General features: G+C 39.0%; 2 long non-coding RNA genes and 1 pseudogene across 2 annotated transcripts; all 3 read left to right on the top strand.

The window, feature by feature from the left end:
• The first annotated feature begins 1,020 nt into the window (after positions 1-1,020).
• On the top strand, positions 1,021-5,179 carry LOC123388157. The gene is made up of 3 exons (XR_006602722.1): positions 1,021-1,080; positions 3,945-3,986; positions 5,097-5,179. It is a non-coding gene; the product is annotated as an uncharacterized LOC123388157 (long non-coding RNA).
• A 1,707-nt stretch (positions 5,180-6,886) lies between these two features.
• LOC123388161 lies at positions 6,887-8,691 on the top strand (annotated as a pseudogene).
• Positions 8,692-29,133: 20,442 nt separating this feature from the next.
• LOC123388159 lies at positions 29,134-33,522 on the top strand. Its single transcript, XR_006602724.1, has 2 exons — positions 29,134-29,223; positions 31,924-33,522. It is a non-coding gene; the product is annotated as an uncharacterized LOC123388159 (long non-coding RNA).
• Positions 33,523-60,948: the final 27,426 nt, after the last annotated feature.

Here is a 60,948-nt window from a genome sequence, read left to right as displayed (position 1 = left end):
ACATATGGTGTCATATTTTATATCCTTTGTGAATCTCTTGACTGATATTTACAGATATACTTATTTTTACTGCTTTTATGTGTCCTACTTTTCCTACTCTTACTTACAGTTTTTTCTTTACATTCAAAGAGTCCCCTTTAATGTATGGTTGGGGTAGTAGTCATAAACTCCGTTAGTTTTTGTTTGTCTGGGAAACCCATTATCTTTCCTTCTATTCTGAATGATAGGCTTGCTGGATAGAGTATCCTTGGCTGCAGATTTTTCTTTTCAGCACTTGAAATCTATCATGCCACTCTCTTCTAGCCTACAAATCTTCTGGTAAAAAAATCAGCTGATAGCTCTATGGGGATTCCCCTTGTATATAACGGTTTTCTTTTCTCTTGCTGCTTTAAATTTTTTTTTCTTTATCACTACTTTTTGCCATTTTAACTACTATGTGTCTTGGTGTGGATCACCTTGGGTTGATTTTGTTGGGGGATCTCTGCCTCCTGGATCTCAGTATCTGTTTCCTTCCCCAGATTCAGGAAGTTTTAGCTATTATTTCTTCAAATTAAATTTCTGTTCTCTTCTTTTTCTACTTCTTCCAGGATCCCTGTAATTTGAATGTTATTACACTTAATGGAGTCACTGAGTTCCCTAAGTCTATTCTCATTTTGTATAACTTTTTTTTCTCTCACATGCTCGGCTTGATTACTTTCCTTTACTCTGTCTTCCAGGTTGTTGATTCATTTGCCTGTTTCCTCTAACCTACTATTTATTCCATTTAGTGTATTTTTATTTTCATTTATTGTGTTCTTCATCTCTGATGTGTTCCCTTTTATTTCTGTGTTAAGGGTCTCACTGATGTTCTTCATTCTTTTTTTTTTTTAATTTTTTTTTATTTATTTATTTGACAGACAGAGATTACAAGTAGGTAGAGAGGGAGTCAGAGAGAGGAGGAAGCAGGCTCCCCACTGAGCAGAGAGCCCGATGCGGGGCTCGATCCCAGGACCCTGGGATCATGACCTGAGCCGAAGGCAGAGGCTTTAACCCACTGAGCCACCCAGGCGCCCCATGTTCTCCATTCTTTTCTCAATCCCAGTGAGTATGTTTATGATCATTACTTAAAATTTTCTATCAGCCATACTACTTATATCCATTTCACTTTGATCTGTTGCTGTGGTTTTGTCCTGTTCTTTCATTTGGGACATATTCCTTATCTCATTTTGTCTGATTCTCTGTGTCTGTTTCTGTGTGTTAGCAAAATCAGCTCTGTGTCCTCCTCTTGAAGTTCACAATCTTATGAACAAGATGTCCTGTAGTGCCCTGTGGTAGTTGTCCCCTATTCTCCCAGACCTGGCACATCAGGGACTGTCTCCTGTGTGTGTTGCATATGCTCTGCTCTTGTGTCCTGGCCAGCTTTTCCTTTAGTCCAGTTGTCTAAGAGGCTCTCTTAGCTTGTTGTGAGCTGTGTTTGCTCCCCCGCTGGAGTGCTGCACATTTTAACAAGGTGTGTGCTGGTCTGTTTGTGAGAGATCTGTTGCCTGCCCTGATGGATGGAGGGCTGTGTGGGTGGGGTACCAGTTACAACAGGCTGTGTCTTGAGCTTCTGCAAGGTCCACAGCTGCCCACACTGAGGCCCTACAAAACGTGTGGGTCAGAATAAGCTGCACTGATGATGTTTACACTGGTCTTCCATGGGAAGGGATCCAAAACCAGAACTGACACAAATGTGTCGAAAAGGGGACCTTACTAGGTGTGGGTGGGTGGAGCTCAGTGTAGCAAATTTAGCTAGAAAGCCTTGCATAGTGCTGGTTCCCACAGGTGCCTATGTGTTTATGCTGTGAGTGGGGATGTGGAGGTGAGGGAAATGGTGCCTGCCTCCTTTGTTCCTGGAGGGGTCTCCCTGTGATCCCTGCCTTTCAAGACATGCTCTGAGATTAGTAAGTCTCCCTCCCATATGCCCTAGTTGTTTTTCAAATTGCTGCTTCTATGTTGTAGCTACCTGGGCTGTTTGTCCTATCCCCCCCCACCCCCCTGTCTGTTTTAAGGGCAGGAACTCTGCTTCCTAATGCCTTTCAGCTCTCCCAGAGTGGAGGTGCTGATTTTTAAAAATCCAAGCTTCAACTCCCACTGGTTGTAGGAACTCCTGAAATTTGGAGCCTCTGGCTTTCAAAACCAAAAGTTATGGGGATTGGTCTTCCCCATGTATGTGGGATAGTCTGTTTCTCACCCTTCCCTGTACCTCCAGTTCTTGACTGCAGACGGCCAAAGCCTGTTTCGTTCCCCACTATATCTCTACCCTTCCTACGCAATTTGATGTGGCCTCTTCTCTGCCTTTAGTTGCAGAGTTTGTTCTGCCAGTCTTTGGGTTGTTTTCTAGATTATTTGTGAGAAGTTTTTGTTTTCTAGTTGTATCCATAGGATAAGGTGAGCCTAGGGTCCTCCTACCCCATCATCTTCCCAGCCTCAATACCAGCTGGTTTATTTAATTCTTGATTTAGTTATTAGTTTTACATTTTTCATTACTTCTAATAATTCTCTTCTGTGATTGTTATGTGTCATTCGTAACAATCATCTGTGATGCCTACCCCAGTATGTCTAAAAGGTTTATTGTTAAGATTTGTATAAGTCAAGTTATTGTATTTAGCATCAAACCTTTAGAAAAGCTGCTAAAGGTTTTGATTTTAGCATATTATACTATACTAGTCAGAGGACACACTGTAGCCAGCAGTTACTTTTGGTTAGTATTCCTTCTACATTTTAAATTCAGGTTCGTGGCTATTAGATTTGACTTAAGTTTTATAGTCTTCTCTCTTCTGCCTTCTGTTTGTTAGATGTACTAGAAAAAAATGCTAAAATAATAAAGTGCTAGCAACAAGTAATGTTTTAATCTATTAATCTTTTTATTGATTAGGGAAATATCTCTAATCATTATTTATATTCTTCCACCTGGCAGGAAGATATTTATTCTGAATATTTGCTTAAATTTACCTAAGCTAAAATTTACCATGACACATGAAAAGATTTTAGTAGGTATTTTGCTATACCATAGATTCCGATGCTGGAAATCAGTCCCCTAGATTGATTAGAGGATCAACCTGTGATTTTCTGCTTTCAGATACGATATTTTGTTTAAAAAATTGTGTCTGATGAACCAGTTATAATGATTTCTAGGTTTGTTTATTAAAGCCTGAAACTAATTACTGGCTTTGTAGAAAAGAAAGCTGGAGACATAGGGATTTTCTATTAGTAAACCCTGATTACCTAGATTGGTAAACCAAGGTGAATCCTGTGCACCAAGGAACTGATTCTGTCAGTATTAATCCCAAACTGCCTTCACTTTAGATGTCAGCTTAGAGCAGAAATTAAGATTGAGCATAAAATTTTTCAAAGAACTTTGAAAAATTTTAAAGCATCTTTTTCTGTGGTAGGAAAGTTTATGGAATAGTGATTTTTGTCAGTTTTTTTTTAACCTAAAAATTATGTGAACTATTCCATACTGCATTACACTTTAAATTATATCTGATTTGGGGGTGCCTGGTTGGCTCAGTGGGTTAAGCCTCTGCCTTCGGATCAGGTCATGAATTTAGGGTCTGGGGATGGAGCCCCACATCGGGCTTTCTGCTCAGCGGGGAGCTTTCTTCTCCCTCTCTCTCTCTCTGCCTGCCTCTCTCCTTGTGATCTCTCTCTCTCTTTGGCAAATAAATAAATAAAATCTTTAAAAAGATTTTAGCTGATTGTGACACTGTTATTTTGTATATGTCGATCAGTTTGCTAAATTATGATTTACAAGTCCATAAATTGTTTTTTATTAGATAGTATGAAAACAGTTTGAATGAATGTTCATTTTTTTCATCATAGAATAAAATAGTCTCTGTATTTGAGCAGTGGCATTACTAATTTGTGAAGAAATCTCAAGAAAAAATGAAGATAACTTCCTAAATTTTTCTTATTCTTTTAAGAGCAAAATTCCAGTCGGAATTAAAGCTGGGAGTTCTAATAAGGTGAGTCACTTTTCTTCCTTGAATATTTTTTGCTTTACATTGTGAAACTTACCAATTCCTGCTTGATAGAAGAGAACTGTTCTGGAATTAGTTGGCAGTGGGAACATTTTGCTCCATAGTCTCACCTTTCTAATTCTTGCCACAGGCAGAGAACTTGAATATTTTACAGTTAAATTATATAGATTCTTCTGAGATACATCAATTCTGTCTTCTGTAGAAGAACTATAGTAGCATAATATAACTATAGTATCAGATGCCCTGTGCAACAGGTGTTTTATCATGCATGTATTTTTAGTCTTGAGTTCCAACTAGTCAACCTGTCATCTTCAGGATTATATTGTATAGGGTACACAGTTATCAAGGTATTTGAGGCATAGTACTTTTAAATGGCATTAAAATTTTTTTTTTTTTTTAAAAATATTTTTTCAGTTATTTTTTATTCTTCATTATGCTTTTGGAAATTTTGTCTCTGTTGATATATGTAGCTTTGTTAATTTTAATAGTTGTGTAGTACTCCATTGTATGAGTATCTCATTGGTTAGCTCTTCCTCTGCTAATGGGCATTTCAATTGTGTTTGGAGTTTTTTGCTGTTATGAACAGTGTTGTATCAGCATTTTCATCCTTTGTCTCATTGTGTACACATGTAAGAGTAGACAGGTAGATCTTTAGGTAGATATTTAGAAGTAAGGTTGCTGGGCCATTGATTATGCCTATCTTAGCATGATGAGATAGTACCAAATACTTTCTAAAGTGGTTGTACTTTATTATTATTATTTTTTTTTTTAGTGTTGCTCTGGATATGGTTTAAGTTGTAAGACTGTTGGTTCAAGGGTTTATTCATTTTTATAGCTCTAGATAAATATTGTCAAATTACTTTCCCAAGAGGGTTTTCTTATTTTACATGATCACCAGCATACCAGTGGTAATTGTTTTTAATGTCTTCTTTCGTTGGTAGGAATTTGTGACTCATTTTGATTTCCATTTCTTACATATGTAAGAGGTTTTGATAATAGGATGTATCTGTGTCATCACTGACAGATTGCCAGTGGAACTTGAAATAGAGAGAAAGCTAATAGTTATTACTAAACTTACTATGTACTTCCTTTTAGTACTCAAAAGTGGCAAACGATACCAAAGAATTAGAAGACTGTGAGCAAGCTAATAAACTGGGAGCAATTAACAGCACGCTAAGGCAAGTTTAAAAAATATTCTCTTATTTAGTATATTTATATCAGAAATATTCTGTTTTTCTTGTGATTTTGATGAAACAGTAAAGTTTCAAGTCATTCTCTTTTTTTTTTCAAGTCATTCTTATGAAGTTATTGTTCATCCTAAATTTCATGATTGCTTTGCTTCCTCCTCTTAGTGGATTTCAAAAACATATCAATTTTTTAAATTTAATTTTTTAAATTTAAATTTCAAAAATATATCATCAATAGTGACTTTATCAAAATGTAAAAATACAGAAGATTGTTCTGCTAACAGGACTTATGGATCCATTCTTCCTGGTTATTATAGGAAAAGGAACTTGAACTTCTAAGTCTTTTGTAAATAGTAATTTAGTCTGTGTGTTACATTCTGAACAGTTAAAGTTTTGATTACCATGACTAGTAAGTTTCATAGATTTTTCCCTATTGACTTTTCCTTATTTTCTCTAAGTAAAACCTGCTTGTGAAGGCCAACATGATTTGTGAGTGGTCTCAGATTATGCACTATGAAATGACTGAACATATCTATAATTGAGAGTAGGGAATGGATTATTACTAATCTTTTAATTTCCTATTTGCTTAGGTTGGCATTTGTGTACTATAATTGTTAGACTTAATAAAGTTATCAGTCATTATTTATTAAAATCTTAATATAGAAAACTAGAGAAGATAATATAACATAATAAGATAATAAAATAAATTCATTTTATTTATTTATTTATTTATTTAGTGACTAGATATTAACTTTTTCTACTATGTTTTTAAAAAGAGAGAAATGTAGATAAAAATTGAAATCCCCTATGCCCTATTTCCCAATTCTGTTCTCTTTCCTTCTTAGAGGTAACTACTATCATGAATCCATCTATGGTTTTGTTTTTATTATATATATAAAATGATGGTTATTTTACATATGATTTTATTTTTCCTTATATAAAATAATACTGAATTTAACATCAAATTTATTTTTTTTACACTGTACATATTGCGTTCTAGATATATGTTAAAACATGGGAGATTTCTCATTATTTCAGCTGATGAATGGTTTTTATCAGATGACTATTACTTATTTTACTTATCTGTTCCTCTACTGATAGACATTTGAATTATTCACATTTCTTACTTCTACAAATTATGTGACCTTGAGTGCCTTGTAAATTTTTTTGGCATACAGTAGGAAATTTGGCATGCACTAGTGAGATTGCTGAACCTTATGATGACCCCGTGTACCTGTTCTTGATATTGCCTGAGGGCTTTCCATAGTGTTTGTATGGCTGTGAACTGGCATTGGTCTCCGCATCCTTGCCAAAAATTAATAATGCTTGCAGATGAAATAGCATCTCATTTTTGTTTAATTTGTATTTTGTTGATTACTAGTAAGTTTGAGCATTTTTAATCTGTTTATTGCATATTAGTGTTTCTTAATGAATGCCTACAATATATGTCAAGCACTGTTCTAGAGTAGTATTAAGCATATAGTGGTGGACATGACAAATTCTTTTTCTCATGAAGCTTAATCCTCTTTGGAGATCTGCAGTAAAAAAGTAAAATACATAAGAAGTAAGTAAAGTGGTGATGAGTGTCTGGGAGAAAGATAAAGCAGAGAAGGATGACAGAGGGCTAGGGGTGTTGTGGATGGGGATGGGGAAGTGGCACTGTTTTAGATTGGGTGGTGAGAGAAAGGCACAGTAATAATGGGACATTTGAACAAAGTGCCCATAAAGGCACAAGTCGTAAGTCATAATATGGCTGCCTGAGAGAGAAGTATTCTAGGCATGTATAATTGTTAGTAAAAAGGACCTGTGACAGGAGTGTGCCTAGATGATTTGAAGCCTCCCAAGAAGGCCAGTGTGGCTGGAGTACAGTGGTCAAGGGCAAAATAGTAGAAGACTGAGTCAGAAGATGTTAGGGATGGGGGCAGGGGTCGGGTGGGGTGGGGTGGAGGGCTTGAAGACAGCTACGAATGCTGCTTTTAAACTGAGTGGAATGAAAAGTCGCTGGAGGACTGGAGTGAATGCTTTGAGGCAGCCGGGTGCTATGTTATGTGGTTATTGTACTAATCCAGGTAAGACAGAATTATGATAGCTGTAGAAATGATGAGAAGTGGTCAGATTCTGGACAGATTTTGAAGAGCGAGCTGACAGGATTTGCTGAAGGATTTGATGTGGGGTATGGAAAAAGATAGGAGCTATAAATGACTACAGGATTGGGAAGTAGAGGGCTCTGCTCCAGCAGCGGCCTAGAGAGCAACAGCGAGCACATCGCTCAGCTTTCCCACTTGTTGCCACCTTCTGTGGAGCCTCCACCTCCTCTGCTACGCCCCCGGCTTCCTCCTTTCCAGGCTGCGGTTAACCCATACGCCCACTGGGCTGCACAGTGGCAACCCCAGCATCATGATGAGTGATGATAAACCAGGTGATCACCTAAACTTATTCTGTATACCTCAATCATTATGCTGAGGATTTGGAAAAGGTGTTTATTCCTCATGGAATTATGGACAGGACCGAGCAGCTTAGTCAAGATGTGATGAAGACATCTGTCTTCATCGTAGACCATCACATCGTAGACCTCTGTCTGCTCGAGGGAGGCTATAAATTCTTTGCTGACCTGCAGGGTGGTATCAAAGCACTGAACAGAAATTGTGATGGATCCATTCCTATTACTGTAGATTTCATCAGACTGAAGAGCTATTGTAATGACCAGTCAACAGGGCACATCAAAGTAAATGATGGAGATGATCTCTCAACTTTTTTTTTTAAGATTTTATTTATTTATTTGTTAGAGAAAGGAAGAGAGAGAGAGAGAGAGAGAGAGAAAACAAGCAAGTAGAGTGGCTGGCAGAGGCAGAGAGAGAAACAGGCTCCTGGCTGAGCAAGGAACCCAACACAGGACTCGATCCCAGGATCCTGGGATCATGACCTGAGCCAAAGACAGTGGTTAACTGACTGAGCCACCCAGGCGTCCTGATCTCTCAACTTTGACTGGAAAGAATGTCTTGATTATTGAGGATAAACTGACACTGGCAAAACAATGCAAACCTTGCTTTCATTGGTCAAGGAGCATAATCCAAAGATCATCGAGGTCGGAAGCTTGCTGGTGAAAAGGACCCCTTGATGTTTTAGTTATAAATCAGACTTTGTTAGATTTGAAATCCAGACAAGTTTATTGTAGGATATGCCCTTGACTATAATGACTTCTTCAGGGATTTGAATCATGTTTGTGTCATTAGTGAAACTGGAAAAGGAAAGTACAAAGCCTAAGATGAGAGTTCATGTTGAGTTTGGAAGCATCTGGAGTCCCATTGAAGTTATCAGTAGAATGTTCTAGGTCTGTGGCCATCTGCTTAGTAGAGCTTTATTGCATGTATCCTCTCAGAATTTTATCCACTTTGTAATTTAGAAAGATCCGTTGCTGCATTCCTGAAGTCTTTATTCACAGTATGAGCCTATAGACTGTTCCTCTTTGTGTGGAGTATTGTTTGACTTGTGAATGAATAATAATCTCTCTTAAAACACACCACTGTTGAATGAAAATATTGAAATTGTATCTGTAAGAAACATTTAAAGAGAAGATATATTAGTTTTTTAATTGTTATTTTTATTTTATATATTCAAGAAAGAACAGAAGTGATTGAATATTGTTAACTCTATACCACTGTGTGTTTAGAAGAGTAAGGAGCAGTGAGTTTTTGTATCAGAGACAGCATCTACAGTATTGTTCTGTTGGGTAAACCATATGTCTTGGAATTATTTTACTGTCTTAGTAGAATTAACTGTTTTCTCGGGTTTAGTCAGATGATTTCCAGGGAATCTGTGTCAACAGTTCATTTTAAATACAAATCAATAAAATTCCAAAAAAAACGTTAAAAGAAAAAAGATTTGGAACTAGAAAACTAGGAGTTGCCGTTGACTGAACTGGGGATCCTTGCAGGAGGAACAAGGTTGATGGAAAATTATAGTTCAGTCTTGGACTTGCTACATTTGAACTGCCTATGAGACATCAGTTGGAGATGTCGAGCAGGTAGTTAGATCCACAAGTCTCAATTTCAGGGGGGAGATAAAATGTGGGAGTCATGTGTGAATATATGGCATTTTAAAACCATATGACATTATCCAGGAAAGAATATAACTAGAGAAGTTACCCAGGGATTGGGACTTAAGTCACTATAGAATTTTAAGGTAAAGTGCCTTTTAATATTCTTTGCTGTTGTTTCTCCATGGAGAAACAACATGGGGTTGGCATGGGGTGTGGAGGTGGGATAGTATGTACTTTTAAAATATTATAATTTGGGGGCACCTGAGTGGCTCAGTGGGTTAAGCCTCTGCCTTCACCTCAGGTCATGATCTCAGGTCCTGGGATCGAGCCCTGCTTTGGGCTCTCTGCTCAGCAGGGAGCCTGCTGCCCCCTTTCTCTCTGCCAGCCTCTCTGCCTACTTGTGATCTCTCTCTCTCTGTCAAATGAATTAAAAAATCTATATTATTTGTAGGCATTCCTCATGCAATCTGATCACAATTCTTTGGCCATATGCATTATTAGGGCTTGTCTTTTAATTTTGCTTATAAATATTTTGTTGAACAGAGTTATTTTTAAATTTTTAAATCCAAGTATAACAGAAATGCAATAAAGTATATAAATGTTAAGCATAAAGGTGAGTTTAATTTTACAAAGTGAACCCAGCTCTGCAACAACCATCCAAAACAATGTACTTGCTGCCCTGAAGATTGCTGTGTGTACTTTTCTGGTCATTACCACTGTCCAAAGTTAACCATGATTTTGAATTACAGTAGCAGAAGTTATTTTTGCCTATTTTTATAAAATAATATGGAATGTATTATTTGTGTCTGACTTATTTTATTAAGTATCATGTTGTGAGAGTCACCCATGTTCTTGGACTTAGTAGTAGCATTTAATTCTTTTTTCATTGGTTTCCATAGTTAAAACTGCACCAAAATGTTCCCATCCTATCATTGATAGTTGGAATTTTCCACTTCACAACCATTCCAAAAAATATAGTGGCGGACATTTGGTGTTTACATTTGGTATGCATCTATGTAGAATATACCTAGAGGTGAAATTAAGTAATACTGCCGAGACATTTTCCAAAATGACTTCTAAAATACATTGCTACTGGTAGTGTATGAGAGTTCCTCATTCCACAACTTCTCCAGCAGTTGGTACTATAACTTTTAAACAGCCTTACTGAAATATAATTGACATGCAGTATACTGTACCTATTTAAATATGCCTCTTGGTGTTTTGACAGGTGTGTACACATGAAAATCAGTTTAATCAAGATAGTTATTTTGTTTACCACCCTGAGAAGTTTTCTCCTGCTCTTTGGAAATCGCTCTGGTCCTTTTCTTCCTGCCCCTGCATTGCCCACTTCGAAGGCCACTGGTTTTAACCCAGCGCCATCTTGATAGGAAGTCCCTGGTAAAGACTAGGAAGTTGTGACGTAAGTAGCTTGGCATCCATCTTCAAACTGACTTTTAGAAAAGCTGTACTACTTCCCTTCAACCCACTTATAAGCCAGACCGAGCCAGCTCTGTTAGCATTAGATTAGCCTTCACCATCTTTTCTGCTGCTGTGGCTTTCAGGCAGGGTTTGGGATGAAAAACGATCAGCAAAGCATCACCACATAAGAATCCTCAAGGATAAAAGTTCCTCTAAATTGTATTGTTAATAAGAAAATAGGAATTTATGTCACAATTGCTTTGTTCTTGACTATTTTCAAAGATAAGACTTCTCTAATTAAGTAACATAACTATAGTTACCATCTCAGCTGTAACTAGAACTTGCCTTCTTGCTTTATCACATCCTGTATTCCAGCTGAGTCAACTATGATACAAGTATTTCCATTAACTTGTATTATTAAGTTAATTGAATATTCCCATAGGAGGAAAAAAAATCCCACTGTGAATTAAATTGGCAATGTTTATTTTATTTTTTTAAAAGATTTTATTTATTTATTTGACAGACAGGGATCACAAGTAGGCAGAGAGGCAGGCAGAGAGAGAGGAGGAAGCAGGCTCCCTGCTGAGGGCTCGATCCCTGGATGCTAAGATCATGACCTGAGCCGAAGGCAGAAGCTTTAACCCACTGAGCCACCCAGGCACTCCGGCAACGTTTATTGATAGTGGATTTTGTGCAGCCAGCCTTATGTGTACTTCTAGTGGTTATGTCATGTAGCGGTTTCTCAAATACAAAATAAATTCTTGGCTATGATAGTAACATATTTAGGAACTACGTGATTTGTACTTGGTACACAAATAACTTTATTACCTTGTTTTTTTCCTGTTGTATTGTAAATAAAGAAGAAGGATGATAGCTCTCTTATAGATGTTGCTGTTATGTATTTAAGACAGAGATGGTCTGAATATAGGTTAAAGTGAATATAGGTCAGAATTTATTTGAATGACTGTAATTGTTCCAAGATCTCCAAGTAGAGATCTTGATCTTATATTTTATTAAATGTGAGGTAGTATGGAAAGTGAATGATATGCCATGGTTAAAGTGACATTGGTGCTACCAGTGAATACCATGTAGGAAGGGAGCTTCTAGAAATGCAGTTTTTGGTATTTTTGTCTTATAAATACAGAAGCAGTTTAAGTTAAAGGAATTATGAATGTAAATTTATTTCCTACTTTAGAAAAAAATGATTGCTATTTCTAAGTCAGTCGAAAAGGCTAGGTTGACTTTTGTATTTAACTACATCTCCTATATTTCTGTAAAATAATTTTCTAATGGAAATTATTATTAAAATAGGGCTCATAGTTTTAGTATAGTTAAATAGAAATACTTCATGGAAGTTAATATGTATATTTTTCAGGTAACTTGCTTATCATTCCTTCAGGTAACCACTAATTGAATTTATGAAACTATCTAAATTAAATACATGATCTCAGATTATCTGGTTTTAATTATATAAGATACAGCATAACATTTTCCATTCCCAATTTAAATCATTTTTCTGTTTTATTCCCTCTTTCTCCTTAATCAAAGCAAAGAAGCATTCATTGACTGGGCGAGATATGATGATTCACAGGATCATTTTTGTGAACTTGATGGTAATAAACTATTGTAATGAAGTTATTTTAACCATAATCCTTTTATAAGAAATGGAAATCAGTGGAAATATAACCAGTTATACCTTGAATACACTGGGTATTGCTGAGTGGATCTTATTATTCATAATAGCATTTATTGAGAGCTTATGTTCTGGCCATGTGCTGAGTGCCTTAAGTACATTATTGCTAATCTTTATAGTTACCTTGATAACTGTGTATTATCACATCCTGGGAAACTGAGTCTCAAGAAGAGTAGCTTGCCCAGGATCACACAGTAACAAGAGGCTGAGACAGGATTCAATCCCAGATTTGATTGGATCCCATACCTAGATTTTTCCCATCATGACACATCATCTCCTATGGACCTTTATTTCAAGCCACTCAGTTTAGGTCTATGAACATATAAACATGTTCACATTGGAATTTTCTGGAGGTCCCAACAAACATAAAGACACCTTGCAATATTGGGGAGGACTCTAATTTGACTTCCCCACAAGCCTTTTCCCAAGAGTCCCCTGGAATAGTATGAAGAGAGGGCGCTGTTCAGCAGTAACTACCATGACTCTTACTTCAGAAGGTAATTGAAGTGACTAAAAAATTTTGATCTAAGGAGAATATTCCCAAGAACTGTGCCAAGTAAACTTAAATCATTCACTTGGCCTCTCTTCACTTTTTACCTTGATGTCATAGTTGGTGGAGAAGAATTTTTGGGTTCAGGAATGCATGGCTAGAGGCAGCAGGAGTTCCTCAGAACTTGGAAAGCACTCAAGTAGTCATAGAGCTTCCTAGAGGGTTTTAGGGGATCCATCTGTAGAATTGTGCTCATCTTCCAGTCTGCCGTGCAGCAAGTTAGAGTGAGCTGCTACAATAGCACACAGCAGATTGAGAGGTTGCCAGGAGGTGCAATGTTAACACCATGGCTTATAAGGTTTGAGCAAGGACATTTTTTATTTTTTTCAAAGATTTTATCGATGTATGTATGTATGTATCTATCTATCCAATGTGAGCAGCCAGGAGGGGCAAAGGGAGAGGGAAAGCGAGAACTCAAGCAGTCTCTGGGCTGAGCAAGAAGCCTGACTCAGGGCTTGATTTAACCACCCAAAGATCATGACCTGAGCCTCAATCAAGAGTCACACATTCGGGCACCTGGGTACCTCAGTGGGTTAAAGCCTCTGCCTTTGCCTCAGGTCATGATCCTGGGGTTCTGGGATCGAGCCACGTATCGGGCTCTCTGCTCAATGGGGAGCCTACTTCCACTCTCTCTGCCTGACTTTCTGCCTACTTGTGATTTCTGTCTGTCAAATAAATAAAATCTTAAAAAAGATTTTTTTTTTTTTTTTAAGAGTCACACACTCAACCAACTGAGCTACATAGGCAACCCCAGCAAGGATTATTTTTAGATTTTTTTTTTAGTTGACAGAGAGGGCACAGCAGGGGGAGCAGCAGAGGGAGAAAGAGAAGCAGACCTCCACCCCCCTCCTGCACCCAGGTGAGCAGGGAGCCTGTCACAGGACAGACCCTGGGATCATGACCTAAGCTGAAGGTAGATGCCTAACCAACTGAGGCACCCAGGCACTGCACCTGCCGCCAGTAAGAATATTTTTAAGAGATCTGAAAAAAAAATCTTTGGGTATCTGGATAGAATAATGGGAAATTAATAAAAAATACTCCTGTTAGGATATTTAGAATTGACAAATGTTTCATCAAAGCAAGCTGTTGTACCTAGGTTAAGGATTGACATCACTGCTTACTCTTTAATTTGTTCTACAGTTGTCATTCTAATTATGCTTAGTGTTCAACACTCACAGTCACTTCTTGCCAGCTTATCATTTTACCTATTTTTTGACTAAAATAAAACATTTTTAGTGCTTAATTAACATATTTTTAAATTAAAAATCATTTCTGTGAATATTTCTTATAGTAAATAATGTCAGTATATATTTCTTTTATAGGTATTTAACAAAAAATGCTACTCCATTCCAGAGATCCCTTGGTAAGAGCAATGATGTATCAGTCACCTCTCATAAATATAGTGTTAACTAATTTTTTAACATTGGCTGTTTATATTATAAAAATGGAAGAAATGTCCTATAAGATTTTAGGATTTCATAATTTAAAAATTAGTAATTTTTATATTATGTGTAGTCCTGAAACATATAAGCCATTTTACTGGTTGGATCACCACTACTTCTCTGGGTGGTAATGTTTGTGTATGTCCCCAATGATTTATATATACCATTTTTTAAAACACTTCAGAGTAGCTTTAGAGTCATCGTCTAGTTATTTCAGTTATGTAAAACCTTTTGATTAAAACAATCTGAAGAATATTCACCCCAGTTTATTGGTATATATTCTCTACATCCCTGTTCTCTGTTTTGTTTTTGTTCTGTCTATTTGAAGAGAAGATGACCCTTATAGATTAAATAGTAGATTTTTAAATAATTTAGCAGTTTAAGGTAAGCTCCTTTCCCTACTCCTGTTTTGTTGTTGTTGTCGCTGTTGTCTCTATGCATGGCCTCTTCTCCTTTGGGTTTCTGCTCAAATGTCACCTCATCAGAGAAACCGGCTGTCACCTGCCTGTAGAAACCAGCAACCACTCTCAGTGTGAGTGTTGACACTGCTGCCCACTCTGCGTACCAAGAATGACCAGCGAGTGCAGGGCAGGTTATTTAGTTAATCTGTTCATTGTCCATCTGCTCCAACTAGATTGTCAGCTGCCTGAGGCTTTGTATTTCAGGTTCACTGCTTTATCCCTAGTGCCTAGAACAGTGCCTGGACATGGTACTTGCTCAATAAATGTTTGCTGAATGAAGTTGTTGGTTCATAAATAACCTATATAGTATGACAGATTTTTACTTTTATATTTTCCCTTAAAATTAGGGATGCCTGGGTGGCTCAGCCAGTTAAGCTGCTGCCTTCTGCTCAGGTCATGATCTCGGGGTCCTGGGATCGAGCTCCACACCAGGCTCCCTGCTCAGTAGAGAACCTGCTTCTCCCTCTCCCTCTGCCTGCTGCTCTGCCTACTTCTACTCTATCTCTGTGTCAAATAAATAAAAACCTTTAAAAATTCAAAAAAAGGTGTTCACTAATAATTTGTTTAAAGATTTTTTTTTTTTAATTTGACAGATAGAGATCACAAGTAGGCAGAGGGGCAGGCAGAGGGAGAGGGGGAAGCAGGCTTCCCACCAAGCAGAGAGCCCAATGCAGGGCCCGATCCCAGAACTGTGAGATCATGACCTGAGCCAAAGGCAGAGGCTTTAACCCACTGAGCCACTCTGGCACCCCATTCATTAATAAATTTAAAGTATTGTCTAAAACAGTAGTTTCCAAATCTGGCTGTGTGTCAGAATTATTTGGGTGCTTTATGAAGTATAGGTTCTCCTCACCTGAATATTTTATAATGCATTTTAATAATGCATTACTAGCAGTCAAAGTTAGAGTTGGTGATGGAGGGTGGGAGGCTCAATCCTGAGTCTACAGCAGTATATTTTATCCATAAACAAAAAGACTGCACGCTAAGTTGACCTGTGCTATGTTGAAGAGATATTTGGGTTAGGAGGTGTGGAGGACTGGCTCGCATCCTCGAACATGCTGTGTAGCCTCCTAACACTAATATGCAATTAAGTGACCATAAAAAGAAAGTTCATTTGGGGAAAAAAAGGTATACTTGAAAAGGAAGAAAAAGCACTAGTTGAAATTGATGAATTCCCAGAATTAAGTATTTTGATTCCGTGGACATTCTTCGAATGCTTTGGGAATGGTTAGCATGGTCAGATGGAACAGTTTAGGAAGAGCTTTACAAAGGGAGCAAGAAGAGAAAGCTTTGGGGAGGAGGAAGACATATTAGGGGTCCAAAGAGCATTTTCCAAATGAATGCTACCGCTGTGCAAATAGAAAGAAGTTGTAGTTTCTGAATAGGCTAATTAAAATCATGTCACAGGTGGCCCCAGGGGAAGCATGGGGATACCAGCACTGGTGTGTTTTTGGGGGGAACTCAACCTGTGGATGCTCCCTCACCCCTACTTCCTCATCTAGATGCCATGAAGTTCTTGTCAGTGTAGGTCAGGGCTTGAGAAACATTTTCTTCTGTAAATGGACAGATAGTAAAAATTTTAGACTTTGTGGACTGTACGGTTTCTCTTGCAACTACTCAGCTGTGCCATAATTGTGTGAAAGCAGTGAATGAATGTGGCTTATGTTCCCATAAAACTTTCTTTACAAAAAGTATACAGACCGCATTTGGACTATGGATCATAGTTTGCTAATCCCTTTTATAAATTAACAAGACCTGCCTTTCATGATTTGAAAAAGTATTAAAAATTTTAAGAACCACTTAAACCAGCAATGCACTTTTGATTCAAGTAAGGGAATACACATTAAGGACATTGAGAATATAAGTTTTAAGTTAAACATTGATATGCTGGATTTTACTCTTGTGATTTTCACTTCCTTAAGGTATAATGATTTAAAATGTAGTTTAATATCTTAATCTTTTTTTCCTTAGTGGTTGTTTAGTTGCTTTTGTTGGGTTGATATTAGCCTGAGGTGTACATTCATAGTTGAGCCCACATTTGTGTAAACTTACATGAACACACACATTCTTAATACATGTGTATACACATATCTCAATGAATATATATGCTGCTGGTAGATTTAGTATTTGTAAGTAGTCAGATCAATTTTGCAAATGAGCTTAATCAAGACCACCTCAGAGAAATTAAAAATCTATAACAGAAGCTAGTGAATTGTAAAACTTCCGTTTGAACTTTAAAAGCCACACTCCATAATTTGAATCTTTCTTTTTTTTAAGGAAGATTTTTTTTAAAAATTACTGTTTTTAACTCTTGAACCAGTCCATGTCCTTGGACAGTTTCTGTAAATCCATCTGTAAATTACCTATTTTCTGTGCCTTAACTTATACAGTGGAATATCTATATAATGTTAGGGCAGAAATAGAGCCAGTATTCTTCAGTTCATGTTTCTATTGTCTGTAAGTTAGATCTAACTCATTTCTTTGTGTTCTTCCTACTTTCTACAGAAGTACCAAGTAGTTCTTGGATGGTATGGATCAGGATGCCATTTTCCTCTTAGAGTTATGGATAATCTCAGTTATGGTCACTGAATGCTCATTAAGTATTGTTGGTTAAAAGGAAAATACACTATTAGTAATGAAAAAAAGAGGGACCATATTTTAATGGCCATATTTGGCCCTGTTTTAAGTCCGGTGTCTGCATACTATTGATTTAATCTCATGACATGAAAAGGTAGGATGCATACAAATAAAGGAGTACCTCTGTGTCAACATAGATAGTTCGTTCATTTCCATGTATTATGATATTATGATCATCAATGTGTGAAGCATGATTATTACACATTTTCTAAAGGTATGAAAGCATGTATTTCCCTTTTCTATCCAGAATGTGAGCCATGATAATTAAGACCATTTTCTTTATCTTTTGTATCCTTCAGAGGATAGTCCAAATAGTGAAGAACTAGTAAAAACTCATTTGGATTTCAACACAGAAAATAGTTATTTAGGGGCACCCATGGTGCTTAGTCGTTGAAGTGTCCGACTCTTGGTTCTGGCTCAGGTTGTGATCTCAGGGTCATGGCATGAGACCCCGCATGGGGCTCTGCACTCCACACTGAGTCTACTTCAGATTCTTGCTCCCTCTCCCCTGCCTTTGCCTCTCCCTGCTTGTGCACTTGCTCACTCACTCTCAAATAAATAAATAAAATCCTTAAAAAAATAAAAAATAAAATGGTTAATTTATATGTCTTAACAATTTCCTGAAGTTGTGTCTGCTGTATATTGGCTTGAGAGGGCAAAAGTACTCTGTATGAACAGTGATAGAAACAAACCATAATGTGTATTTGTTTAAACTAGAGCATTGTGTAATTCTAAGATCAAATTTGAATCCTGAAGTTATTGAGCCATTTATTTCCTAAGTCCAGAGTAGAGAATAGCAGGAAAATCTCTCTTTTTAGTATACTATATGCTAAAAAAATGTTTCTGAGCCTGTGTGTAGTTAAGTGTATGCATAGGGAAGAAATCAAATCAAGTAGTAGAACAGGTTATGATTCTGTTAGGTCTTTTTGATCCCAGTTGGTTAAAACGTAGGAATGATGAATGCCTCTCAGAAGGGGAGGGGTGTTCTGTTCCTTAAGAGAGCACTGAGTATCGAAAGGAAAGGGAGGAGTTGTTTTTTCCTCTCAGGAGTGTAAGTTATCCCGGGTCAAGTACAGTCGTGAGTGTGCTAACCACTCTTTCACTTAAATTGGACATTACTTGAAAAGCATAGCCTTTTTCTGACCTTTTAGTAGTTATGTTTGCATTACAGTGTTACATTTCAGATAACTGGTGACCTATGGGTGGTTTTGATGAATTGTTCCTTGTTCAGTTGAGCGATCTCCAGCTGCTCAGTATGTAGACCTGTTGCTGAACCCAGAGCGTTACACTGGCTATAAAGGGTCCTCTGTGTGGAGAGTGTGGAACAGCATCTACGATGAAAACTGTTTCAAGTAACTGGAGGGGGTAGGGGAAGGAGGAGGAATGGCAAAAGGGAGGGTAGAGGAAGGGGAGTAGGATTCTGTTGGGAAGAAAATTAGGTAAAGCCATTTTATGTTTGAGTTTTACACTTGCTTTTTCAGGCCTCGATCTGTTTATTATCCTTTAAATCCTCTGGCATCTAGCCAAGGTGGGTTTTTCATGCATTTCCATGCTTTTAGAGATTATTTTAAAAATTTCTTTGTACCTAAACTTAATCTGAGTAAGTTTTCAGCTATTTTATATTTTCTTTAATTTGACCAAAAGTAAAAGTTTAGTTCATAGTTCAATATCAAGTTTTCTGCATGTTTTATGTAATTGCTGGCATTTATTGAGTGCCTGGTATGTGTCAGGCCCTAAATAAAAGAGGAGTTTCATGGTAAATAAATCAAAATATATGAGTAATCCATATAACAGAGGCTTCGCAGGGAACTCTTAAAAATCTGGATGCCCAGGCCCTACCCCAGACTAGTTAAATCAGAATCTGTAGGATTAGACCCAAGTGGTGGTGGTGGTTTTTCGTGGTTTTTTGTTTGTTTGTATTTTTAACCATCCAGATGATTCCAATACGCAGGCACCTTTGAGAACCAGTGGCTCCCAACGTGCTTCTCAGACTTAAGTGTGCATATAAATTACCGCAGAGCCTTTTTGAGATACAGGTTCTGATTCTGTGGGTCTTGAGGGAGGCACAGGATTCTAAGAGCTCCCAGGCGATGCCCAGCGTGCTGACTGGTCCACACACCATGTCTGAGTGCTGAGGGTGCAGAGTTGTTCAGATACTCGTGATGCCTGCTGCAGAATGCTTTCCGGCAAGGTCCCTGCTTGCCCCACTGGGCTGTTGAGCAGATGCAGTATGGCCGGCGCAGAACCAAACTTGACATTTCACTGAATTGGCTTAAATTTAAGAACTGAAGCAGTGCAAAATATTTTTGCCATTAAACAGAATTTTATTGTTTTGATAGCTCTGGCCTCACACACTGTATGATTATTGCATTGTAGCACATGTATGCTTTTTACTTTTTAAAACATAAATCTTAAGAAAAATTTTACTAGAAATTAGCCTTAGAAAAAAATAGAAATTATATATGTGGCTGGTATTATATTTCTGTAGGGCAGCATTTTTGGAGGTTAATCAAACTTACTGGGCACATACTCCGTCTGTTGTCAGCAAGGAGCCAAACCCTGGGAGCAGCCCTATCATTGACTTGCCATTCTCTTGTTTTCTTTAGACCAGGACTGATTTAAGAACTTGAATTCCCTGGTCTAGTTGTATCTTTAAGACATTTCTGAGACCCAAAGAGACACAGAAAGGTTAACCGAAGGGACTGCCTTCAGATGCTGTCTTATAATGCAGCAAATGTTCTTCCGCAAATCATTCTGATACTGCTGGAAAAGGGAATTGGATCATGAAAAAGGTGTGCATGGATTCTTCTTTGCCAGTTTTACCCTTATAACTTATAAAAATGGAAACCACACATACACACACACACACACACTTATAAAAATGAAAACAACAGAAAAGTTATATAAAGTAAAAAGAGAAAGCTCCCCTTGCCCTGCCCCCACACCTGTGTTCCATAGTATAGAATTTGGAAGGTATTCTTTGGGTCTTTTTTATGATCACTTCTGGTTTTTCGTTTGTTCGTTTTTATTCATTTTTTTTATTTTTAGGATTGGAGTTAAAATATTTTTTAAAATAGAGGTATAATTAACATACAACATCACATTAGTTTTGGGTGTTCTGTATAATGTTTAGATATTTGTGTATATTGCAGAATGATCACAGTAATTCTTTTTAACCTCTGTGCCCATAATTACAGAATTTTTACTTTTGTGATGAGAATATATAACTTTCAAATACAGTGTTATTAACTGTAGTTGACAAGCTGAATGTGACAGTTCCAGGACTTAGAAACTGGTACCTTTTGACACCCTTTACGTGTCTTGCCCACTTCCCCCCACCACCTGCCTCTGGCAACCACCCATCTGTTCTTTGGATCTATGAGCTTGGGGTTTGGTTTTGTTTTTAGATTCCACGTGCAAGAGAACACAGTATCTGTCCTTCTCCGGCTGACTTAGCTCCACATGAGGTCCTCAGAGTCCGTCCATGTGCTTGCGAGTGGCAGAATTCCTTCTTTTTTTGTGGCTGAATAATATGATCACTTCCTTTTAAAGCAGAGCATATAGTTAATTTAACAAAACCATCCCATGCTAAGAAATCCCTCACATCCATGTTGTGACAAATTAGAGACGTGAGACCACTGGAAAGATGAGAGGAAGGAGAGCAGCACTTAGGAAAAGACAGAGGCAGAGAGAGGGTGAGGAAACCCGTCCTAAGAAAGAAGGGAGACGGAGACCGGGTGAGGGGAGGACGGGGGTCCTGGTTGCAGGTGAGAGGTCCATGCAGCAATCAGGGCACTCAGGCTGATGCTGTCTGTGAGCGGTTCCCACCGGGGCTGCAGGTGTTGGGTCCTGGCTCTTCAGCCTCTCAGCCTGGCCTCGAGTTCCTGCTGAGCTGAATGGTGAGGCTCTCTGGCCACCTCTCCCACAGCTTTTGAAAGATGGGACCTTTCTTTCCAGAAAGGAAACCTGGGCTCAGAATCCCACATCCCACATCCAAAGCCGGTAAAGGCAGAGCTGCTGTGGCTCCCCTCAGCCCAGCCTCTGGCTCCTTCCTGCTGTGTGGGCAGCTCCGTGGCACCCCAGTGAGGGTTTCACTGACCCCAGTTAGGGAAATACTTTTCTTAAGGTGCGTGTAGGTGGAGGAACAGAAATTTGGGAGAGAAGAGAGTTGTGTGTACAATGATGAAAGAAGTGCCTGTGTCCATTTGTTAATTACTGAATCTAGTGATCTTTACGAGTAGTTTTTGATTTTTCTCTGGTATTATTTACTGTATAAGACATATGAAGATCTTGTGCTTTGGGTCTGTATTCTTAAGTCTCATTTGCAAGGAGACTACACCCTGACCACAGTCTGTAGTATAACTAATAGTTCAACACACAGTAAGTTTTAATCTCATTTTAAAGTAAATAGAATTGGAATCTGAACTGTGGAGGACAGTTTCTAAAATCCTGTTCATTGTTTTCTTTTTCAGGAGAAGATGATGGTGAGTTAAAATTCTTACATTTGGGTATGCCTCAAGTGTAGAGAAAATGTTTTTAATGATCAAAATTTGATTTTTCCTCTATTTAATTCAAAAGAAAATGTTTATCCTATTTGTTCAGAAATAACTACCAACAAATGGTGACAAAACGATTTTATAATGTAAATTTACCTTATGTTTAAAAAAACTATGAATTCCCTTTTGCTGAAGTGTGTCATATAGAAACCAGGATTACATTCCAACTTCCCAGTTCTCTGGCTATTATAATCTATTAAAATATGTTCTGAAGAAATGGAGAGAAGTTAAGATAGTTTTACCAGATAATTTGTCTTGTGACTTTATTTTCTTCCTGACTTTGTAATTTATAATCTGTTGTTACAATACTTAATCTGGTGAATAGTAATTTATCAACAGTTGGTTTTTCAAGGATACCAGATGAATGTTTGCCCCCAAACATCAAAATAAGTATTTCAACTGGATGTTTACTTATCTGTGTTCAGGGACACAGCGATGGGCATTGTGCAGGATAGAAATATGTGTAAAACGTTATGCCTTCACTCCAGGAGCTGACAGTATGTAGCAGGAGTGATAAGCACTGTGCATGGTGACAGGAAATGCTGCACATACAGACTACATAAGCTGTAGGTGGTAGAGCTCTTCAGAGGCAGGACAGAGCCTGTCTCACTGGAGGGATCTGGAAATCTTATTACAGGAAGTGATATCTGAGATGAATTTTGAGTAATGGGACAGATATAGTCTGGTAGAATTGGATCCTGTGTGCCATGCGGAGAAAATGGCATGGCCCAAGGAGTTGGAAAGAGAAGAATCAAGCATATTTGAGGAAACCCTGTTAGAGTAGGGAGAACTTTATGTAGGGGTAGTTTAAGTTAGCAGGATGGGAGGCCAGATTATTGAGGACTTGGGGGCTCAACTTTTCCTGATAGCATTTGGGGTTTCTCGAGTAAACAAGTCAGATCATGATCAATGGCCCTTAGGAAGAGTTTGTTGAGTGAATTAGTATGTGGTGAAACATTTGTGTAGTTTTGCAAAGTGTAAAGAGTCTTGGGAAACAAAAAGCAATTCCTCACCATCTAATTTATCCCCTAGAATCCTTGCTCAGTCATCTATGTGTTGAGTTTTTTTTACGCTTTGCTTTTCTTAAAAACAGAATTAGGTAACTTACAAAGTGCATGAATCATTTTGATCTGTATTGACTGCCATTTTTGTTGCTCTCAGAATAGTACTGATCTAGAAATAGATGTTTTAGCATTAATACATAGGTAAGTCAGATCCCTCATATTCTAGTCATCGACTTTTCTGAAAAATTATCTTGAAAATTAAGGGATTTTAAAAATATTCCTTGAAATTTAGTAGTCTTAGATAATTGAGGAAATACACATAGCTTTACTACTCAGGGAAAAAATGGAATAATTACTAATTTGATTTTTGTATTATAATTCAATTTGTTTTTTCTAGAATTTTTAAGGAGAGGAGTTCTATGGTTGTTATCAAAAGCAAATTTAAGATTTTTAACCTTCCATACTTAAGGATATTTAATCCTTCTAATGAATAAGATTTATATAATATTTTGACTGAAATGTTTCTTAGAATTTTTGTTCAGTTCAGTTAAATGTCATTTATAAGAAAACTGTCCAAAATACTACTCAGAATTCTTCAGGGCTTTATTTCCTAGAACCATATCCCTATTTTTCTACTTCACATGAAGCAGTGGCCACTTCTGGAGATACTCCTTAGTCTGTTATAGGAAATATTTTATATACTTAATTTATTCTAATTTATAAATGACTATTTAAAATATTTTAACCCAAATCTGTGGGGGGGGGGGTTAGTTTTTTGTTTGTTTGTTTTTAAAGGAGAATCATTCTACACATGGCTGGAAGGTTAACTTATATGTCTGCATTTTAAATTTATTGGATTCTTGTTAAAAATGTATGGATTAATATATTTTTGTAAGTTCAGGATTCATTACCTAGACAACTAATTGTAACAGAGCTTGAAAGAGAATCATATATTTTAAGTTACAGTATTTTAGGATACAGTGGCTTAAAAATTTTGAGACTGTTGCTCAGCCAAGAATAATCAGCATTAGGGAAATACACAGGACAGATACTGTCCTCAGGTTTTTGTAACTGGCTTCTCAGTGTTGTTTTGATTCTGTATGAAAATTAATTCTGTATATACCACTCATCCACACTGCTTTCTAATAACCATTATGCAAACCTACTTTGTAAACAGAGGCCTTCTTTTTAGAAGGAAGATATATATAAGTTATATATATATTACATATATAACTTATATATATCTTATTTATGCATTTATATATAATTTATGTATTTTATATAATTATTTATATAATTTATATATACATATATATATGAAATTGAGGGAAGTAAATTAGGTTTCAGCAGATTTTAAACAATGTTTACACATGTTAATATAGCCTAAACTTGTCTAATTAAAGGATAAAGCAATATAGATCCCAGTAGATACTTTGAATTCTTATGTTTTCTAGTGTTGAAAATACGAATGCTATTAATGGAAAGCTGAAACTTTCTAGGATTTTAATAGCTTTGTTAAAAAACTGGATTTGTGATGCTTTTTAAAAATTTACCAAATTGCCATTCATTTATGAAAACAAAAGTTAAAAAATATTAATGAAAGATAAGCAAGTTGAATGGAGATCATAACCTTATAGGAACTCTACAGAGTAAAACTAAGTACTTAATTCTATTTTATGTTTGCTAATTGGTGATGACAACTTGTGAACATAATTTCTCTTTGTTTTTAATGAAGTGTCTACATATATTGGCCATTTTTAAGGTGAATGTTTTTTTTTTAAGATTTTATTTATTTATTTGACAGAGAACACAAGTAGACAGAGGCAGGCAGATAGAGAGGAAGGGAAGCAGGCCCCCTGCTGAGCAGAGAGCCCGATGCGGGACTCGATCCCAGGACCCCGAGATCATAACCTGAGCCCAAGGCAGCAGCTCAACCCACTGAGCCACCCAGGTGCCCCTAGGTGAATGTTTTTTATATGCCACTAATACTAGGAGTGATATTGATAAATGGCCCATGGGGAAGACGATTTTTAACTTTGTTTCATTAGCTGTCTTGTAAAGACACAAATTGTGAAAAGTAGTATTTAGGTTAAAAGAGGTGGTGAGAGATTCTGAATATTGATAGTGGAAGATGGAAGTGTAATGTATGGGCAATAATGAATTCTAGGGTATTCTGTATTAACCTCTTTTGTGCTATCCTACTGACGGGAACCCCTGAATATTGATATATGGTTTCAGAGAATACTCCTATTTTTATAGGCAACTGACTCAACTTTTCTGAGATTGTTTCCTCATCTGGGCCATGAAACTGACAATTGCCAACCATCTTACTTACACAGTGTCCAAATGTCATATAATCTTATTACAGTAAATCTAGCCCTTTTGTGAGAGAAAAAATTATAGTCAATGTCTTATAAATCACTTGATGAAGGTAAATTTGAATGAAATTAAATCCAAAAGAAAGAGACCCACTCTTTAAATTGGATAGTTGAGCTTGCTCTGTATTGTTAGAAATAGAAGCTGATATAAAGAACTTCTGAAACTCAACACCTGAAAAGCAAAGAATCAAGTCAGAAAATGGGCAGAAGACATCAAAAGACACTTCTCCAAAGAAGACATACAGGTGGCTAACAGACACGTGAAAAAATATTCAATATCATTAGCCATCAGGGAAATTCAAATCAAAACCGTACTGAGATACCACCATGCACCAGATGGAATGGCAAAAATTAACAAGGTAGGAAAAAACAGATGTTGGAGAGGATGTGGAGAAAGGGGAACCCTCTTCCACTGTTGGTGGGAATGCAAGTTGGTGCAGCCACTTTGGCAAATAGTATGGAGGTTCCTCAAAAAGTTAAAAATAGAGCCACCCTTTGACCCAACAATTGCACTACTGGGTGTTTACACCAAAGACACCGATGTAGTGCAAAGAAGGGGCACATGGACCCCAATGTTCATACAACAGTGTCCATAATAGCCAAAACTGTAGAAGGAGCCGAGAGGCCCTTCGACAGATGAATGGATAAAGATGATATGGTTCATATAAACAAAGGAATATTACTCAGCCATCAGAAAGGATGAGCATTTGCATCAATATGGATGGAACTGGAGGGGATTATACCAAGTAAAACAAGTCAGACAGAGAAAGACAATTTTATGTGGTTTCACACATCTGTAGAACATAAGGAATAGCACGGAGGACATTAGGGGAAGGGAGGGAAAACTGAAGGGGGCAGGAATCAGAGGAGGAGATGAGAGATTATGGACTCTGGGAAATGATCTGAGGGTTTCAGAGGGGGAGGGTAGAGATTTGGGTGCCCTCCTGATGGGTGATAGGAGGGTGTGTGTTGTGACGAGCACTGAGTGTTACACAAACAATGGATCATGGAACACTACATCAGAAACCAGTGATGTATTATATGGTGACTAACAAACATAATAACAAAATAATATTAGTCAGGAAAAGAAAGAAATAGAAGCTGGTAAATTTTTACTTTGTAAATCAGTCCTTGCAGATGTTACTTAACACTCATCCAGGAATTTCAACCAGTAAATAATGTACATTGACAGTTATATCTGAGCAGAATTGTATCAGATGGAGTGCAGGAGTATGATGGAAAATTATTTTACATAGCCTTACCGTGTTGCATACTCCATTATTTAACACTTCTGCCAGGACTTCTGAGGTTGGAACTGCATCATGCAGGGTAAAGCTGTCCAGCATTTTCCTGCCAACTGTATTGTGGGTCTTATTTGTACACTCAATTGGCACATGTGTTATTTTTACCATTTTGCTTGAAGTTACCGAATTTTCAGTTTACCGAAGTATCTTTCTACTCCTCACTCTCACTTATCCATCCCCATTTTGAGTACAGAGCTTTGAGGGCTTTACCAAGGAGAATGGCCTCCTGGTTTACGCTCTTATTCTAAGCATATGAATCTTCACAAGCTTTACTTTGTCTGTTTTTCCGTCTCTGGTCATCTTAGGTGTAAGCACTACTTAGGTAGGTTAGAAGGAAGAGAAAGTGAACTTCAGATTTGATCATTTTGATGTTTGGTAACAGATTTGACTGAAAGTTTTACTAGAAGAAAAGTCAGTAACGTTTTATCTAACTTGTTCATGATGGTTGTATCCCTTGCTACCCTGAACATTCAAAATTGCCCATATACTTCTATTTTATTTTAAAGATTTTATTTATTTATTTGGCAGAGAGAGATCACAAGTAGGCAGAGAGGCTGGCAAAGAGAAAGGAGGAAGCAGGCTCCCTGTTGAGCAGAGCCTGATGTGCGGCTTCATCCCAGGACCTTGGGACCATGACCTGAGCCAAAGGCAGAGGCTTTAACCCACTGAGCCACCCAGGCACCCCTTCCCATATACTTTTAGAAGAAGCTGCAAAAAAGAACTTAATTTTTACTTTTTGGTCCCCATTTGTAAAGATGGGAATATTCTAGCAAGAATTCTGAATTAGAGAATGAAATCTCAAAAGAATTATTTTTTCCTGTGAGAAAATACTTGCTTTAGAGACATATAGGGTAGAACATAGAGTAAATTGAAGATCTAAAAGATCTTGGGAAAAAATGCAAAGTAAACCACATATATACTCTTACATTTCAAAAATCCCTCAGCTTATAAATGAGGCTATTTCTTAGTTCCTTCCCACTATTGAAACCCATTTTCCTCAGGAGTAGTTTAAAAAATGACATAAGCCAAAAAATGCTTTTGGTTGGTAAGGGAAGGAAAGAGCCAATTGCTTTGAATTTAGTGGATTCTTAAAACTTAGGTCTTTGCATTTTTCTTTATTTAAAAAATTATCTATAAAGAACTGTTTCTAGAGTTTTTTTTTCTCTTTTATTATGGTAAAATATATATAATGTTAAATTTATGATCTTAACCATCTTAAATTTAGTGGTGTTAAGTATATTTACAATGCATATTAATCTTATAATAAGAAAAAATCTTTTAAAATTGAGGCAGAGGTAGGATAGGAGAGTGGAATTATCTTGACCTCCATTTGAGCAGAAGGCTTAAGAAATCTACATAAAAGAATTTTCCATCATATTCCATCACTCCATCTGATATGGTTCTGTTCACATGGTAGATAGTCAGCATATATTGTTTATTAGTTAAAGTTCCTAGATGACTCTTCTCCAGGTTTGAGCTCCTTGCAAGTGGACCATACAGTTACATAGACCTGGAGAATTCTAGGGCAGAGGATTAGTAAGACACAGTAAAGAATCTGGAGGAAGAGGAGAAATGGAATGCAGTCTCTTCTTCCACCACGATCCAGTAGATTCACAGAAAGAACATCTCTAGGGAAGGGAATGGGAGAAACAGCCATTGTTAAGCCAAAGCAGTGACTTTGAATTACATTTGCTTTAGTTTAGCCAAACCCATGAAAAATCTGTGTTCTTGCCTTCTAGGTAGTGTGGGAGCTTGCCAGGTACATCCATAATGCTTTGACCTCCAGAGCCCCACATTTTCTGCCTTATTCTGCATTAATTAATCATAGTCATAACTCCATTCTAAAGTCAGAATCTTATTTTATCTTCTAGGGAGAGCATCTTGATCAAATAATTTTATATTATTCCTTGATTAATTTTAATGTGCTTGAACCTTAACTTTAAAAATAAGTGTGTGTACTGAATCTTCTTGATTCAGTATTTCTGTTATCTAAATGGATGTGATTTCTTTTTCAATATTTTTCGTAATAGGTTTGTGCCTGGAGAAGAGAGTCTTCTATAAAATTATATCTGGACTTCATGCTAGTATCAATTTACATCTGTGTGCAAATTATCTTTTGGAATGTAATCACGTTTTTATCTACAAACCTTGCCTTCCATTAGTGTAAAAATTCTTGGAGGGGTTATATATATTCTCTAGAGAAAAAAATCCTATTTATTAAAGCTGTATTTTGTATTTCATTTCCTCTTTAGAAACCTGGGGTAAACCTAGCTGGGGACCTAATATTAAGGAATTTAAACGCTGCTTTGACCCTGTGGAAACTAAGGGAGAAGGTCCAAGAAGGCTTAAGAATCTATACTTCTTATACTTAATTGAGCTTCGCGCTTTATCAAAGGTGGCCCTGTATTTTGAACGCTCAATTGTAGATCTTTACACTGGAAATGTAGAAGAAGATGCTGACACAAAAAATGCTTCTACTGAATATCTTCCAAGATACAAAGTAAGAATTGGGTATCCGTGATCTGAAATTCTGCACTCCGAATAGGAATGAGGTAATGCTTGAAATAAAACCGAAACTGACTCTGGAAAGTTAGGAAGAGGGAAAATTAGATCTGAGAAGGATCGTGGTCAGTAGACCAGGAGAACAGCCTAGTCACACTTCAGAGTCGGCTCTATTTTCAAACAGAACTTTGAGTTTTATGTAGTATCAAAGTTTAATGCTATTTTATTTTATTTTGAAGATTTATTTATCTTAGAACAAGTGAGGGGAAGGGATGTCAGCAGATGAGAGGGAAAGAGAAAGAAAGAGAGAATCTTAAGCAGACTCTAGGCAGATTGCAGAGCCTGACTTGGGACTCAATCCCACAACCCTTAGATCATGACCTGAGCCAAAACCAAGAACAGGATTCTTAACTGACTGTGCCATCCAGGTGCCCCAAAGCTTATAATGTGATTTTAATGGGGTTTTTTTAAACCAATTTTTAAAAATTTAACTTTTTCTTTCATGTTCCAAGATTCATTGTTTATGCACCACACCCAGTGCTCCATGCAATACATGCCCTCCATAATACCCACCATCAGGATCACCCAACCACCACCACCCTCCTCTCCAAAACCCTCAGTTGCTGTTTAAATTCAGATGGTGCTATCCACATGAAAGTAGATACCTAAGAGAACATTAGCTTTACCTTATAGAATATATCTCTTCTTGAAAAATGCTCTCTATAGAATTTCAGTTCACTGGTTGTTAAAATGAGCATGAACCAAAGTTGGATTAAGAAGTGTCTGAGAGGTTTGAAATGGCAGGGGGGTGGGAGGTTGGGGTACCAAGGGCTGGGTATTATAGAGGGCACGGATTGCATGGAGCACTGGGTGTGGTGGAAAAAATAATGAATACTGTTTTTCTGAAAATAAATCAATTAAAATAAATAGATAAATAGATAAATAGATAAATAAATAAAAGAAGTGTTTAGAGATGCCTGGGTGGCTCAGTTGGTTAGGCATGGTCCCAATGCTGGGTCCTTGGGTCCTGGGGATTGAGTCTGGCGTCGGGCTCCCTTCTTGGCAGGAGAGTCTGCTTCTCCCTCTCCCTCTGCCCCTCCCCCATTCTGGTGTACTTGCTCTCTTTCTCTCTCAAATAAATAAAACCTTTTTTAAAAAGTTTTCAAATTATGCATTAAAACTTAAAACATCTTTTTAACAGAGTGTTGCACATTTTTCACATAAATTGCTCTTAAGTTCAATTTTTGATGATTTTTATCATGTAATTTCTTTAAAACATTACAGTCTTATAAATTACAAAGCCATCTTATGTTGCTTTACTCTTTTTTTGAGTAGTTTACATGTGAACTGTGTGCCACCTTCCTGTGTTATTAAACTTTACCCACAAGTAAATTACAAATTGTAAATATTTGTGGGGATAGAAAATTATGCCAGAGCTCTACTATATAGTACGTGAATTTTTCATCTGTAACTTCTAGTGTTGTCATTTCATCACGCCCTTTCCCATGCACTTTGACGAGAAATCCATGTTTGCAGGTGACAAAAAGGGGCCCAAGTCATTAAAGGTAAAATGTTCTTGATTGGAGGACGGGGTTGGGGAGGGGAGAGCAGTTGACTGGCTGTGTTTTAATCCCTTACATCCAAACACTTCTTGCCCAGCCCTGCACCTCGTTGAAGTTGGTCTGACTGGGTTTTATTATAAATGGCACAGAAAGCCCCTTCTCCAGACTTTGCAATTCCTTTTGCCTTTCTAAGAAAGTTTGGCCGCCTCTTAGTGAAGCTTCTTTTGTTAACTGACCAGTGAATATGGCAACTTTGAAAAGGTTTTTTTAAAGGGTATTATTTTGAGAGAAAGTTTTCTTACTTTAAAATCACAGTGCATATTGTTTTGATTTTAAAAACCATGACTGTTCACCACTTTGAAGGCAATAAACAGTGTATTTTCCTAAAGTTTATTTTATGGAATATTTTATGGGATGTTCAAGTTTCTGGAACTATTATGCTTTTGTCTTTATAGACTCTAACATAAAAGGCAAAAATTACCTGTTACCCTGCGATATCAAAGGAGAATGTATTTTAGGAACATTTTCAAACTTCATGTTGGGAGCTCTTTGTTTTCATTTGCTTACAGCATATCATGGAATACATTATAGCCTTAAAATGTTCATAAAAGTATTTGAAATCGAATGGCAAATAGTCTTCTGTTTGCAGCTCCAAGGTCTTATATATGTAGTTCTGAAATCCGGAAAACTCCAAAACTTGAAACATTTTTCTTATGTTTGGTGCCAAGTTAATTTGTTGGCAAAACCTGACCTGTACTGACAAAAGGCTATTTATAGTGCTTTTTAAAAAAAAAAATTCTGCTTTCTTTGATTATTGTGTTTTGCTACAGAACCATTAATGTATATGATTGCTAGGTCTTGCTACACACTCTGGTGGGGTGTTTCATAAGTAATGCATGTACTATATTTTTAAAATTTGGAATTCTCAAACACATCTGGCCATGAGATATTTTAGATGCTCACTGATAAATGAGAACTGAGTGATCCTCCATTGGTAAGAGTCTCTTGGTGCTTCTTTGAAGTGAAGTAACTTAGTCACAACTGTATTTTGGTTTTGAAAAGTGGTTTTGTTTTATGATTATTTAGGGTATTTTGCTATTGTGGTATTGACTATAACATTAATTTATTTTTGTAATGTTTCCTATTTTTTAAGTATTTATATAAGTAACTCTGGTTCTCTTTGTGGAGGAGGAAGATAGGAGTGAGAAAGGAACTAACTGTCATCTATGAATTGCTGGAAATTGTGTTTTCTATTTTTCAAAGGTATATAAAGGAGGACTTAAGTCCTTTTTTTCCATTTCCTCCCAAAAACATGAATTACATGAGAATGAGGAGCAAAGGACTTCTGTGTTCTGTATATTGTCTTTTAGCCAGGGTCCTGTCTCTTTGGAACCTTTCATAAGAAAGCAGCTGGGCAGGGCTTTTGGTGGCCAGAGTTTTGGGCTGCTTTCCTCTAGCTTTTTGGAATGAAATGTTTACCTTGGTACAATAAGGTGAAATTTATTTTCTATGTTTATTACATGGAAAAGATGAGGAAACTCTTAGCTACTGTTAGCTTCAGATGAGACTGGCCTTAGAGTCCTAGAAACCATGCCCAGTTGTTCACAAGCAGAAGAATAGTACCCCCCCCCCCCTCCCCAACAGGAAGCAAGGATCCAGTCAGCAAACATCCCTGGAGAGGCCTTCTGGCAAATGCAGGGGACAGAGAGAACACACCCATCATAAAGCCCTGGGATCACTGGTGCTGATGCAGCCCCCGTTGCAAACAGTGTGTGGTCCTAAGGAAAAAGATGAAAACTGATCATTGGTCTAAGACTGACTTTCCAATTTGGACTCACATGAGCAATACATGAAAAATAAGTCAAGGGGGGTGAGAGGTTGGGGAAACCAGGTGGTGGGTATTAGAGAGGGCACGGATTGCATGGAGCACTGGGTGTGGTGCAAAAACAATGAATACTGTTACACTGAAAAGAAATAAAAAATTAAAAAAAAGAAAGGAAAAATAAGTTAAACATAGTACAGATATGTTTACCACTGGCTGTATGCAGATATCAAATTGGAGCAGCAGTAAAGTTCCTTAAAAGTAAAAACCATGAATCACTTACTTTTGTTTTTCCCATCATGCCTTTGTTGGTGCTTTGCACAGAGTAGCATCTCAATAAAAAGTTTGTTCAATCAGCATGTGGAATAAATGTTATGAATTTCCGTGGCTAGTTGTTTTAGTGCCATGTTATGCCATGCAAATCCAATCATTTTTCTTCTTGACTGTTGAAAAACACAAGACATTCATTAGTCTTCAGAGCTTTTATTTCTTGTAAATCATACAACTGCAGTTTAATTTATAAAGCTCTAATGAGAATAAAAATATTTTCTTCATGTTAGAATTACATTTCAAGAATATCTCCCATATAATGGACTGTGTTGGATGCGACAAATGCAGATTATAGGGAAAATTGCAGGTTTGTGTTTTGTTTTCGGTTTTAAAACTATTATTAACCTTAAATATTCCTGCTGGGAACTTGCAAGTTTTTATTATAATACCCTCACTGTTCGTTGAAAAAGAAGATCTGAAGTATGGCATTTCTGCTTTATTGATGTAAAAGCTGATTATATTAAATCTGTATTGTATGTGTAAGAATGTTTTCCCTATTCTGTGCTAATGATTCTGGCTTTATTGTATCTATTTCTATTGGTACAGTCTTGAGATTCATTGCTGAAGTTGTTGGTTATAAATAGAATATTAGTATTTTGTAGACCCATATAAAAATAAAATATAAAAAGGCTTAATTATCAGGCTTCCATCACTGAATTTAATTTAGTGATCAAAAGAAGACCATCTAGTCACAAAGAAAGTTGTGCCAAGAAGGCCCCTTTCTATATGTATTCAGTGTAAAAAGGATTGTTTGATATTTTGTCTTACTTTCTCACAAAGATGATAAGTCAGAAAAATCAGGAGACAGAATTATTTTAATTATTTTAATACATCTTCTCTAGCTCTAATAATTGGTAAATTTTTAAGTGTAGTTATCACTAATAATTTCTAAGTTTTGAATTGCTAGGAGCTGTCAAGAATGCTTTCAAGGTTACATATTAAATATTGTAATTCTAATGTGATATTTTCTAGGGTAAGAAAAGGCATTTTAGTAATTTATGTCCAACAAATGTTGAACTCTTCAGGTTCCTTAACAGTTAAGATAAATTTATCATGCATAAGTATGAGGAGGTGGAAACTGTATTATTACGCAGTTTAACATTTTGGTGAGAAGTTCAGTTCACGCGAATTTCATGACTCTCATCACAGCGGCTGCGTATTCCTTTCAGCCTTTATAGTAATTATTAGATTAATTGTTATGTCTATCTATTTTCTTTAGACTCAGCGTTTAGGAAACTGCCCTGAAGATACTATTCTCTGAAAAAGAAATCCAAAAGCTTCCAGAAAACAGCCCATCTAAAGCTTCCAACTCACTCAACAGGAAATAGTTGCTATTTTAAAAGCTTTTGGAAGGTAAGAATGGTTTTCACAGTGAGGACTTGCTGGGTTTTGCTGGTTTCAGCAAACTTCAAAGATCATCTTCTCTGCTAAAGTAGTTTTTTTTTTTTTTTTTTTTTTTTTGCTTTATTTGGTCGGCAAAGAGAGTTATCTACTGTATCCGCACTCACAAGCCAGGGTCTCAGCAGGTCACGGGAAAAATTTAGTGTGAGATAGGCAGTGTTTCTGATAACCTTCTCAATTTTGTGGGGAATATAACTTCATATTCAGCTGGTTATAGCTTGGTCAAGTGTAATAACGGTTCAGGAAAGGAAAACTTAGTTGAGATTGTGATGAAAGAAATGAAAGAAGAGGAGATGAAACCTCATTGCTTTTTTTTTTTTTTTTTGAAGATTTTATCTATTTGAGAGACAGAGCAGATGCACACAGGAGCAGGGGGTAGGGGCAGATGAGGAGGGAGAGAGAGAATCTCAAGCAGATTCCATCCAGCCCATCTCAGGGCTCGATTGCATGACCCTGAGATCATCATGACCTGAGCTGAAACCAGGGCTTGGAAGCTTAACACACTGAGCCACCCAGTGTGCACACACTGCTCTTTATTTTTTAAGCTGAGGAGGCATTTTCCCTCTGTTCATTCTTAACCCCATTTTCCCCTGCATAGACCTATAGTTTACTTTTGGTTTATGCCACACATGGTTTCAAACAATATGAATTTGCCTGCAGAGATATATATGGTACCAACTAACTGAGGAATATAGAACAGAAGGAAAAGAATCCGAGAAAAATAAGAGAAAACTGTGCTGCCCTGGGAAATAAAAAGTCAAGGAAGAATTATTTTTGTTTTTCTTTTTTTTTTAAGGCTGGGGAGCCAAGAGATTCTTTCTTTCTTTCTTCTATTTTTTTTTTGTTGTTGTTGTTAAAGATTTTATTTATTTATATGACAGGCAGAGATCACAAGTAGGCAGAGAGGCAGGCAGAGAGAGAGGAGGAAAGAAGCTCCCTGCTGAGCAGAGAGCCCGTTGTGGGGCTCCATTCCAGGACCCTAAGACCATGACCTGAGCTGAATGCAGAGGCTTTAACCCACTGAGCCACCCAGGTGCCCCATTTCTTATGTTTTCTTAACAAGCATTTGTGAGCTAAAAGGGGCAGTGAAGTGAAAAATAAATTGTTCCTTCGCCATTGTGTATTTCTCCTGTGGTTGCCATGTATTTACAACTGGCTGTGTGGGTTGGGATTTCTAACATCAGCTAGACGTAGGGTGTCCATCAGTAATTAGTACTTCGTGAAGAATTTCATTCATTCACTCATGAGGCCTGTAAATAAAATAAAATAGGAGGAATTGAATTAAATTTAGAGTATTTAAATGAAATTTAAGTGAAAAATATTTTCAACAATTTACACATTTTAAATTCAAGTAAGATTAAATTGAGAGTTTGACTTCTTCATTACCAATTTGGATACCTTTTATTTCTCTTTGATGTCTGATTGCTGTTGCTAGGACTTCTAATACTATGTTGAACAAGAGTGGTGAAAGTGGGCATCCTGTCTTGTTCCTGATCTCAACAAGAAGGCTGCAAGCTTTTTCCCATTGAGGATGATATTTGCTGTGGGTCTTTCATGGATAGATTTGATGAGGTTCAGGAATGTTCCCTCTATCCCTAGACTTTGAAGCGTTTTAATCAGGAACAGATGCTGGATTTTGTAAAATGCTTTTTCTGCATCAATTGAGAGGACCAGTGGTTCTTCTCTCTTCTCATATTAATTGGTTGTATCACACTGATTGATTTGCGAATGTTGAACCATCCTTGTAGCCCAGGGATGAATCCCACCTGATCATGGTAGATAATATTTTTAATGTGCTCTTGGATCCTGTTGGCTAGGATCTTGTTGAGAATCTTAGCATCCATATTCATCAGTGATATTGGTCTAAAATTCTCCTTTTTGGTAGGGTCTTTGCCTGGTTTGGGGATCAGGGTAATGCTGGCTTCAGAGAAAGTCTGGAAGTTTTCCTTCTGCTTCAATTTTTTGAAACAGCTTCAGGAGAATAGGTGTTATTTCTTCTTTGAAAGTTTGGTAGAATTCCCCAGGGAATCCGTCAGATGCTGGCCTCTTGTTTTTTGGAAGGTTTTTGACCACTGCTTCAATCTCGTTACTAGATATCAGTCTGTTCAGGTTGTCGTTTTCTTCCTGGTTCAATTTTGGTAGTTTATAGTTTTCCAGGAATGCATCCATTTCATCTAGGTTGCTAAGCTTATTGGCATATAACTGTTGATAATAACTTCTGATGATTGTTTCTACTTCCTTGGTGTTCATTGTGATCTCTCCCTTTTCATTCATAATTTTATGAATTTGGGCTTTCTCTCTTCTTTTGGATTAGTGTGGCCAATAGTTTATCGATCTTATTGATTCTTTCAAAAAAACCAGCTTCTAGTTTCATTGATATGTTCTACTGTATCTCTGGTTTCTACCTCATTGATCTCAGCTCTAATCTTGATGATTTCCCTTCTTATGTGTGGAGTTGGTTTGATTTGTTGTTGATTCTCCAGTTCTTTAAGGTGTAGAGACAGCTGGTGTATTCTGGATTTTTCAATTTTTTTGAGGGAGGCTTGGATGGCTATGTATTTCCCCCTTAGGACCGCCTTTGCTGTATCCCATAGGTTTTGGACAGAAGTGTCTTCATTCTCATTGGTTTCCATGAATTGTTTCAGTTCTTCTTTGATCTCCTGGTTGCTCCAAGCATTCTTAACCAAGGTGTTCTTTAGCTTCCAGGTGTTTGAGTTCCTTCTGAACTTTTCCTTGTGACTGAGCTCCAGTTTCAAAGCATTGTGATCTGAGAATATGCAGGGAATAATCTCAGTTAGATTGGCAATGAAGATGTCAAACTTTCTCTCTTCACAAATGACACGATTCTTTATATGGAAAACCCAAAAGACTCCACCCCCAAACAACTAGAACTCATACAGCAATTCAGCAACATGGCAGGGTACAAAGTCAATGTGCAGAAATCAGTGGCTTTCTTATCCACTAACAATAAAAATACAGAAAGGGAAATTAGAGAATCGATTCCATTTACTATAGCACCAAGAACCATAAGATACCTGGGAATAAACCTAACCAAAGAGGTAAAGGATCTGTACTTGAGGAACTACAGAACACTCATTAAAGAAATTGAAGAAGACACAGAAAGATGGAAGACCGTTCCATGCTCTTGGATCAGAAGAATGAACATTGTTAAAATGTCTATACTGCCTAGAGCAATATATACTTTTAATGCCATTCTGATCAAATTCCACCGGTATTCTTCAAAGAGCTGGAGCAAATAATCCTAAAATTTGTATGGAATCAGAAGAGACCCCAAATCGCTAAGGAAATGTTGAAAAACAAAAATAAACCTGGGGGCATCACAGTACCTGATTGCAAGCTTTATTACAAAGCTGTGATCACCAAGACAGCATGGTACTGGCATAAAAACAGACACATAGACCAGAGTAGAGATCCCAGATATGGACCCTCAACTCTATGGTCAATTAATCTTGGGCAAAACAGGAAAAAATATACAGTGGAAAAAAGACAGTCTTCAATAAGTGGTGCTGGGAAAAAACTGGACAGCTATATGTAGAAGAATGAAACTCGACCATTCTCTTACACTGTACACAAAGATAAACTCAAAATGGATGAAAGACCTCAATGTGAGACAGGAATCCATCAGAATCCTAGAGGAGAACATAGGCAGTAATCTCTTCGATATCAGCCACAGCAACTTCTTTCAAGATATGTCTCCAAAGGCATAGGACACAAAAACGAAAATAAACTTTTGGGACTTCATCAAAATCAAAAGTTTCTGCACAGCAAAGGAAAAAAACAAAGAGGCAACCCATGGAATGGGAGAAGATATTTGCAAATGGCAGTAGAGACAAAAGGTTGATATCCAGGATCTATAATGAACTGCTCAAACCCAACACACATGAAACAGGCAAACATATCAAAAAATGGGAAGAAGATATGAACAGACACTTCTCCAATCAAGACATACAAATGGCTATCAGACACATGAAAAAATGTTCATCATCATTAGCCCTCAGGGAGATTCAAATTAAAACCACATTGAGATATCACCTTACACCAGTTAGAATGGCCAAAATTAACAAAACAGGGAAAAACATGTGTTGGAGAGGATGTGGAGAAAGGGGAACCCTCTTACACTGTTGGTGGAAATGCAAGTTGGTGCAGCCTCTTTGGGCAACTAGTCTAAGGACCCAGCCTGAGGTGAGACACGCCCCCTTCCTCTCACCAGGGGGAAGTGACCCCCTGCCCCACCGCTGTGAGTTGAAGGCTCCGGGCCACGGCGGGGCATCCTGTACGCACAGATGCTCTCCAATCCTTGGTTCCACAGAAAAAAATAACAATCGAGAAAGATACATTTTGGGAATGTTTTCATGTTAAAAATTAATGAATGCAAAACTACATTAATATTTGGCTAATTCCTTGCCGCCACCACCTTTGATTTCCCTAAGACGATTTCTGAGAATCACATCAGTTAGAGGTGTACTTGAAACTGTCGACAGTGTTCAGTTACAGATGCGCTTGTACTCCAAACCCAAGTTCTTGAACTCAAGAGCGAGCAGAGCACCACCTGGCCTGCCAGGGTCCCTTCTCTGCATGCACAACCCATCTTGTAGTCAACCACCAAGGATCTGGTTCTGCAGAAAGTCCTTCCCGAGAGACTGGCCAGGAGAGGGCACTGGGCGAGGAAGAGAACAAGGAAGGAAGCTGATCTGCCCTCCCCTCTGCACTGTGGCCTCCAGAGAATGATTGGAAGCCCAGGGAAAGCTGAGCCCCTGCCCAGCGTGGTGGCCCTCGGTGACTTGGTGACACATAGACCCTAACTTCCATGGGGACCAGGGCATTTCATTCATCCTGTGTCTGGCACTCTGGGGAAAGAGGGTGGTAGCTCAGGAAATGTTTATTAAAATCTAAGCTTAACCGGTCTCTGAAAATATCTGAATATTATCTCTGAAATACAGCTGAGTGGTAAAAGACAGATTATGAAGGCCCTGACCATCTCAAGCATCCAAGTTGCTCTGGGCTGTCTGTAGGGGCCACGGCAGGGCCTGAGAGTTCCCAATCAACAACCTGGGCACCAGGACATCAGAGAAGCTGTGACTCTCTGGACACAGGCATACGCAGGAAAAAAATGCCCCTAAGTGCCTATACATGACATGCAAGAAAGCAAAACAAAACCACCTATTTTCCTTGAAACTATGGGAAGGACCTTGACAAATTCCTAATAAGCACAGGATTACAGAAAGAAATTTCACAATGCTTATTGTAAGTTAACACATATCAAAAGTTATTACTAGCCTGTTTCATGCTGTCTTTAATTTATTGAACCTAAAAATAAGTGGATTCCTGAATCCAGTCCCTCTAGCTCTGTTTTTTCCACAAAGGTTAGTTTCCAAACCAAAAATTACTTTCGTGTTGTGTCAAGTAAGACTGCCTGACTCAAGTTTATGAAGATTTACTCCTGTATTTTCTTCTACAAGGCACAGAGTTTAGCAGAGTCTGCTTCTCGCCCTCTGCCCCTCCCTGCATGCTTGCTCTCTCTCAGATAAATAAATTAATTAAAGAAAAAAAAAAAGGAGCTGTAGAGTTTAGTTCTTACGTTTAGGCCTAGGATCTACTTTGAGTTAATTCTGGTGTACGATGTAAGGAACCAACTTTCCTCCTTTGCACATGGATATCCAGTCTCCCAGCACCATTTATTAAAAAGCCATTCTTTCCTCATTAAGTTGTTCTGGCTCTCTTGCCGAAAATGAACTGATCTTAGATATAAGGATTTATTTCTGGACTTTCATGCATCTGTGTGTCTAGCCTTCGGCCAGTCCTATACTATCATGATCACTGTAGCTCTGTGGGGAGTTCTGAAGTCAGAAGCATGAGTCTCCCAACAGTGTTCTTTTCCAAGACCGTTTCAGTGCGGTCCTCTGCATGTCCGCATGCATTTTAGGATTCGCTTGCTTGTCAGCGTCCTCAAACACCCTGGTGGCTTTCGAAGCAGAGCTTAACAGACCCTCCCTCACTCCTGTTATCTACAGAAGTCCACAGACCCCGAGGACAGCATCGTATTCCGAATTCCCGGTGAGATAAAAATGCTTTATGCCTGGCTTGATGAAAATACCCATGGCAGGAATGAGAAAGCAGAGGTCTATGAATGCCCAAACTGGAAGGAAATCAGGACTCCGTTCCTGTTACTCTTGTGATCTTGCAATCCACAAATTAAAAGTAAAAGCATAAAAACTGCTTTATGGGAAAAAAAGAAGTATAAAGGGCTCTGAATTCACAGTGGAAGAGATTGCAGTTGTAGTAAAATTTTATAAAGTAGAAAATCCAAATAATTTCTAGCAATGAGATATTTTTAGCAAAATCATCTGAATCATCCCTATCACCAAAAGGGTTGTGCCAGAGCATAGGCCATGCAGACGGACAGACAGAAGTCTGAGTCCCAGCTGTGCCACCTCCTAGCTGAAGACCCTGGACACACTGTGCAGTGTTTTCTCATTGATAAAACACTAGATTGCAGCTCTACCTCAGCAGGTACTGTGAGGTCTATGTGCCCCGGTGATCTCCTGGACCAAGCACAGCACCTCAGTCCAGGTGCTTAGTGCCTCATGGCCACAGTGGCATCTAAGTCAAGGCTCCAGGCTCCAGCTGTCCCTTCTGGGCCCTAAGCAGATAACGTTTGCCAGCATTTCCAGCAAGCAGATATTTCAAAGGAAATCAAATGAGACAAGCTTTCTAAATGCCACTATGACAACAGAACTTGTGTCTGTATATGCGCGTGCATGTTTTCACACATCTGTGCATGCTTGTGGTAGGAAACCATCGGGTTTAATGAGTTGCCCTAAGTCAGAAATTAAGTCCGCCTTTGAGATTTCAAATGCATTACAATATTTTCATTGAGCCAAGTTTTTAATAGTGCTATCTGCTGAGAAACAGATGATCATTTGCAAACTCAAAGGTGTTTATTAATTTTTCTGCTTGCTTTCCTCTCCCTTGTAAGTAATGATATTAATAAGTAGTCACATTTGTGAATATTCACTCATGCCCTCTATTTATTCACATGGAAGCCCTTTCTCAATTAAAAGCAAATGATCTACCATCTCTGTTTGTCTTACACTGGGGTCCAGACTGCTTGCCAGGATTCCAGGGCCTTCAGTCTTGGACTTGGCAGGTCTGGTGAAGGTGAAGAGTGAGGAATGAAGGTGGACACAGTGGGAGGGAAGAATGTTTACACAACTGCCCTGGAGACTCCCTCTCTCCCAGGGGCAGAATCCCCATCGAAATCTGGGGAACTTAATCTGAAATATCTGCATGTGCTGGGAGGAGTGTGTTCTCGTGAATGGATGTTGGTGCTTCTCAAGCAAAGGTTTCCTAAATCTGGCCACTGCAGAGTGTGAAGCTTGCCTGTTGACTCACACCTACTCAACTGTATTAACAGGTCCTGACACCCCCAATTACAAAAACGCACAGTGGGTTTCTCCATGAAAGACTGTATCTAACACTGGTTCAGGTCCTCTGAGCCTCACCTGTTTCTTGGCCCAGCCACAGAAGACTCCAACTTCTTTTCACAGGTACAATTCAGTAATGTGTTTGAGACTGGCCTTATTAAATGCCACTTGATCTCAATACAGCAATAAGCACTACCAACAAACAAACCTATGAAAGCAATGGGATTATCCCTCCATTTCCTCACATATAATACTTTTCATACCATTTCCCCTCTTTTTTAATTGAAAGGATCATAACAGAGCCTCACAAAACCTGCTTCTGGAAACACCAAAGGAAGTGGAAAGATCCTTATCCCACTTGGGAGCCCCAGTGGAAACCCTAAAAAGGAAGAAGGAGCTCAGTGTGGTTCTTCCCTAGTAGGAAATGACCCCCCAGTCCTTCCTATCCTTCCATCCCTCCTGCTGCCAACCCCACCCCATGCCAGAGAACTAAGAGCCTTCCCAGCCCTGCCTACACATCCAAGTGTAAATGAAGATGGTATCATTTACTAGCTTACACAAATTCCCTAGACAATGGCATGAAATCATGAAAGCAGGTTGCTCAAGATTACAGGCCTATACAGAAAAAGGGGAAATAAACATTCAAGGTGAACTTGACAACTTAAATAAAACTGAATTTTATAAATAGAACAGTGAGAACAAGGAAAATAACCTCGTCAGACATAAGACAGAAAACACTGACAAGGATAAATGTCATTAGTGATGCACTGTTATTACTTAAAAGCTAATATGACTCCGGTGATTTCACCTTCTAACAACTGTCTTGGTCCCTGTCCTCTTTCCCTCTTGGGATAGTTTGTAAAAATGCCACAAATTCTTCTTTAGCTGAAGCCACACCTTTGGATGACACATGCCCACAAATGATTTGGGGCAGGCAGTCCTTTGAAATATGACCCAGTTATGGCTGGAGAATCTCAGGCAGTCTCTACTCTAAGGGATACAAGGAAACTCCTGGAGCAGATCTGGACCCAACCCATCATGGAGCCCACCCCAAGCAACCAGCAGCCAGAGACAGAACCACCCCAACCAATGGAGACTGGTGAGGAAGAAAAACAGACACTTGTTGCCATAAGGCCTATGTAAGTCATGGGGTTTGGGAGGAGCTGTTTTTCAACATTACTGTGGAAATGTTGATGGGGAAGAAGAAACACACCAAGGAGCTTCACCAGCCATGAAGGTCAGCAAGCCCATAAAGAGATAACCCCAAGGATAACACAGTAATGAAAAGCAAAAAAAAAAAAAAAAAATGGATCTGAATAACAGACGCTGCCCACTGATACAAACTTTCTGTCAACAATAATCCATGCTAATCAGGGTGCAGGAAAGACTCCTTTTCCTGACACTGGCCAGTAGATTTTAGAACTTCCTTTGTGTGCATTATACTATGCCAAGGGCAGATGAACAACCTGGAGTTTCATACCTGGTAAGGAGGTAAAATCCACATAGGGAAGCCCTTTTGACTCAGCGAGTAATCAGATCATAAGACAGCAGGTATGCTGATTGTGCTTCAATGCTAAATCAACACTTTTATTATTATCATTATTATGAAAGAGAAATATACATTTGAAAAATGCACCTATTTACAGACCTAAAAATGTCCCTTATACAGATTATATACAAATACAAAATCCTAATGCGGATGAAATACTAACTACCTAGCAGATGAAAGGTTCAGCTCAGTCCATCAGTGCTGTGAAAGGGGATGTGGTCAAGGACATGGTGGGAGAAGGCTGGTGGAAAAGGGTAATCAGGTGTCGGGACTAGTCATCCCCTAAAGTCAGCTTGCATGGAAGGACACCTGGCGTGACATACCACCTAATATGCCACCATGTAAAATTATTTCTAGTTAAGTTCTGGAAAGCATTAATAACTCGAAGAGAAAAGTCCAGAAGAGTCTGGAACAGAAAAGAGTCCAGACTTTTCAAAAAGTCTGCAAGCACACTTTTTCTGATGCCATGGAGACTTCAAATTTCAGAAAAACTCTCTCAAGTGCCATGGTTCCATCCACATCCACTTTTAGGTATTAACATCACTGGACATATTTGACACGGAATTATTCCTGGAGTCATCCAGAAGTTAAGCAATAATGGACTGAAGATAACCCTTACCGCACCCCATGGCAACATAAGGGATGTTCTCCTTTCTCCTGCCTGAAACCCAGCCCCTATTCCTCACCTCCCCACAAGATGCTTGACACCAGAATCAATAAATAGACAACCATTAGACTAGGCACACAGCAGGGATGTCCGCTCTGGTCTTTCACTGGTTTCCATCCATGTTCCTAGAAATCCAAGCTTCCCACATGACCAGCGTTTCTGACTGTCACTTCCATATGGCTCTGGGCATCACTTAATCTCACCCCAGCTTCCTAACCACAACCTGTCCATGCCCGAGATCCAATAAAGCTCACCAAATTCCCTCTCCTGCACCAAATATCTTCTGGCTCCACCTAAAACATGGAGTCCCTTGAGGGGACTGCTTCCCTGTAGACTGCCAGAGAAGTCTTTCATTATTCCTACATACTGCCAGACCTAAGATGAGGTTGGCATCCTCCCTGCTCCACATTACAATATCCAGACCATGGCAGTGCTTCCCCTCATGCACACCAACGCTTCTCTGCTAGTCACACAGTCTGCATGCCAACTAGCCCACCCACCCAAGCAGCATACAGTCTTTCGCTCATCCCGGCATACTCACAGAAGATTTCAGGGCCTGACTCACTCTTTCTCTTGTAACGATTTCAGCATTTGCAAAGGTCATACCTGACTTCCACACTGCAAGGAGGCTGTCCTCCACCCCCTGTCCCACCATGCAGGTATGCCCAAACCACACCCTAGACCCAGGCACTTTTTTTCACCTCCTCACATCTGGGGGTCCTGTCACCTGCCATTTCCCTTTGTCCCTGCTCACCTTCTAGAAAGCTAATTCCAGAAACTTTTAAAACCCTACCAGGTCCTGAACCCAAAGACCCCACCATCTGGTCACTATCTATATAGGCTCAAGTCTTTCCTTCTTTTTTTCTCCTATTTGGTTTCCACAACCCATTTTTTTAATCAGCCCTTGCACATTACCCCTAATTCCCTTCCTTTCCTCTTTCTATATTCACTCAAGAGAACCCCAGTCTCAGTTTTGGTCTTGAATCAATTCAAGTTGAATTGATTCAAGACCACACAGGCCATGTGCTAGACATAAAAAGGCATTTAAAAATCTGTTTTAGGAGGAGTCAAAATGGCAGAGAAGTAGCAGGCTGAGACTACTTCAGCTAGTAGGAGATCAGCTAGCTTATCTAAAGATTGCAAACACGTACAAAACCAATGGAATATCGAAGAGCAGAAGAACAGCAATTCCAGAAACAGAAAATCAACTACTTTCTAAAAGGTAGGACTAGTGGAGAAGTGAATCCAAAGCCATGGGAAGATAGACCCTGGAGGGAGGGGCCGGATCCCAGCAAGCGGCCGAGCAACAAAGCACAAAATCAGGACTTTTAAAAGTCTGTTCTGCTGAGGGACATCGCTCCAGAGACTAAACCGGGGTGAAGCCCATGCGGGGTCAGCGTGGCCTCAGGTCCTACAGGGTCAAAGAAGGATGGGGGGGTGTCTGAGTGTCACATAGCTTACAGGTATTAGAACGGGGAAGCCAGCTACAGAGACAGAGCCAAGAGTGAGCTCACCGCTCAGGATCACCTTGAACTGGTCACAGGCTCGGTGAGCTTGGAGCGCGGCCGGGAGTCAGGCAGACAGAGTTATTGGGTGCTGTTCTCTGAGGGCACACTGAGGAGTGGGGCCCCGGGCTCTCGGCTTCTCAGGGCAGAGACCAGGAGGCCGCCATTTTCATTCCCGTCCTCCAGAACTCTACGGAAAGCATTCAGGGAAAAAAAGTTCCTGAAAGAAAACGTGAGGGGATTACTCAACCCGGCCCCTGGTAAGGGCGGTGCAATTCCGCCTGGGGCAAAGACACTTGAGAGTCACTACAACGGGCCCCTCCCCCAGAAGATCAACAAGAAATCCAGCCAAGACCAAGTTCACATACCAAGGAGTGCAGTTTCAATACCAAGGAGAGCAGCAGAATTCCAGAGGAGGGGAAAGCAAAGCACGGAACTCACGGCTTTCTCCCCATGATTCTTTAGTCTTGCAGTTAATTTAATTTTTTTTTCTTTTTCAATTTTTTTTTCTCTTCTGCTAAAATGTTTTTAACTTTTACCCTATTCTTTTTTAACGTTTTTAAACTAGTTTATCTAATATATATATATATATATATATATATATATATATATATATATATTTTTTCTTTATTCATTTTATTTTTATAATTTTCTTTCTTTCTTTCTTTCTTTCTTTCTTTCTTTCTTTTCTTTTCTTTTTTTTTTTTTTTTCTGAACCTCTTTTTATCCCCTATCTCCCCCTTCACGATTTGGGATCTCTTCTGATTTGGTTAAAGCATATTTTCCTTGGGTTGTTGCCACCCTTTTAGTATTTTACTTGCTCCTTCATACATTCTTATCTAGACAAAAGGACAAGGTGGAAAAATTCACCACAAAAAGAAAAAAAAAAGAAGAACAAGAGGCAGTACCGAAGGCTAGGGACCTAATCAATACAGATATTGGTAATATGTCAGATCTAGTGTTCAGAATGACGATTCTCAAGGTTCTAGCTAGGCTCAAAAAAGGCACAGAAGATATTAGAGAAACCCTGTCGGGAGATATAAAAGCCCTATTTGGAGAAATAAAAGAACTAAAATCTAACCAAGTTGAAATGAAAAAGCTATTAATGAGGTGCAATAAAAAATGGAGGCTCTCACTGCTAGGATAAATGAGGCAGAAGAAAGAATTAGCTATATAGAAGACCAAATGACAGAGAATAAAGAAGCTGAGCAAAAGAGGGACAAACAGCTACAGGACCATGAGAGGAGAATTCGAGAGATAAGTGACACCATAAGATGAAACAACATTAGAATAATTGGGATTCCAGAAGAAGAAGAAAGAGACAGGGGAGCAGAAGGTATACTGGAGACAATTATTGTAGAGAATTTCCCCAATATGGGCAAGGGAACAAGCATCAAAACCCAGGAGGTGCAGAAAACGCCCCTCAGAATCAATAAGAATAGGTCCACACTCCATCACCTAATAGTAAAATTTACAAGTCTCAGTGACAAAGAGAAAATCCTGAAAGGAGCCCGGGAAAGAAGTCTGTAACATACAATGGTAAAAATAATAGATTGGCAGCAGACTTCTCCACAGAGACCTGGCAGACCAGAAAGACCTGGCATGATATATTCAGAGCACTAAACAAGAAAAACATGCAGCCAAGAATACTATATCCAGCTAGGCTATCATTGAAAATAGAAGAGAGATTAAAAGCTTCCAGGACAATCAAAAACTGAAAGAATTTGCAAACACCAAACCATCTCTACAGGAAATATTGAAAGGTGTCCTCTAAGCAAAGAGAGTGCCTACAAGTGGTAGATCAGTAAGGAACAGAGACAATATACAGTAACAGTCACCTTACAGGCAATACAAAGGCACTAAATTCATATCTCTCAATAGTTACCCTGAATGTGAATGGGCTAAATGCCCCAATCAAAAGACAGAGGGTATCAGAATGGATAAAAAAAACCAAAACCCATCTGTATGTTGCCTACAAGAAACTCATTTTAAACCCAAAGACACCTCCAGATTTAAAGTGAGGGCGTGGAAAAGAATTTACCATGCTAATGGACATCAGAAGAAAGCAGGAGTGGCAATCCTTACATCAGAGCCATTAGATTTTAAGCCAAAGACTATAATAAGAGATTAGGAAGGACACTATATCATACTCAAAGGATCTGTCCAACAAGAAGATCTTACAATTTTAAATATCTATGTCCCCAACGTGGGAGCAGCCAACTATATAAACCAATTAATAACAAAATCAAAGAAACACATCAACAATAATACAATAATAGTGGGGGACTTTAACACTCCCCTCACTGAAATGGACATATCATCCAAGCAAAAGATCAACAAGCAAATAAAGGCCTTAAATGACACCCTGGACCAGATGACATCACATGTATATTCAGAACATCACATCCCAAAGCAACAGAACACATTCTTCTCTAGTGCAGAGGGAACATTCTTCAGAATAGATCACATCCTCGGTCCTAAATCAGGTCTCAACTGGTATCAAAAGATTGGGATCATTCCCTGCATAGTTTCAGACCACAATGCTCTGAAGCTATAACTCAACCACAAGAGGAAATTTGGAAAGAACCCAAATACATGGAGACTAAACAGCATCCTTCTAAATAATGAATGGGTCAGATGAGATCGGACGCGTTCAGGGTGGTATGGTCGTAGACACATCAAGCTATCACCTCACACCAGTTAGAATGGCCAAAATTAACAAAACAGGAAACAACATGTGTTGGAGAGGATGTGGAGAAAGGGGAACGAACCCTCTTCCACTGTTGGTGGGAATGCAAGTTGGTGCAGCCTCTTTGCAGAACAGTGTGGAGATTCCTCAAGAAATTAAAAATAGAACTTACCTATGACCCTGCCATTGCACTCCTGGGTATTTACCCCAAAGATACAGATGTCGTGAAAAGAAGAGCCATCTGTACCCCAATGTTTATAGGAGCAATGGCCACAGTCGCCAACCTATGGAAAGAACCAAGATGCCCTTCAACGGATGAATGGATAAGGAAGATGTGGTCCATATACACTCTGGAGTATTATGCCTCCATCAGAAAGGACGAATACCCAACTTTTGTAGCAGCATGGACGGGACTGGAAGAGATTATGCTAAGTGAAATCAGTCAAGCAGAGAGAGTAAATTATCATATGGTTTCACTTATTTTTGGAGCATAACAAATAGCATAGAGGACAAGGGGTGTTAGGAGAAGGGAGTTGGGGTAAATTGGAAGGGGAGGTGAATCATGAGAAACTATGGACTCTGAAATACAATCTGAGGGGTTTGAAGTGGGGGGTGGGTGGGAGGATGGGGTACCAGGTGGTGGGTATTATAGAAAGCACGGATTGCATGGAGCACTGGGTGTGTTGAAAAACTAATGAATACTGTTTTTCTGAAATTAATAAATCAATTTAATTTAAAAAAAGAATGAATGGGTCAACCAGGAAATTAAAGAAGAATGTGAAAAAAATTTATGGAAAGAAATGATAATGAAAACACAATGGTTCAAAATCTGTGGGACACAACAAAGGCAGTCCCGAGAGGAAAATATATAGCAGTACAAGCCTTTCTCAAGAAACAAGAAAGGGGGCGCCTGGGTGGCTCAGTGGGTTAAGCCTCTGCCTTCGGCTCAGGTCATGATCTCAGGGTCCTGGGATCGAGGCCCGCATCGGGTTTTCTGCTCAACAGGGAGCCTGCTTCCCTCTCTCTCCCTCTTTCTGCTTGCCTCTCTGCCTCCTTGTGATCTCTGCCTGTCAAATAAATAAATAAATAAATAAAATCTTAAAAAAAAAAAAAAAAAAACAAGAAAGGTCTCAGGTACACAACCTAACCCTACACATAAAGGAGCTGGAGAAAGAACTAGAAAGAATCCCTAAACCCAGCAGGAGAAGAGAAATCGTAAAGATCAGAGCACAAATCAATGAGATAGAAACCAAAAAACCAACAGAACAAATCAATGAAACTAGGAGCTAGTTCTTTGAAAGAATTAATAAGACTGATAAGCCCCTGGAAGACCTATCAAAAAGAAAAGAGAAAGGATCCAAATAAATAAAATCATGAATGAGGGGCGCCTGGGTGGCTCAGTGGGTTAAAGCCTCTGCCTTCGGCTCAGGTCATGATCCCAGTATCCTGGAATTGAGCCTGCTTCCTACTCTCTCTGCCTGCCTCCCTGCCTGCTTGTGATTTCTCTCTCTGTCAAATAAATAAAGTCTTTTAAAAAAATAAAATAAATAAAATAAAATCATGAATGAAAGAGGAGAGATCACAACTAACACCAAAGAAATACAAACAATTATAAGAATATATTATGAGGAACTCTACACCAACAAATTTTTGACAATCTGGAAGAAATGGATGCATTCCTAGAAACATATAAACTACCACAACTGAACCAGAAAGAAATAGAAAACCTGAACAGACCCATAACCAGTAAGGAGATTGAAATGGTCATCAAAAATCTCCAAACAAATGAAAGCCCAGGGCCAGACGGCTTCCAGGGGGAATTCTACCAAACATTTAAAGAAGAACTAATTCATATTCTCCTGAAACTGTTCCAAAAATTAGAAATGTAAGGAAAACTTCCAAACTCATTTTATGAGGCCAGCATCACCTTGATCCCAAAACCAGACAAGGATCCCATCATAAAAGAGAGCTATAGACCAATATCCTTGATGAACACAGATGCAAAAATTCTCACCAAAATACTAGCCAATAGAATTCAACAGTATTAAAAACGATTATTCACCACGACCAAGTGGGATTCATTCCAGGGCTGCAAGGTTGGTTCAACATCCCCAAATCAATGTGATACAACACATCAATAGAAAAAAGAACAAGAACCATATGATACTCTCAATAGCTGCTGAAAATGCATTTGACAAAGTACGGCATCCCTTCCTGATCAAAACTCTTCAAAGTGTAGGGATAGAGGACACATACCTCAATATTCTCAAAGCCATTTATGAACAACCCACCACAAATATTCTCAATGGAGAAAAACTGAAAGCTTTTCCGCTAAGGTCAGGAACATGGCAGAGATGTCCATTATCACCACTGCTCTTCAACATAGTACTTGAAGTCCTAGCCTCAGCAATCAGACAACAAAAGGAAATTAAAAGCATCCAAATCAGAAAAGAAGAAGTCAAACTATCACTCTTCACAGATGATATGATACTGTATGTGGAAAACCCAAAAGACTCACTCCAAAACTGCTAGAACTTGTACAGGAATTCAGTAAAGTGTCAGGATATAACCAAAGAGGCAAAGAATCTATACTCAGAAAACTATAAAGTACTCATGAAAGAAATTGAGGAAGACACAAAGAAATGGAAAAGTGTTCCATGCTCCTGGATTGGAAGAATTAATATTGCAAAAATGTCTATGCTACCTAAAGCAATCTACACATTTAATGCAATTCCTATCAAAGTGCCATCCATCTTTTCCAAAGAAATAGAACAAATAATCCTTAAATTTATATGGAACCAGAAAAGACCTCAAATAGCCAAAGGAATATTGAAAAAGAAAGCCAAAGTTGGTGGCATCACAATTCCGGACTTAAAGCTCTATTACAAAGCTGTCATCAACAAGACAGCATGGTACTGGCACAAAAAAAAGACATATCGATCAATGGAGGAGAATAGAAATCCCAGAAATAGAGCCTCAAATCTATGGTCAACTAATCTTCGACAAAGCAGGAAAGAATGTCCAATGGAAAAAAGACAGCCTCTTCAATAAATGGTGATGGGAAAATAGGACAGCCACATGCAGAAAAATGAAACTGGACCATTTCCTTACACCACACACGAAAATAGACTCAAAATGGATGAAGGACCTCAATGTGAGAAAGGAATCCATCAAAATCCTTGAGGAGAACACAGGCAGCAACCTCTTCGACCTCAGCCGCAGCAAAATCTTCCTAGGAACATCGCCAAAGGCAAGGGAAGCAAGGGCAAAAATGAACTATTAGGATTTAATCAAGATCAAAAGCTTTTGCACATCAAAGGAAACATTTAACAAAAACAAAAGACAACTGACAGAATGGGAGAAAATATTTGCAAATGACATATCAGATAAAGGGCTAGTGTCCAGAATCTATAAAGAACTTAGCAAACTCAACACCCAAAGAACAAATAATCCAATCAAGAAATGGGCAGAGGACATGAACAGACATTTCTGCAAAGAAGACATCCAGATGGCCAACAGACACATGAAAAAGTGCTCCATATCACTCGGCATCAGGGAAATACAAATCAAAACCACAATGAGATATCACCTCACACCAGTCAGAATGGCTAAAATCAACAAGTCAGGAAATGACAGATGCTGGCGAGGATGCGGAGAAAGGGGAACCCTCCTACACTGTTGGTGGGAATGCAAGCTGGTGCAGCCACTCTGGAAAACAGCATGGAGGTTCCTCAAAATGTTGAAAATAGAACTGCCCTATGACCCAGCAATTGCACTATTGGGTATTTACCCTAAAGATACAAACATAGTGATCCAAAGGGGCACGTGCACAATATAAAGTACAAATGGGGCCCTAATTTAGCAGGTTCCTGAAATGAAGCCAAGCATTGGCTTCTATTGGCAATCATCTATATAGATACATTAATATTACCCTGACCAATCAATATTTTCCTGCACTCATTCTTTTATAGCAGCTGGAAGATCTATCTCCATTTTTTGTCAACATCAGGGATATTTTTTTGAGGGAGAGAGAGAGAGAGAGAGCCAAAGAGAGGAGGGGAGTGGGAGCAGAAGCAGAGGGAGAGGGTGAGAGAGAAAATTTTGCAGGTTCCATACCCAGCATGGAGCCTGACACAGGGCTCAATCTCACAACCCTGAAATCATGACCTAAGCCAAAATCAAGACTCAGATGCTTCACTGACTGAGCCACCCAGACATGGCAGGGGTACTATCTAATATATCTGCTTCTTGCCTCTTATTGATATTTGGGGGGTATAGCAAGCCCACCTCCATACTGTTACAAGCCTGGGCTGCTGTGTGGGCCCCGTTACAAGGCCCACGGCAGTCTAGCTTTCCTGTCCCATGGGTTACAGCCAGCCTGTCTTCTCATCACTGCTCACTGCCACAGTAAGGACAGACACAGACCATGTGTGCCCAACTTCTGCAAAACCTGATCCTGCTATGGATTCCATGGCTACTCACTTCTCTTCTCCAGCACCACATTTTTCCCTTACCTCTTCCCTTTTCTGTCTCCAGTCACTGCTCAGCATTAGCACCAAGAATCAGACTTTTTATAAAGCAAATCAAAAGAAAAGAAAGGTGTTCTTTACAAAGAAAGGTCCTGAAGGTCAACCCAGGTCACTCCACTGCTCATACACCCCCTGGGGCTTCCCATCTCACCCTTCAAAAAAAATAAAATAAAATAAACCCAAGTCCTCAGTGAGACCTATCAGCCCCACCTGGTCCTACCCTTTCCTCGTCCACTCCCATGTCCTCCAACTCTATTGACTTCCCTTAGATTATCAAGCGTATTGATGACTCAGAGTCTTTATATTTACAGTTCCCTCTGTTTGGAACACTACTCCCATAAATAATCCAAAACTGTTCCCTGCTCAATCCAGTTCAGGAGAGGCCTCTTCAGAGAGGCCTTCCCTGACCCTGCTATCTAGATCAGCATACACACTCCCCAATCAAGCTTCATTTTCCTATAATCATTACCTGAAACTATACATTTATTTGTTATTTGTTTATTGTCCATCTGCCCTAATAGACCGAAAATCCCATGAAACTGGAGCTTCATTTGGCCCACAGCAAGCCTTCAGTGTCTACTTGCAGAATGACTTCAAAAAAGTGTATACTATCTAACTTAGAGCTCAAAGAGTGGGAAATCCATTTATTAAAAGGGAAACCATTACTTCCCTCCAATTAGATAAACCCCCCCACTTTAACTCCCACAGTTTTAAGTAAAACATAAAATGTCATGTAAGGTTTTCTCAGTGACCTAGGATTATCAACACAAAAGTCAATGCTCTCTTGATACACATGGGCATGAGCAGAGATATGAGCAGTACTGTTTTATGTGAGAATGTATCAGAATGCCTTTCCAGAACTACTTTCTCAGGAATATATGAGCCAGAATGAGATTAAGTCTCTAGGATCAGGGCAAATAATATGCAGGCCAGCTAATCAGAGTATACCATCTCCTATAGGAACAGGTCCATGACCCAAGGAAAGCCAATCAGTGTGGTCTCAAGACCTGGAGCCCAGAGGGGCCACACTCTTCTCAAGAGTCACTAGTTTTCAGGGACCATCTCTCCTGCACCTGACAGAGATTGCCTGACAATGAGGTGGAAGCACAGAAAAGAAACAAACACAGAGCCAAGAGTGGAAATGAATAATTTTCACCTACAGGGAGGTCAACAAAGAGAGTGGACGTGAGAATGGGTGGGTGTCTTGGACTCCACTTACATCCCTGTCAACAGTCATACATACTTAAAGCCAAATGTACCCATGGAATAGTCCTGTGTATCATTAAATCCCCTCCTTTTGAAGTCAGACTTTCTGCCACTTACAACCAAGAGTCTTGACTCATACAAATATGCTCAACATATACAGCTGACCCTTGAACAATGCAGGGACTAGGGGTGACTATTCCCTCCATTTAACTTTTGACTCCCCAAAATCTTAACTCATAACAGCCTGTTGACCAGAAGCCTCACTGATAACATAAACAATTAACACATATTTTGTATACATGTAATATGCACATGGTATGCTGTGCATATTACAATAAAGTAAGGTAGAGAAAAGAAAATGTTATTAAGAAAATCATAAGGAAGATAAAATACATTTACATTTCTGTAGTGTTATTAAAAAAAAATCACATAAATTGGACCCATGCAGTTGAAACCCATTGTTCAAGGGTCAACTGTACTATCACTTGGGTGGAACACAATAATTTTAAAAAGAAAAAAAAAAAATCCCCCAACTGGTTAAACACACACACAAGTAGTTGCCAGGGCTGGAGGGAGGAAAGAACAGAGACTACTTCCTGGGTAAAGGTTTTTCTGTTGGAGTGATGAAAATGTTCTGGAACTAGATAGAGGTGTGATGATTACACAGTACTATAAATGTAGAACATTTACAGCCAGTGAATTATTCACTTTAAAATTATTAATTTTATATTATGTGAAATTTACCTCAATGAACAAAATTTTTATTGTGAAAACAATGCTGCAATGCATTTTTAATCACCTTTAAGTGTACCTGTCATCATTTCTTAGAAAAGGAAATTAAGCTAAATGATATGTACAGTTTTAGCATATTAGCACATACTAACAAATTACTTTCCAGAGAGATCATACTAAATTAGAATTCTACCAAAGGTATATTGGAAAGAAAACACAGATAACCAAGAGGAATCATTAAGGGAAAAAATACACACCAGGCACCTTGGTGGTTCAGTGGGTTAAGCCTCTGCTTAGGTCATTACCTCAGGGCCCAGATCAAGCTCTGCATCTGGCTTTCTGCTCAGCAGGGAGACTGCTTCCCCCCTCTCTCAGCTTGCCTCTCTGCCTACTTGTGATCTCTCTTTCTCTCTCTCTCTGTCAAATAAATAAAAAGTCTTAAGGGGCGCCTGGGTGGTTCAGTGGGTTAAAGCCTCTGCCTTCAGCTCAAGTCATGATCCCAGAGTCCTGAGATCTAGCCCCACATCTGGCTCTCTGCTCAGCAGGGAGCCTGCTTCCCTTCCTCTCTCTCTCTGCCTGCCTCTCTGCGTACTTGTGATCTCTGTCTGTCAAATAAATAAATCTTTAAAAAAAAAGTCTTAACACACACACACACACCAGCAACTTTGCTAAAATAATAGGTAAATACATTCTTATTTGTAAGTTTATATATCCTAGAAAACTGAAGTGACATTTAAAACACTGTTTCTTATCATTTCTTCATTTGTGACATATATATGTATAATTTAAACATTTGTTCTAATTTTTCCTGTTAATATATAGGGCTCTTTATGTACTGAGGATATACTATATCCTGTCCTATAAATTTCAAATATTTTTCCAGGTCATTCTTTACTTTTCACTTCAGTTAAAATGATATGTCTGCTTGTGCACATATTTATTTTAGGCACAGAAAGGATCAGAACCATTCTCTCCAAAATAAACAGCTGCAATATGACACAAACACACACTCACAAGATATTATTTTACCTCTAACCCAAAGTTCAGCATAAGCTCTACTACAACAAGTCTAAATAAGCCAAACACATCCTTCTCTTATCAGACATAAAATCCATGGAAAATGGAGGTTTACACTGATTGTCCAAGAAATATGACCGTATAGAAATAAAACATTAATCCCTTTCAGAAGTTGTAAAGAAGCAACATATGTCACTGTTCCCCTCTCTTCCATGCTGTCTTAAAAATACTACAAAAGATCTCATTAAAAGAATTTTTCCTAGTTAGAACCAGTCCTTTTGGAGGGACAGTGACTCCGTTTCAGTTGCTGTATATTTAAAATTTTACAATAGCGTCTCTGCAATTTGGTTTCCATGAAAGAAGCCTCACCCAAGCCTATCCTTCCCAACAGCCCTCTGGTCCGGCTGCCCCTCTCCTCTGACCTCTTTGCCCAACCTCTTCTCCCTTTTGTCCACACTTTGTCCTCTCTTACAGCTCTTCTCCTTGGGGTTAGAGGGGTGGGTGTGATAATGACTGCATGTACACAAGGGAGAAGGTCCGGGGACTCTTTCAGGAGACCTTAATTCTCAGTCTCAAATCACTACTTTAACAATGGGAACACTGGCTTGTGAAAACAATCATTGGGGCAGGAAGGCTTTTAGAAATTTTTCAAAATATCAGGTAGCTGTTACTCTCCCAGAGACTTACACACGCCTATTTGGAAATCACGTTTTGGGGTTTGCTTTTTAAATAGTTGTTAATTATAGACTTGGATTGTAAGCTCTGGCAACCCCAACACTGAGTATAGCACCTGGAACATATTCTGTCTGAATAAAAAAATACCTGCTAAATGAACAACAGGACCATGGAGCCAGCCGCCTCGATTCAAACCCTGCCTCTGTCACTTACCAGCTATGTCATCCTGGACAAGATTCTTAACCTCTCTGGATCTCATCCATAAAATGAGAATATTACCTACCTTATTTGGAGGATTACCTGAATTAATTCACGTAAAAGTATTTCTGGCAGTGTTGGACACATGGAAAGTGCTGATTAAATGCTAATTATTACGATTACAAATAAAGAAGTATGTTACCAAAACGAATCAGATGAACAAGAAGCTCGTCAAGTTCTCAGTGTATTTATCATCTAGGAGGAAACATCCAGCAGATACAAAGCCAAAGGCCATAAATGCCAAACACAAAGTTCAAAATGCCATGGGAATTCTGAGGAAATATCATCTCAGGGCAGGGGGATAAAGAAAGTTGATGTGGAAAATGTAGTGCCCTCATGCTGTCTCCTGAAAGGGTTTTAGATGGTAGGATGGACACCTCTGGGGAAAGGGATGGTGTGTCAGTTTGGGCTCCCTGAGAAGGAGACACCAAGACAGCATTACATGTGTAGGAGATTTATTGGGGGAACTGGCTGTGAAGGGGGAAAGGGAGAGGCCTGAGATGGCATGGGGAGGTTGAACCACAATGCGGGTCTGACCCCCTGTGAAGGAGACAGGGAAGGAAGGAGGGCTGGAAGAAAGGATCTCAGACTCCCAACTCAGTCCAAAGAGGCTCTTGACCAACCCATTGGGAGTCGTCAAGCCAGAGTCACCCTTCAGAGGCATCTGGATCTTGCATGAGTGGACCACAGTAGTATCCCCCACTTGCTCAGTAACTGCAAGTGGCCAAAGAGAAGCTCAGCTTTGGCTAAGAAGTGGTGGTGAATCCAGAGGGCAGCAGCTGGAGACATCAGTCAGTCATGATCCCCAAAGCAGAGGCCTAAGTGATACATTCTCATGGTCCCACAGTGGGGCACAGGCAGTGTCACTAGTAACTATTTGTCCTTGAAACCTTGGTTGACGTTCAGTGAATATGTGCCATCACTTAAAATCAAACGCAAGACAATATCATAGGGCTCCTTATCTTTTTAGGCTAAAGCACAGTTGCAATACTAAAATGAAATATTTACTGTTAAAATACCTTTCAAATGTGGGTTCAGTTTCTGAAATAATACAAAAGACATAAAAATGGTAATGAAATCTCTCTCTTTATAAAAAATGACAGTTAAAAACTTGAAATGGACATTCAGAACTACGTCAGAAACAAAGTTTGACTAAGAATCTGAAAGGTAAGTCCTTTCCGAACTGGTAGCTTCAGGCAGCATATTGATCCAATGAGAATATAAGAAAACACTGCAAAAGGGCAAGGTGCCACATGAATATGTATAATCCCAAGACATCTTATGTGGGGTGAAGTGACATTCAAGGCAAAAATGGAGAAGATCAAAATTACCCTTAGCCACTAGAGCCACACCCAGCAGGACAGATGGTCCCACAGAGGAGAGGCATGAAGGAAAGGAGACCATTGAGAACACAGCACTTCCCTGGGCCCACCCACTGCACTCGGGGACATATAGTCACTGAGTGGAAGGCCAAAGAATATATGCACTCCCTAACTGTCCTTGTTTTACATATATATACATTTCCTGGCTTCTGGCCAATTACTGAATACATAAGTTAAATGCATTTATGAGAGTGTTCCCCCAAAGAACAACAATAATCAGTTACAGGACTTACTGATTACAGTAATTCCTTTGTTTTAAGGCATGGGAGAGGGAACAAGACACCCTTAGTCCCTATTACTACACGGGCAAGAAAACTGGCTCAGTAGCCAGGTCTACCTCTTACTTCACAGAGAAAACAGAAGCCAGGGCAAGAGAGCTCCCTCCACATCTAGGACCCCATTCTTAGTTGCTCCAAGTGGCCTTAGAGGAAGTGATGTCCCACTTGTCAAGCCTGATCTGCTCGACACCTTTCATCCCACTGAAGGCCTCACCTTTGTCCATCATTTGTATTCCCCTTCTCTGCACTGCATCTTCAATTTTGCTCTTTCATTAGTTCCTTCTTCTACATATATATATAAGATCAATTGGCTCAGCTCTTAGAAAGAGCACACCCACACATACCCACCCACCCGCCCACCCTTGACCTGGTATTTCCTCCCTCTCTTTCTGGCATATGAATCTGTTTTCTTTCCATTTCAAGACCCAGAGCTATGACTCAAGCTAGCTGAAGCAAAAACAGGGTGTTACTGGCACCTGCAACCGAGAAACTCAGAGTTGGAGATGGCACAGACACAGCCAGACCTCTCCGCACACAAGGGGTCTGCTGCACTCCTCTCACCCTCCATCTCTCTGCCCTCCTTCCCTCTCATTATGGATTCCATTTGAGGTAGGTTCCCTCCACGCTGGGGAAAGATGAACGCTGGCAGCCCATGCTACACCCTCAGGGTTTGCAATCCAAAAGGGCAGCCCATGCTATACCCTCAGGGTTTGCAATCCAAAAGGTGGGAGCTCACACTCCCGGGCACTCATGCTTCAAATCTCAGAAAGTCTGAGAATCTTGGGCCAATCATCAAGGGGGCAAAACCGGATCTGGCCCCTGCCCTCTACTCAGGTCTTCCTGGCTCCCAAGAACTACCACACCACAGGATAAAAGCCAAAGGGCACTTAACTCCATGGTGGCCACACCATTGCCTTCACACAAGTTCCTCTCTCTGCAATTCCCTCATCCCCAATCTGTCCCCCAGGAAAACACCATATTCGTCACTCCAAATACACCTCAGACCACATCTCCCTCAGGAAGCACTGGCAACCTCTCCAAGGGGCATAGTTTCTGGGATTCTGCCCTATGAATATCTGAATACACAGCCCTCCCGAGCAGATAGACAGACAGATAGACACACACACACACACACACACACACTCTCTCTCTCTCTCTCTCTCTCTCACACACACACACACACACACACACTCACTCATACACTCATGAGAAAATGTGTATGGAACTGAAATTTCTTTTAAATCTGAAGAGAGCATAATTGTCTACTACTTTTATATATTACAGTACAATAACGTATTCCTCCTTTAAAAAAACTTAAAAGTTGATATCCAGGATCTATAATGAACTCCTCAAACTCAACACACACAAAACAGACAATCATATCAAAAAAATGGGCAGAAGATATGGACAGACACTTCTGCAATAAAGACATACAAATGGCTATCAGACACATGAGAAAATGTTCATCATCACTAGCCATCATGGAGATTCAAATTAAAACTACATTGAGATACCATCTTACACCAGTTAGAATGGCCAAAATTAGCAAGACAGGAAACAACATGTGTTGGAGAGGATGTGGAGAGGGGAACCCTCTTCCACTGTTGGTGGGAATGCAAGTTGGTGCAGCCTCTTTGCAGAACAGTGTGGAGATTCCTCAAGAAATTAAAAATAGAACTTCCTTATGACCCTGCAATTGCACTCCTGGGTATTTACCCCAAAGATACAGATGTCGTGAAAAGAAGGGCCATCTGTACCCCAATGTTTATAGCAGCAATGGCCATGGTCGCCAAACTGTGGAAAGAACCAAGATGCCCTTCAATGGACGAATGGATCAGGAAAATGTGGTCCATATACACTATGGAGTATTATGCCTCCATCAGAAAGGATGAATACCCAACTTTTGTAGACACATGGCTGGCACTGGAAGAGATTATGCTAAGTGAAATCAGTCAAGCAGAGAGAGTCCATTATCATATGGTTTCACTTATTTGTGGAGCATAACAAATAGCATGGAGGACATGGGGAGTTAGAGAGGAGAAGGGAGTTGGGGGAAATTGGAAGGGGAGGTGAACCATGAGAGACTATGGACTCTGAAAAACAATCTGAGGTTTTTGAAGGGCGGGGGGTGGGGGGTCGGGGTACCAGGTGTTGGGTATTATAGAGGGCCCAGATTGCATGGAGCAGTGGGTGTGGTGCAAAAAAAATGAATACTGTTATGCTGATAATAAAAAATAAATTAAAAAAACTTAAAATTTAAATGGAATCAATTTGCCATTTTGAAAGACAATTTTTAAAAAATGAACAACTATCTACAGTTTTATCTGTAGAAAGGTCAGTATTCTAAACAGCTAGTAAAATGATCCATGCCCACTTACAAGTAAAACACCAACAAAATCAAAATACAAGGTAAAAAAAGTTTACATCAAAATATTCTGGACCTATCAATTAACTCTCTTCTCAGAATAAAAGGAGGAAGTCAGCCTTTTTAAGTTGTCCCAAACAAAACATCTGAGTTCCATTGGACTTTTATCCTTGGTTCATACTTCTCTCATCAGAAGTCCAGACATTCCCGAGCCCTAGAGGCAGGGAGTAGTGTATTTCTGATACACACATCTATGTCCTAAGTTCATCTCAAGTTCCTGAGGCTACAAATATAAAATGTTGGTTGGTAAATGATGAAAAATTAGGAAAGTGAGCAAGCAAAGACATCCTGAAGAGCCTGAAA

The sequence above is a fragment of the Mustela putorius genome, unplaced genomic scaffold (genome assembly GCF_011764305.1).
Source record: "Mustela putorius furo isolate JIRA1106 unplaced genomic scaffold, ASM1176430v1.1 tig00003890_pilon_pilon_pilon, whole genome shotgun sequence".
Lineage (NCBI taxonomy): Eukaryota > Metazoa > Chordata > Mammalia > Carnivora > Mustelidae > Mustela > Mustela putorius.
This window is presented reverse-complemented; position numbering and strand designations above follow the sequence as displayed.